At 48.7% G+C, this 66085-nt stretch overlaps 3 protein-coding genes across 4 annotated transcripts; all 3 read left to right on the top strand.

Moving 5' to 3' along the window:
• Nucleotides 1-3094: 3094 nt before the first annotated feature.
• Nucleotides 3095-26567, top strand: LOC115082685 (dehydrogenase/reductase SDR family member 4-like). The gene is given in 10 exon segments (XM_029586878.1): nt 3095-3176; nt 5739-5934; nt 12789-12966; nt 13261-13330; nt 13333-13361; nt 14500-14570; nt 22261-22312; nt 24330-24464; nt 24560-24615; nt 26264-26567. Coding segments are annotated over 9 exon segments (825 nt in total). The 5' UTR covers nt 3095-3176; nt 5739-5815; the 3' UTR covers nt 26379-26567.
• Nucleotides 26568-32363: 5796 nt separating this feature from the next.
• Nucleotides 32364-48480, top strand: LOC115082684 (junctophilin-4-like). The gene is made up of 7 exons (XM_029586877.1): nt 32364-32439; nt 33011-33955; nt 35258-36038; nt 42530-42648; nt 43555-43702; nt 43735-44365; nt 45668-48480. Exons 2-7 carry the CDS (start codon nt 33577-33579, stop codon nt 45746-45748), a joined length of 2139 nt encoding a protein of 712 aa, XP_029442737.1. The 5' UTR covers nt 32364-32439; nt 33011-33576; the 3' UTR covers nt 45749-48480.
• Nucleotides 48481-53240: 4760 nt separating this feature from the next.
• LOC115082686 (AP-1 complex subunit gamma-1-like) lies at nt 53241-64008 on the top strand (the record flags this gene model as incomplete). 2 transcript variants are annotated; one of them, XM_029586880.1, is given in 13 exon segments in its annotated part: nt 53241-53474; nt 54078-54282; nt 55570-55694; nt 57254-57395; nt 57783-57879; nt 58781-58857; nt 59425-59520; nt 59715-59795; nt 59940-60038; nt 61048-61103; nt 61211-61324; nt 61457-61597; nt 63954-64008. In XM_029586880.1, coding segments are annotated over 12 exon segments (1284 nt in total), but the record flags the coding sequence as incomplete, so codon positions are not given.
• Nucleotides 64009-66085: the final 2077 nt, after the last annotated feature.

Genomic DNA, 66085 nt, shown 5'->3' with positions numbered 1-66085 from the left:
CATCTAGTATCAACCCGAGAGAGAGCTATATCCCATCGCCAGCCCATCTCTATGGAACACTTTACCCCACAATCTAAGAACTCAATTTGACACCAAAACATTCAAAAAAGACTTAAAAACCTGGCTTTTTACCAGAGCCTTCTCAGATGAACTTAACCACCAACACCAACAGACTCCCAACCAGACAACGCCAAGAAAACAGAGACACCACCCTATCAACCCATGAAAGATCAACACAACCACGAAATCTACATAGTAATCTAAGAACTTTTTTCCTATATAAAACTAACCCCACTATTACCTCCCCCAATGTTACCCAACTTTATCAATGAAATTCTTTGTAAAATTCTGTTACTCTCCTAATATTTCTTGTCCTGTAAACCGTTATGATGGCAAAACCGAATATATGGTATACAAAACATGTTAAATAAATAAATACCCAGGCAAGAGTTCCATGTTGTTTCACTGATTGGCAATGATGAAAGCTCAGACAATGAAGAGATCAAGGACCACCGAGAGCTCATCCTCCCCAAATTCAAAGAACTAGTCTCCACGGGCAGGAGCCCTGGATGACTTAGCTCACTAAGAACATAAGAAATTGCCGTACTGGGTCAGACCAAGGGTCCATCAAGCCCCGCATCCTTTTTCTAACAGTGGCCAAACCAGGCTACAAGTACCTGGCAAGTGCTCAGACTCTAAGTAGATCCCATGCTACTGATGCCAATAATAGCAGTGGCTATTCCCTAAGTCATCTTGATTAATAGCAGTTAATGGACTTCTCCTCCAAGAACTTATACAAACCTTTTTTAAACCCAACTGCACTAACCATATCCCCTGGCAACAAATTCCAGAGTTTAATTGTGCGTTGAGTGAAAAAGAATTTCTCTGATTAGTTTTAAATGTACTACTTGCTAACTTCATGGAGTGCCCCCTGTCCTTCTATTATATGAAAGAGTAAATAACCGATTCACATCTATCCGTCTAGGCCTCTCAAGATTTTAAAGACCTGTATTATATCCCCCCTCAGCCGTCCAGGTCCCACCCTAAATAGGGGACTTTGGTACATCCCAGGAGTCTGGCTGATCCGGGTACGTACAGGGAAAAGAAAATTGGCTCTCACATGCTAATTTTCGTTCCTATAGTACCATGGATCAGTCCAGAACCTGTGGAGAGTCACCCACTCAGCTCTAATGTTGTCTTAAGAATACAGATTTGTTTGAAGTGATTTTCAAAATTTTTCATAGTTTTTCTATAGTTTTTGCTTCGTTGTTTGGGGCATTGGATTTTCTGCTTTATGTTTGGGTACAGAGCTATACTGAGGAGCTGCAGGTGGCACTGGGGTAATGAGGCAGTGTCAGTAAAACTTTCTCTGTCTCCATCTGCTGGCAGGGATGAATAACCCAGGAGTCTGGACTGATTCATGGTACCACAGAAACGAAAATTAGCAGCTAAGAACCGATTTTCTTATCCTCAAAAAGGTGTACAGTGCTCCACTGTAAAAAAAAAAAACAACTTTATATACAACTTTGTTAATCCTTTGGGTACATACATGTTGATGTATCCACTATCTGATGGGAGTTGACCTTAGCTAAGCTGTGAGCTATTATGCTTTTGTCTCTTGCAGACTGACCAGAGACCAACCTGTACCCTGTTCCTGGTCTAGAGGAGTGGGGGGAGTTTGTTGACTCCAGAATGCCCCAGTTCTTGAGGAGGGCAATGCCTATTTGCCAGATTCAGTATGCATTATTATTATTTTTGATTTATATTCTTCTTTTCAGGCACTTAAAAGCAGATTACATTCAGGTGCTGTCCCTGGAAAGCTCCTAATAGAGGATGACGTAACAAGGCGTGGCAGCAGGATTTGAACCCTGGCTTCCCTGATTTGCAGCCCACTGCTCTAATCACCAGGCTACTCCTCTCCATGCATGTATGTCTGGTTGTGGAAGGAGCCGTGAGCTGTGGCTCCTGGCCAAGGACTGTTGCTACAATATCTGGACTAGATGTGAAATGAGAGATTATTTAAAAAAGTGCTTTTTTAATAAAAATGATAGAAAATATGTTGAGGGTACGCAATGTGGTCTGTCTTATTATGATCTTACAGGCCAGGCAATGCATTGTGGTATTTGTAGGTCCTGCTTTCAGTGGAAATGAGAGCTAAAGGAACCAGAATGCATCATGAGCGAATGTGTCCAGGAACCAGGTGACTTGGCAGCTCTGCTGCAGCCTAAACCTGATTCCCACGTCCCAATACTATCCTTGGAATAAAAAAACATCTTTTTGGTGAGAGTATTGTGCCACTAGAGGGTGCCCAACAGTTCAGAAACCAAATTTGTAGCAGAGGCGGACTGTCTTTAAGTCTCACTTGCTCTGTATGCGGAAGTGTGAGGAAAACTTAGAGTAGCAGAGGAAAGTACCTACAAGTAGCTGCCACAGCTCAGAGAGGTGAAATAAAAATCAGATTTTATTTTTTTGTCTTTGCGATACTTGTTTGGTGATTTTACACTATGCCTATGGAGTTTATATGATTTTTTTGTTTTGCTTTTGGTCTGTGCATGTTTTTTCCCTTGTCTTTGTAGTTTGGTGATGTGTTCTGCAAGTCGTACCTTCCTAAGAACATTGAGAGGATGGAGGGCTGCTGAAGGGTTACAGGGCTTGCAGCACAAACTCTGCACAGACAGGCTTAAAAATCCTCCAGATGTATTTGCTGGAGGAAAGAAGAGAAAGGGGGAATATGATAGAAATGTTCAAATGCTTAGTGAGTTTCACTGGCGAACAGGAAGAAAATAGAAATTCAAGGACAAGGGCTCATGATGTGAAGCTGGAAGGGGGCTCCGAGGAAGTGCGAGGCTGGCCAGAGGAAATAATATACCAGTGGAGCTGGTGAAGGCGAATACTGTGAAAATGGAGAGGGCAGGGCACTGGTGAAAAGACAACTAAATAGGCTTGGGTAAGGAGTGGTATCTTGCGGGAGGTCAAGCTTATACAACTGATAGCTAGGGTGTATTGTACTATTAATTTGTTTAGCCACGGAGACTGGGTAAGTCCATTGAGTCTTACCTGCTGACATCTAATATGTTACTACTTTACACTTAAGGTTACCAGATATTTGGTGGGCAAATGTGGGACGCTTCATTCCATGACGTCAGTAGCAAAAGTGCAGCTTTTAGAGGGTTCAGGTGAGTCTTCCCAGGAAATTTTTAGTAGTCTCAGAATCTGCAGTTTCCAAATAGTTAAGAACATGTGCTTTAAATTCTGTTACCACAAAATATTAAGGAGCCAATACATAGAGCTGGCAAAAGTCTTAGAATGAATTAAGCACCAGGAAAAAAAATAAAATAAAAAAGGCAAATCAAATTCTTGTAGGAGCTATTCAAAACTATTCCCACTCTGCACGCTCTCTGCCCTTGCTCCTGCGTGTGCTCCTCCATCCCTCTTCCACTGAATATAACTCTTGGAGGGGAAAGAGGCAGGAGCCAAACTGCAGAGAAGGATCCCACTGTACCACCCAGCTGCAGCAAGCTTCATTCCCAGGGGAAATGGAAGATGATTCCCTGTGTCCTCACCTCCTGCAGCAACAAGGAGCCTTTCTTTAAGGAGAGAAGGGAAGGAATCCACAGTATCACAGGAAGGGGGGTGACATTCCTGATCCTCTCCTCTTCCCATTTGGGGGTGTGTGTAAGTCAAGGATCCCGCTGCTCTGTACCACTGATTGGCTGATTCTGTCTAGGAGTGGGGAAGAGGATGATCCCCCACCCTTCTCAGTACTGACTGGTTGACGCTTTCTAGAATAGGGAAGGATCACAAGGTGGAAAGACGGAGGAACGCTGACCTCAAATCCAGAAGGTACCTTAGGTTTAGGCTGGTGATGTTTTACAGTTACCTGTGCAGTGTGATGATATGTTACTCCCCTTGCCTGTGTGGTTTGCAAACATTTTTGGAGTAAATTTTCAAAAGCTTAGTTGGGATCTACGTGCTTACCGTGTTTCCCCGAAAATAAGACAGTGTCTTATATTAATTTTTGCTACCAAAGATGCACGAGGCCTTATTTTCAGGGATGTCTTATTTTTCCATGAAGAAGATTCACATATATTGTTGAACAAAAAATGAACATTTATCATATTCTGAATAGTTGTCTGGTTATGCTGGTTTGTGATGACAACTAACTGTGAATCCTGCAGGGTAAAAAAGTCACAGCTGCATGCTCTGGTGTTCTGTGCGACGGGCATGCTCCCAAATAAAAACTTTGCTAGGTCTTACTTTCGGGGGAGGTCTTTATTTAGCAATTCAGCAAAACCTCTACTAGGTCTTATTTTCGGGGGATGTCTTATTTTCGGGGAAACAGGGTAGATAAGGAGTTACATGTATAGACTGGCTGAATGCACCTACGAAAATGTCACATTAAAGCCATTTTGGGACCATTTTATGAATTTAATCATGTACATGTAATTAAAAAAAACCACGTGCAATTGTATAAATTAAGTGGCAGGCCGTTAGTGCGCTTAACATGCTGTTGTGAAACAGTTAAAGTATGTGTGCACATTCAGCCATATAACTGGTTCTTCGGACACCATTTATGCCGGTACCTGGAATTTGAACCTGTGGTTATTTTGTGCAGGCTTCAGAGTGAACACGTCACTTTGCAGTTGGTGCACCAGTGAGAATTTATTCATTCACCCCTTATCTGTGTGATCTAGTGATGTCTAATGCCTTGTTTATGCAAACAATGGTGGCTGGCCAGATATTAAAAGGTGGATAAAAACTATAGGGAGTCACCCTATTTGCTCATCCCTTGGCCATTTATTTTTTTTACCATATGCTTCTTTCTCTTATGTTCTTGCCATTTTTTCTCTTCTTCCCATGTTTTTCATCCTTCCTACCTATCTCTCTGGTTCCCTTTGCTCATTTTTTGTCTGTCTCTATCCCCTTACCAAGCTCTTTATCTTACCAATCTTCCCTAACTCATCTTTTACTTTACTTGTTACCCATCTTCTCTGTCTCTCTCCTTACTCATCTTTTTCTCCTGTATTAATATTTCTTTACCTCTCTGTCCCTTACCCATCACATTCTCTGTTGCCCCTCCCTCTTACCCATCCTGTTCAGGTGGGAAATGAGGGGATGGGGAACCCCAATCCTGCTCCCTCTTCAGCCGAGGGCTGAGAGGATTCCACCAGCTCTGCAGCTCCTCCATCTCTTTGGTTGGTGAGCCCCTACCAGTTCTGATCCTCCTGTTTTTCAGCTGGCGCACTTCCTTCTTAAGCAGACAGAACAGCTGTTTGCCCTCTGGTTGGGCGGGCTGTCCAAAGCTGGAGTCTTGGCAGCAGCCCCTGACAGTGCTTGCATTATAGTAGGGCAGGCTTGCCTACCCTGGCCATTTTAATAGTTGGCATACTGCTATATGGCATTGTGAAATTAGATGCACTGTCAGGTAAACAATTAAAAGTGCTTACTCCACTAAACTGAGCAGTTAGTAAACTTTTTTAGTATTATGTGAGGCTTTTAGAGATGAAAGCAGCAGTTTCTCCTTGGCTGCAGCAGTGAAGATTAAATCTGGGAATGGTTTTTCCTAATCTATCCAGCCACCACTCTGCATTGTACTTTGCCTGTGTAGCTTAGCTTGGTTGTTGGGTTAAACTTTGTTTAAGTTGGTAATGATTTACAGCTTACCTATGTGCTTTGTTGACACCTCAGAGCCTGTAAAACATTGCCATCTCTTGTAACTAATCTGTGGTTGGTTTCAGGAAGGTGAGGGACAGGAGGGCAGAGTCCGCATCAGCAGGAAGAGGTGGAGGAAGAGAAGAAACGGAGCAGGAGGAGAATGCTACACTCTCTCTGTGTTCTCAGACGTTTATCGTGGTCTTGGCCCAGAATGCAGAGCACCACTGCCAGCGGAGTCCTGGCAGATAAAGTGGCCCTGGTCACTGCCTCCACAGATGGGTAATCACAGTACCTTCCTCGGGGCAGGGATAGATTGTGCAGCAATCCATTGGCATGAGGAAATTTGTTTTTTTACAGGACCATGGTGGGGGGAGAAAATGCTTGTTTTCAGCTTATGACCTCAATTTTGGCTAATGTAAGAGAGAAATTCAACTGTCCCCCTCAGTCTGCTCTGAAAGAAAAGGAAAATATCTTTAGGTATACTGGTGAATGCTGAATTTCATGCCTGGAAGCACCAGGAATATCTGTGCCTTGACTTCAACTGGCTTGGAGCTTATCACGTGAGGGTGAGTGAGGCACAAAGTTCAAATTATATCATTTATTTATTTATTTCGGATTTTTATATACCGACATTCTCAATACAAGTATCGAATCAGGTCGGTTTACAAAGAACAAAACTGTCGCAATAAAGGCGTTACATTAAACAGCGTTTCTTAACATATGAGTAACATATAACATATCATATAAAAAAATAAATAATACAAATTAAATATTACATAGACTATAATAATAATAATAATAACTTCATTTACAGGCAAAAAAAAGGGAGAAATGGAGAGAAGTTGATACCAGCTATGCTGCTTAGAACCTGGCTAGTTTAAGTAGGCATTCCTCAGCACAAAGCACTACAAGGCACTTCAGTCCTACCCAGCAGCACCCTTTGCTATTTTCCTGCAGATAAGCAGGCTGAATTAGCCATGCTGTGTGGGAGTGCCCCCTGGTGGCCCGGAGCGGGAACTTCTCATAAAATTGCAGAGCTTTGTTCCTGCACGCCTGTGCTGTGCCTTCCCGTGCACCTTCCTGCATCGCCTCAGTTTCTTTCCTGTGCAGCTACGGTCACGGGTTCTTCTCACTCTTGCTTCTTCACTTCTAATTTTTTTCTCTAATCTTCCCTTAGGTGAATCTCAGATGGCACTTTTCAGTGCCATGATGGCCCTGAAGACACTGGGATTTAAATTTTGCCAATGTGGCAAAATAATATCCATAACTGATGGACATAATTATTGTTATATATGTCTTGGCCCAGAACATGATCAGACATCCTGCCGGGATTGTGGCAGGATGTTGCCGCAGGCTCAACGACAAAGGGCCATGAAGATAGAGCGGCTGCATGTGGAGGAAGGTCCTTTGGGAACGTATGCCCCCAGCCAGCGTTCCACACAATCTTCACCGGGCCAGCAGCCTGATAAATCAGAAAAACAGAAGCGGGCATCTTCTTTGGAGCCAGCCTCCAGTAAGTCGGCTAAAGGTAAAACAGGGTATAAAATATCACTACAGCCTGCTGAAGGCTCTGACATTGCACACCATGCTCATCCGACCGCTCTGTGTCAGCACAAACGCTGACAACAGTCTGGCGTCGGAATGAGGATTTGAGATCGACGCACGATTATTACTGATGCAGACTAGTTGTTGAGCTGCGTTGACTGACGCATTTGAAAAAGCTAGTGCGATGCATCTTATGTCTGCGCATGCCATGTGTCGACTGATGCAACTGCATCCAACGCACTTATTGAAACCTATAAAACCTAATGGAGCATCAACGCACCCAACGTACAAACATCATACATCGGAGGGTACCAACAGGGAGCTGCCTATTGTCTATTTCCGACATAGAAGGTTCTGGTACCTCTGAGGAAGATACCCCACGGATTTCGAGACACTCTTCTTCCTCAACTTTGGAAAACCGTTCTACCGGTAGAAGACCACGGGCCAGAGAGCAATCAAAAACACCCGAACGAGACTGGGAATGCTTTGTAGAATGGGTTGGGAAATCAACTCCCCTCTTTAAAAAGTCATGAAGCTTCTCCACTAACCAAAAAGAGGAATATATCTACTGCGCAAGGTTTACAGACTGCGGCCTCTCAATCCTTGTCACAAATTACAAGCATCCTCCAAACCTTTTTTGACACATTGATCTCCACCCAAGTGGCACAAGCCCCCTGTAGCCCATCAGCTGGAGAGTCTGAGTATTCAGTCGCCTCTTTCCCCCCCCCCCCCCCACAGTTGCTGTCGGGGTGAAGAGCCATTCCTAGAAGAAATTCAACCAGATCCTGACCGTGATAAAGAACTAGTATATTCTTCTCCAACATCTCCTGGTTCTTCAACAGGTAAGCCATTGGATCCTCCGGAGGAACCACCAGAACCATCATCATCTCCAGAGGATCTTACATACTCAAAATTTATAGAGAAACTGGGCACAGTCCTGAACCTGGAGACTAAAAAATTCCCAGATCTTAGAGCAGAAAAGCATGGGCTACTTAAAATATTTGATGTCCCTGCGGAGCCAGCTGCTTTACCTTTGCACGCTGTTTTAGATAATGTGATGGATAGGGCTTGGGAGACACCATTTACAGTCACCCCAATTTCTAGACAGACAGACACCTGAAATTCAGGATGCAAAAATCAAAATACTACGGTCCAGTACAACTTCCGCATGCATCTATTGTCATGGAATCTGCGATGAAGAAAGCCATAAAGACCAGGCTCTATTCAAACACTCCTCTAGGAAAGGATAGTCGATATTTGGATAATTTTGCAAAGAAGGTATTCCAAGGTGCAATGCTTAACACTAAATTTCCAATAGCACCAATTCTATATAACACAATATTTATACAAATGCCTTCAGAACCTAAGGAGCAATGGAGAACAAGTTGCCGGTGAAACGACCGACATGGAAGAGAGATTGCGACACCTACTGCACACAATTTACGAAGCGTTTGACAGTCAGCAGCAGCTATAGTGGCTAAACGGATCGTCTGGCTCCAAACTAGCGCAATTCACGTGGACATATATGACAAATTGGCAGACCTGCCATGTAAAGGGGATAGCCTTATTGGTGAAAAGCTTTGGGAGACAGTGTCTCAGCTCAGTGAACAAAGTGTGACAGATCATCCCTCACAACACGTACTGACCAGGCTGTGACATTATTATCCAACCTATTGGAAGCCTTTTTACCCCCAGGTGTAACTACAGTCCCTTTTGTTCATACAGATCTATGCCATATCAGCAGAGATCACAACAGCAGCAAAGCCAGTCCTGAGAGCAAGGCCGCTCCCAGCGAATGCCCAAGCCTCAGCAGACGACTTTTCAAAAACCACAGCAGTCTTTTTGAATCTGAGCAAGCCACAGCTACAAATGCCTGTGGGTGAATGTTTTATTTCCTTTATTCATCAAAGGGAGAGGGTTACATCGGATTAGGTCCTCAACATCTCAAAAATGGTTACTGTCTCAATTTTCGTTCTGCCCCTGCTTTACCGCATCTTGCTCCAGTTTCGCAGAGAACGGCAGGTATTCCTCTACTCTTACAGGAAGTTCAAACACTACTACATCAGTGGTCGATTCAAGCGCTGCCACGCCGTCTGCAGTGCCAGGGATTTTATTCCCAATACTTCCTCATTCCCAAGAAAAGTGGGGGTCTGCATCCAATTTTGGACCTCTGAGCCCTGAACTGATTCATTCATCGGGAAAAGTTCAAGATGACTTCCCTGAAAACCATTTTACCTTTGCTACAACCCAAAGACTGGATGTGCTGTTTAGATCTGAAGGATGCCTACATCATATACCGATGCACCCCTCTTCCTGGCGCTAGCTTTGTTTTCAAGTCAGCACCCATCGCTACCAATACAAGGTCCTGCCATTTGGCCTATCTTCGGCACCAAGGATATTCACAAAATGTCTGGCAGTAGCTGTGGCCCACCTTCGCAAAGAAGGGATAAATCTTTTTCCTTACCTAGACGATTGGCTACTTGTTGCTTCAAATATGCAACAAATCTATGTCCACCAAATTTGAATAATAACTTGTCTGGAAAACTTGGGCTTCATCATAAATTACGAAAAATTGCATCTCGAACCCTCTCAGACTCTGCAGTTTATATGTGCAATAATAAACATGCTTCTGCAAGGCTTTCTTTCCAGAGGACAGGATTCAAACCTTTCGGAATTTAGCTTCAACTTTAAAGCACCTTCTACATCCCACGGCTCGTCAAGTTTGCACCATCTTGGGTCATATGACAGCGGCAATGTACGTGATCCCTCACACACACTTTCATATGCGCTGCTTACAGTGGGGCCTCAAATCCCAGTGGTCTCAACACGCTCAGCCCATGTCGACACCACTAACATTAACTCAACTTATGTTACGGGAGAAAGATTGGTGGCTGACTTCAGAAGTCCTCCAGTCGGGAGCACCCTTCCGGCTCCCCACACATCAGCTAGTTCTAACAATGCTTCCACAAAGGGGTGGAGAGCACATGACTTATATTTCAAAAGCAAGGACTTTGGTCACCTGCCAAAAGACAGTTCCAGATCAACCTACTAGAGCTACAAGCCATACATTATGCCAGCTACACCTTCTCAGCCCTTCTTCAGCACAAGTCAGTCATGGTATACACAGACAATCAAGTGGCTATGTTCTACATAAACACGGAAGGTGGATCAGGTTCCAAGATACTATGCAGGGAGTTGGTACTGATGTTAGAATGGGCACTATCCCATTCAATACAGCTCCAAGTGAACACAGACGCCGACGGACTCAGAGGATCTTTCACCCCCACAAGTGGGAACTGAACCAGGATGTGGCGTCTTCCATATTCCAAAGTTGGGGAACACCCACCACAGACCTCTTCGCCACAGAGTATAACACAAAGCTACCGGAGTTCTACTCTCTGTATCCAAACAATCGAAGACTGGCTCAGGATACTTTTCTACTCAAGTGGACAGGGAAACTTCTATACGCGTTCCCTTCAGTCCCTCTCAATTCTCGGGTGTTCCAGAAATCTCATCCTCATAGCACCAGCGTGGCCCAGACAGCCCTGGTTCGCCTACCTTCTCCATCTTTCCATACAATGGCTGATCCTTCTTACAAATGGACCAGATCTCCTAACGCAGGAGGAGACACTCATGCATCCCATGCAAAACTCCCTACTTTTGATGGCATGGAGATTGAAAGGGAAGTACTGAGCTATCTTCCCATCTCAGTGGAAATTCAGGACATTCTTATCTCCTCAAGAAGGCCATTTATGTGGAAAAATTATGCAGCCAAATGGCATAGATACCGCTGTTGAGGTATGTCTGTGGAAATCAACCCTTTCCATTCTTCACCAGTGCAATTATTAAAATATCTACATTCTTATACATATCTGAGTTAGCGATATCTTCAATCAGAGTACTTCTCAGTGCTATAGCGGCATATCAGCCTTCTGTTCAAGGGGCTTCCATATCCATGCATCCCCTAGTCTCTTGTTTCATGAGGGGTACTTTACGGCTTTAGCCAACAATCTCACAGCCTGCAATACCTTGGGACTTAAACATTGTTTGGGAAGCGCTAATGCTCTCCATTTGAGCCAATGCAGTCATCTTCTTTAAAGTTTCTTATGTGGAAAGTTTTGTTTATAGTAGCTATAACCTTGGCAAGGTGGGTGAGCGAGTTGCAAGCATTGGTTCACTATTCTCCGTACCTCCAGTTCTTCCATGCAAAGTCACCCATCCTGCCTTCTTATCAAAGGTAGTTTCGGTTTTTCATTTGAATCAAACTATAACGTTTCCAATTTTCTTCCTTAAACCACATTCATCTAGATGAGAAGCTTTATTGCACACTTTAGATTGTAAAAAAGCGTTAGCCTACTACAAGAAAAGAACTAGCACATCAAAAAGATACTCCTAGCTCTTTCTTTTCTTCAGCCCAAATGTTCCTGGATTATCAATAACTAAACGGATGCTAGCAAACTAGCTGACTCAATGCATCTACTTCAGCAATTCTACAAGACCCAAACGTTTAACATGGGGTCAAGGCACATTAATTGAGGGCTATGTCTGCTTCAGTCTCCCATCTTCAACAAGTGCCTATTCAGAACTCGCAAAGTGGCAGCGTGGTCTTCGCTGCATACCTTAACCTCTCATTACTGCCTCCAACACCTTGCTGAATCTGATGCGGCCATGGGGCAGGAGATATTGCATCATGCCACTAATTCTTAAGACTGTCCACCCTTTTACAGGGATACGCTGCACAGATGTTCTTTCACATTCTAGATACTAAAAGCATTACAGGCTACAAATCCTGTGCTTAATCTCCCTAGCTAAGGCCTCCCAGATAGCATGGCTAATTCAGCCTGCTTGTCTGCAGGGGGGGGGAGGGGCAAGTTTGTTTTGACTCTGGAACGGGGCCGGGCGCTCGCCCCCTGCTGTGCTTAAATGACCACTCAAAACGTATCTTGGGTAAAACTGGCTGCAGCTTTTATTTAACCATATATATATATATATAACAGCACACAATATGTCATAACAACCACCACCCCGGGCCAATACATCGGTATATATATATCTATCGCCATGAATTAGCCATGTGTCCCCACCCTCCTCCCTGGACAGTCTAAACCTTTCTGCCTGCCGCCTTCTTCTTGCTCTTGCTGCTTATATGCTTTCTAACAAACTGAGGAGATGCAGGCAGGCATGCGGGGAAGGCACCGTGCAGGAACAAAGCTCTGCACGTTCTATGAGAAATTCCTGCTCTGGGCCGCCAGGGGTCGCTTCCAAACAGCACGGCTAATTCATTCTGCTAGCTACGGAAAACACCGTTTACAGTAAGAAAACGTGCTTTTCTGTAACTGAGATCCCCCATCAACACACCTCAGTTTTGTCCTGCAGCGTCACCTGCTACTTCCATTACTGAGGCCCAGGCACACACAGCTCTCTGCCTGTGCACCTCAGTCCTGACCTGCAGCACCCCATTCTGTGTCAGTATTAAGAGTTCCTGGTACAGGGTCTGCCAATGCAACTCAAAGCTGCTCTGCAGCATTCCACATCATTCCAGTACTGAGAACATGCTGGCCGTGGTTCCTTTATGTCTAATTCTGCAGGATTGGGTTTGCCATTGCACGTCGACTGGCCCAGGATGGGGCCAAAGTAGTGCTGAGCAGCCGAAAGCAGGAGAATGTGGACAAGGCCCTGGCGCAGCTTAGAGAAGAGAATCTTATGGTCTCAGGCACCATCTGTCATGTGGGCAAGGAACAAGACCGAGAGAGACTGATATTAAAGGTGAGAGTCTTAACAGCGGCCTTGGAGAAACCATCACCTATCAAACCCATACCCACTCCTTCATCATTCGAACCCTGCCCTGTCTTAGAGGCCCCCTTCTCTGTACACATACAATCAGCACATGCAATAGGCCCTAAATGTACTCTGACACTTTCCCTCCTGTCGCCCACACATACGCACGTACTTTCATGACTGGAGGGCAATTCAGTTTCGTTGTTTTCAATATTAGTTTTCTCCATCTTCCCTCTCTCATGTAATGGCTTTCCTGACTGGCTACTGCATTTGTGTTTTTAGGCAGTAGAGCAGTATGGTGGAATTGATATTCTAGTCTCCAATGCTGCAGTCAATCCCTTTTTTGGAAACATTCAGATTCAACGGAAGAGGTCTGGGACAAGGTAATAATTTCTCCCCTAACTAACTTATTTATTTTATTTAGCAAATCTTATATCCTGTAATTCTACTCAAATACATTGTGCTTACAATAATACAAAGTACAATATAAAACTAAAGTATATATAAAATACTTAGATAAAATAAAATCAGAACTCATGTAGTAAAAGCTTGGTAAAATTAAAAAAAAAAAAGCCTTCAGCATCTTTCTAAATTTTAAATAATCTGACAAACTGCAAATCTCCAATGGGCTAGAATTCCATAATTCCAGGCCAATTACAGATAGAGCCTTAACTTCCACCTGACCACAGATACAGATGGAACAATAAAAAAACATTGTGAAGCAAAATGTAAAGGTCAAGCAGGCAGGTAACAAGTTAATTTGTCCCGCAAACAGAATCTAAAGGTAATGATTTATGAATCAATGTTAACAACTGAAATCGAATCTTCTGTGCAACTGGTAGCCAATGTAGCTCTTTTAAATGAGGGGTAATACTATGTACTGCAAGCCAAACACCATTCAAACTGCAGCATTTTGATCCAGCAGCAAGACATGCAAGAAGTATTTTGGCAAACGCATATATAGAGAGTTGCACTACTCTCTGTTAGTTAAAACCATAGCTTGAACCACTAAACAAATCAAAAGGAGAGAGATTTATCAGTGGCCCAAGTAAACATAATTTAAAAAATGCAGACCTGGCTACCGTTTTTTACTTGAGCAGTTAATTTATAATCCAATAGCAACCTTGAGTTCTGTGCCTCGGTACCAAATTGTAAAGGAGAATCACCTAGCAACTGTGGTGCCGAAGCCAGAGGCAAAGATCCTAACCATAACATGGATAGTGCTCACTCGTCCCTTTTCCAGCTTCCCTTAAATCACAGCAGCTTTCTTTCACGATCAGAGTATTAGTCTCAACCACTACGGGCCATATTTATACAAAAGACTTTTTCTGTTTACTGAGTTTGAGGGTTGTGGGAAGTGGGAGGTTGAGTTGCTGGTCTGAGGGGTTGTGGGAGGGCAAGGATGAGTTGCTGGATTTGTGGTGATGTGGGAGATAAGATGTTGAGGTGCTACAGGAGAGGGAGGGGAGGGCAGCAGGTTTGTTCTGTTTTAGAGTTGCTTCTTCTGACCTGTACTTTCAGATACTCGATGTGAATGTGAAGGCCACTTTCTTGCTGGTGAAGAAGGTGGTGCCGCACATGGAGAAACGAGGGTAAGGGGGAGATTGCAGCAAATGCAGAGGCAAAGGGGTGTGTGGAGTTGTCACTTGGTAGAGGGCAGGGCACCCTGGAATCTCATTGCCTAAGGTAACTATCTTATGTCAGTACAACTGCAGAGTTGTGGGATGGTGGTGGTAACATATCTGATAGAGTAACATGATCGTGGAAGGGAAAGGAGGAGTACTGGGAAGGACAGACAGGGCAGGAAGAGAGAACGGGTGTGGAGTGAGTATAAAATATAGGAAATACATGAAAAGAAATTAAATGGTGAATAGAGAGAAAGAGAGATCATAGTTTTCTGGAGAGGAGCTCCATGCCCTTGCCCACTTGGACTTTTTGAGATGTTCCACCCCTTCTAAGGTGGGTGGTAGATGTCTTCTCTGTGTCCCCAGCAAACTCCTAATAGTGTCTGCACACTCTTTGGGGCCTATGCAATAACATTCACGCTAATAAAGTTTTACCATGCAACTCGGTAACATTTTTACATAAATGTTAAAAAGGCCCTTAATTACACTGTGCAACAATACTTCACCACGAGCATGGTAAAACTTGTCCATGGCCTCAGGACTAATGCTGCTGATAGCACAAAATTCAGTGGCCACTTTAGCGGAGGCTCGAAATCCCCTCTCCCTCCCCCCCCCCTTTCAATTTGGCCTGGTTAGCTTGGGAATTCCCTGTCTGCCTCCATCCCCACTAATCTAGCAAACAAACTGGTGCCCCCTTCCTCCAACTGCTCCCAATACTATCCCCCATCAGTGCATATCAGAAAACACCCTAGAAGCCCCCTCTGGAATCAGTCTGGAGGGGGCGTCTAGGGTGAGTTCTTCTGTCCACACTGTAGTTTCTGGCGCGTGACAATGGTGAAGCCCCACAGTGGCATTTTCCGGCGGCTGCAGTGTGGACAGAAGGGCTCTGATGTCCCTTCTGCTTCTGAAGATCCTGCCCCTGTTTCCAGAGTGGGTCAGAGGTTTCGGAGGGTGGTTTGGGAAAGCAGGGGAGTTCATGTATGTGCTGAGGGGTGGGGGAGTTTCTTGATATGCACCAGAGAGTTGCCTGGAGGGCGAGATGCTTCTGATAACATTGGGGAAGGAGGGATGCCTCTTGGCAACAGGGGAAGGGGGTTAGTGGGGGAAAATGTGTCTCAGGCATGGGGTTTCATTCTGTGCTGGGGAAGGGAACTATTATTTTGTGCACCTGGTTTGGTGGGAGAGAGAATTCCCCAAACTAACTGGCCCAGTGAAAATGTTGAAGCAGCCATTAAATTATTGTGGGAAATAGTGGGAGAGAGACTGCATAGTGCATACCACACTCTTTCCCATGGGCTTGTCAAAGTTTTATTTGATTTTGAAGCTCCCTCATTAACATGCAGGTAATTGTTAGCGCTTACATGTTAAAGTGATGGGGGACCATCTAAACATGCACAAGAAAGGAGCAATAATTAAACTGATCACATTAGTGCAAACTCTGCCCACAAGGTTTGCCCTAATAAAGCAAAAAAAAAACCCCCAAAAACATGCAGAGTGTTCTGTTTTGATTACTGACCCTGGAAAAAGTACTCCCAGAAAGCTGTGCCCATTTTTTTTTCTGCTGGCACATGTTTACGGCCAGAACAAGGTGCGTAGTTTAAAAAATTCCAAAGCTACGCATGCTTCCTCACCCCCGGGAATACCTCTGCTATTTGTTGATATGGGTACGCTTGTTGCGAAACACGTGCAAAAAGGCCTTAAGGGCACATTTTTAAAGCATCGCGTGTGCAAAAATGATCATATACACATGTAAGGAGCTGCTGCGCATGTATTCCGTATTTTATAAAAGCTGCAAGTAGGGCGAGTATATGCACATTCATTAAAAAAAAAAAAAAGGAGCAGTCTAGGAGCATTCTTGGGCAGGGCCAACGTGCGCACGTAATTTGCTATTTTAAAAGCACATACCTTTTCCAGCTTATGTATTTGTAACAACTGCTAATTATCTGGTGTTATAATAAAAGTGTTTATTGTGTAGATCTGACTAGGGGGCAGGTCTGGTTAAACTGGACGGAGTTTAGGCTGAAGAACCAGGAGGGTTTCAATGGCCTGGAGAAGGACTGGGCAAGTTAATTCTGTTATAAAATTGGCCAAGTTACACATGCAAATCATGACTTGCGCGAGTAGGTTCTTGTTTACTTTCACAAGCAAATTATATGAGCGTATATGTTTAAAAATAGGTGATTAAAGTACATGCATTGAAAGCATTGACATACGTGGTTTCAATGCATTGTGTATTTGCACACAGGCCTACATACATGTACATGTTATGTAACAAACATACACATATTTTATATTCCATCTCATCCTGCTACACCAGTCCAGCCCTGACAAGTGGTTTATTTCCCCCTGGCAGCAGAAGGAGGCAAACCCTGTTTTCCTCTGTGATATCACAGCCACTACTTAGGAGGTGCTGCTAGTAGCAGGAATCCAGTATTTTCTGCTCCAGCAGATGGTAGGCCTGGGATGGTGCAGCAAGTCGATGATGGATCTATGATCAGACCTCAGGGCCAGGCCACTGGTTTTCCATTAGCAATGCAAGCCCATTGACCAGCTCCCAGCCCCTCTGGGAGTGTTGGGATGAGCTTGATCTGGGAGCAGAGGAAAAAAACTGAAAGCAAGAAAAAGCCAAGGTCTCCGCAACCCAACTTGGATAAGTTACTTTTCCCTCTCTGCTGCTGAGAGGAATTTTGCCTGCTCCCGAGCCCTTCTTTCTATCTCTCTTTGTCTCTTAGTCGGGCCATGCCAACACCCTCTCCTCTTTCTTGTGGGCTACTGTTTAAATAAAAAAAAAGTAACAAATGAGGAGAAACTCTGCAGGCTGCTAGAGTAGCAGTTTGTCAGTGCAAGGAGGCTGTTGGCAGTAATGGCCCAAGGGGGATTTTTTCCATTTCCTCCATCAGGCCTGTGCTTCTCCAGGTCGAGGGTAGAGCCTTGTGGGGTTCTCGTTAAGTTGGAAGTCTTCGCCAGCTCTCTCTCTTTCAGTTCCAGCCAAGGTGTGGCCTGCTATTGAGGCTCTGGGGCCCCTCGTGGGAGCACCCCTGGAATGTTAAGGAGAACGACGATGCAGATAGTTCCGCATTTGTGGAGGAGGTGCTTCCTGTTCCTGAGGAAATTCATTCATCTTTTTCACCTGGGCAAGATGGGCTATCTAATTGATCAGGTGGTTCCTTGGCTCTGCCTGGAGGAATCCAAGCCTCAGGATGCTCTGGTGTGGATTCAGTTAAAGGAAGCAGAAGACAACTGTTGCTTTCCTGCTACACCCGGAGGTCAAGGAGATGTTGTTGGCTGAATATGAATCCCTAGAGTCTCTCTGCGGGGGATTAATCTCCTGCAATCTGCTCCCACTGGCTTCGATGTAGAAGTTTTTCTAGGTGCTGATCATGGCTGTGACCAGGCATACCACTATTTTTGTGGAGGGAAATGTGTCTTCAAGGATCCACAGGATAGGAAGATGGAGCTGCCTCTGTTTATCTTGTCTGTTACAGCAGTTCAGATATCAGTCTGTTCAACCCTGGTGGTCTGGGCCCTCCTGAGATGGATTCAACAGCTTCCAGAGAGTGAAGAGGTGGCCAGGATAGAATCCACAGCAGCCTTTCTGGCATTCATGCTGAATGATTTGTGGCGTTCCTCTCAGTCAGTGGTGCGCCAATTCGTGGCTGCATAATTGGGCTGCTGGTTCTTGGTCCAAGATGCATCTGGGGACGTTACCCTTTAAGGGCAGGCCGCTGTTTGGGGAGGATCTGGACCAACTGGTGAAAAATCAAGGAGATAAGTCCCAGCACTTCCTGGAGGACAAGGGCTCATTTTATAGGGCAAAAGTCAGAGGCAATTTTGTGCCCCCAGGCAATACCAGCTGGGTAGGCAGTTTTTTATGCCTCTTCCACTACTTTCTCCAGTTTAAGAGGTCGGGATCAGTCATTTCATGGAGTCAGAAGGCAGAGGGCTGATTCCAGTTCAGCGGGGGCTGGTAGGTGGTCCTCCTGAGGTCCCATGGGTTTACTCTCTCCTGACTCGCGTAGGGGGTCGTCTGCAGAAGTTCTTCAGGGAGTGGACCCACATAACGTCTAACCAGTTGGTGTTGGAGATGGTTTGATCAGCTTACGCTCTTGACCTGTATTGCCCCATATAAGATGTCTTTATGGTTTCTACCTGTTCCACTCTGGCCAAGCAACAGGCTGTTTGCGAAACTTTGCTGAAACTGCAGCTCTTGCGGGTAGTGGTGTCTGTGCCTGCATTGGAGCAGAGATGCAGTGTTATTCCATTTGTTTCATAGTACCTAAGAAAGGCAGTTCATTCATCCCATCCTGGATCTCAAAAGTGTGAACCGCAACCTGCGGGTACCACGTTTCATATGGAGACACTACTGTCTGTGGTTGCCGCAGTTCACCAAGGGGAGTAATTGTGTTTGTTGGACCTGACATAAGCTTACCTCCCTATTCTCATTTGGGACAGGGATCAAAAGTAGCTACGGTTTTTATGTGCTACATGAGCACTTCCAGTTCTAAGCATTATTGTTCGGTCTGGTGACCGCACCACACATGTTTACCAAGGTGATGGTCATCGTGACAGTGGCCCTCCAGCAGGAGGGAATTACGGTTCACCCAAATATCAACGATTGGTTAATTCGGGTGCCGTATCACAAGGAGATGGAGCGTGCGACTGGTTAAGTGGTTAGGCTTGGGCTAGGTAATCAATTTTGCCAAAAGTACCCTACAGCCCACGCAATCCTTGGAGTATCTGACGATGAGGTTCAACACATGGGTGGGACAAGTGTTTCTCAGTTAGGTCCAAGTTTTTTTGGACTTTCTGGTCCCATCTGCATGGGATTAGCTGTAGGTGTTCAGTCTTATAGCCGCAACCTTGGATTTGGTGCCATGGGCCAAAGCTCACATGCGTTCCCTCCAGGCATCACTCCCAGTACCAGAATTATGGGGGTTCAACAGTTTCTGAGTCCGTTGGCGTGCCAGCCACTTTGCTAGTGGATCGTCCCCTCAAACTTGTTGAGGGGCATCAGCCTAGTCAATCCATCCTGGGTTTTGGTCACGACAGATATGAGCCTCTCAGCTTGGGGGGCTCATTGTCAGAATCAAGTGGCCCAGGGGAATTGGTCTCTGTATGGGGCCTCGTGGTCCATAAACTGGCTGGAAACTAGGGCTATTTGCCTGGCGCTTCTCTAGTTCCTCCCACTGATTCAGGGAAGGGCCCGTTGGGTTTTCTCAGACAACGCCACAGTGATGGCATATGTGAATCAACAGGGAGGAATCAGGACTTGTGGGGTTTCAGCAGAGACGTTGTTCCTGTTCCAAGGGCAGAAAAGAATCTCCGGCTACTTTCAACAGCGCTCATCACTGGCCAGGACAATGTGCAGACAGACTTCCTCAGTCAAAATCTGCCAGAACCCAGAGAATATGATAAGGGGAATGGAACAGCTCCCCTATGAGGACTAAAGAGGTTAGGACTTTTCAGCTTGGAGAAGAGATGGCTGAGGGGGGGATATGATAGAGATGTTTAAAATCATGAGAGGTCTAGAACGGGTAGATGTGAATCTGTTATTTACTCTTTCGGATAGTAGAAAGACTAGGGGCACTCCATGAAGTTAGCATGGGGCACATTTAAAACTAATCGGAGACATTTTTTTTTACTCAACGCACAATTAAACTTTGGAATTTGTTGCCAGAGGATGTGGTTAGTGCAGTTAGTAGCCTTGTTTAAAAAAGGATTGGATAAGTTCTTGGAGGAGAAGTCCATTACTTGCTATTAAGTTCACTTAGAGAATAGCCACTGCCATTAGCAATGGTAACATGGAATAGACTTAGTTTTTGGGTACTTGCCAGGTTCTTATGGCCTGGATTGGCCACTGTTGGAAACAGGATGCTGGGCTTGATGGACCCTTGGTCTGACCCAGTATGGCATGTTCTTATGTTCTTATGTTCTTAATAGGAGCTAAGCTCCGAAACCTTTCGCAGGATTTGTTGCAAGTAGGGTTGTCCCCAGATGGATTTGATGATGACCCAGTGGAATGCGGACCATTTCTTCAGCCTCCGAAGAGAGCAGGGGTTGCTAGGGATTGACACCCTAGTGCATCCCTGGTTGGAGGGGGAGCTCCTGTACGTCTTTCCTCTGGGGGCACTCATAGGCAGACTGATAATAATACATAGAGCTGGAGAGCAGTTGAATCATTTTGGTGGCGCCAGACTGGCCACACAGACCTTGGTATGCCGATCTTCTCTGGCTCCAGGTGAACCGGCCTTTATGCCTCCCAAAGGCATGTGGGGGCTCAGGGGGCCCATGGTCATGTAGGATCCGGCTCCATTCTGTCTCACGGCATGGCTCTTGAGCGGAGACAGCTCCGTAAGAAAAGATATTCTTTAACGGTAATTGCTACGCTGTTGAAATCTTGGAAATGGTCCACTTTCTTGGTTTATATTTGAGTTTGATGTCTATTTGAACAGTTCTACAAGTTCAGGTTGGTATTTTCCTGGTGGACTGATATTCCCTATATTTTGGCCTTTCTTCAGGGCGATCTGGATGAAGGGCTGGCCCTGAATTCCTTAAAGGTGCATTTGGCAACTTTTCTTGCTACCAGAGGCCCATAGCAGGTGTCTCTATGATGACTCACCCTGATGTGTCCCGGTTCTTGAGGGTTGTGAAAAGGTTGTGGCCACCCTTCCCGCCCATTGTTCCCTCATGGGACCTCAGTCTGGTGCTAAGAGCTCTTATGGGGACCCCTTTTGATCCCTTAAAACAGAGTTCTTTGAAGATTGTCACTGAAGACAGTCTTTCTGGTGTGGCAGGTCTTGGAGCTTCAAGCCTTATTTTGCCGGGATCCCTTTCTAGTGATTTCAGTGGAGGTGGAGGTCTTTTGACCTGTGCCATCCTTTCTTCCAAAGGTGAATTCTGCCTTTTATATCAACCAGCTGATTTCCCTTCTCTCGGGAAGATTGTGGATCCAATTATCAATCCTTCAGATGTTTGGATGTGTGGGAGATTATTTTACGGTACTTGGAAATCCCTAATGAGTTCCGCAAGTCGAATTGATTATTTGTCCTTTTTGGGGGTCTGCAGAAAGGAGATGCAGACTCACTATTGTGGCTTGCTGAATAAAACAGATGATTGAATTGGCTTATTTTCTCAAGGACAAAAGCCTCCGCAGTTGGTGCATGCCCACTTCACCAGGGCACAATCAACATCTTGGGTGAAGATGCATGCATTTGCACTGGCCGGTATTCCCTGAATACTTTTGTGAAGCATGATGTATTGGATGTGATAGCGCTGGAGGAAACAGCTTACGATGTGGGGGTTCTTCATGCAGCCCTTGCTTCTTCCTGCCTGGGTAGATGAAGCTTGAGGAAAACGGTGTTCTCTGCCTCCTTCTGCCTCCTTCTGCTGGTAGGGGGAAATAATCCACTTATCAGGGCTGGGCCCGGCGTAACAGGACTGATGGAAAGGAAATTAACAGGTAAGAAAATGTCTCCATATGCATGTACATGAAATGCGCATGTTATAAAATGCTATAGTAAAATTGTGCGTGCCCATATATATGTGTATATGTGTGTATGCATATGCACATGATTCAAAATTATCCTCTCAAGGTGCAACTCTGAACTTTATTGCACAGACCCCTTTGTGTTTTCCTCATGCTTCTCGTTGATTGCAGGGGTGGATCAATTGTCATTGTGTCATCATTAGCTGCGTACACCCCTTTCCCGGTAAGTCCAGTTTATTTATCCTTTATCTATTACCCTTCCAACAGGCTGTACTGTATAGGGGTGCAGGCTGGTTGGGGGGGGGGGGGGATAATAGGCCAGCGGATCCACTTGTGGCTGTAGAACACCCTCCGCACGGGCTCCTTCTCAGCCTGCATGAGGTTCTTCTAACCAATGGAAGGGAGTGAACTTTTAGAAACTCTGATTTTCAAAGTAATTTACATGTGTTTATGGTTGTGGCACTGACAGCCGTGGCGGTCCCTCCACAGCAGCTAGAATAGATGTGAATCACCTTTTAGAGTGTAGGTGTTGCATTCCTTTACAGAATTTTTTCCACCATTCCTTTTTTGTTCTTTTATACATATAAATTGAGGCTGTAAGAGCCCTCCTGGGTGGAACTGGCTCTATCTGTATCCCTATGAATGTCAGGTCCTGGGATCTGAAAACAGACCAAAGGAAGTGCTGTTGGAGGGGTAGAAGCTGCATGGACTGCAGAGCTAAGCTAAAGGCTTCTGAAACTGTCTCCTCCTGCCTCATCTGAAAAGAGGAAGCACCAACACTTTATTTTATTTATTTATTTATCGAGTTTTATATACCGTCATTCGGTTTTACTATCATAACTGTTTACAAGTTTCGATCGGGGGGAGATAATTAAATGGGAAGTACAAGGGTCGTAGTCATGGACAGGTGCAGAGTGAGGTAACATGGGTAGCAGTGGTTTGCGGTTGGTAGTATTAAGTGTTCGGGTAGTTGTGTTGTCTGGTTGATATAGATGTGTTTGTGCCTGTTTAGGAGATCTGTTGTGAGGGGTCGTTGGGTTGATCATGGGTGTCATATGCTTTGATGAACAGCCAGGTTTTTAGATCTTTCTTGAATGATTTTAAGTTGGATTGCATCCTTAGTTCCATTGGAAATGTGTTCCATATTTTGGGGGCTGGCGATGGAGAAAGCTCTTTCTCGGGTTGTTGTGAGTTGTGCTGTACAGACAGAGGGAGTTTCAGGAGTCCTTTGTTGTTTGATCGTAGGTTTTGTTGAGGATTTTGTGGGCTAATGTTTAAGGCTGACCAGTTTGATTGCTCTTTATGTAATAGTTTGTAGGTGAGGATCAGTGTCTTGTATTCAATTCGTAATTTTATTGGCAGCCAGTATAGGGATATGAGGATAGGTGTTATATGTTCTTGTTTTTTTGCGGCTGTATTTTGTAGGATTTGGAGTGGTCTGATATTGGAGAATGGTAGTCCAAGGAGTAGGGAGTTACAGTAGTCGATGTTGGAAAAGATGAGTAGTTGAAGTACGGTTCTTGACAGCAGGAGGGGAGATGTATTTATTTATTTAAATGCATTTTGACTAGAGGCAGCAGAGAGAATAGAATAATAGCATAGCGTTTAGAGAAGCAGGCTGAGAATTTGGGAAATCGGGATTCAAATCCTGCTTTTCTCACTGACGCTCCTTATGACCTTGGGCAAGTCACTCCATTCTACTTTGCTTCAGATACCAACTTAAGTTGTGAGTTCTGTGGCAGGGACTTGCCTAATGTACCTAACTAAATCCAAATTTTGGGGTGGGAGTGATAAACAGATCAAGCCAACAATAACATTTTAAATCATCCGGACTTGGGGGGGCAGTGAGAGCTATATTGGGCCAGCGAAACACCAGGAGGAGTGGCCTGGTAGTTAGAGCAGCAGACTGAGAGCCAGGGTTCACATCTGCATCTCCCACTGATGCTTCTTGGGGCAATGGAGGGGAAGTCACGTTGCCTTCCATTGCCCCAGGTACCAACTTAAACTGTAAGCCTTCTCTGAGGCACAGACCTGCCTTCTGTACCTGTTGCTGAGTTGTAATGTGCCTTGAGCACAGGTTTGGAAATGTGATCTTAATGTTTTGTTTCTGTCTGTCATCTCTTCTCTCTTTTTGCTTCTTTTCCCTTCTTTTTGCTTTGTTTTTGTCCCTCCCATCTCCTCTGTTCCTTCTGTTCTCTATCATCCCCACCTCACTGTCTCCCTTCCTTTGAATTTTCCAGTCTCTCGGACCCTATAGTGTGAGTAAGACAGCCCTTCTTGGCCTGACCAAAGTTTTGGCTCCCGAGCTGGCTTCCAAGAATATCCGGTTAAACTGCCTGGCACCTGGTCTCATCAAGACCAAATTCAGCTCTGCCGTGAGTACTATTGTAATGACTTTTTCTCAGCTTTGGAGGGAAGTGGGTGTATGGGGGTGTCTCCCTCTAAACACAGATGTCTTTCTGTCTTCCAGCTATGGCAGAACCAAAGCATGGCGAAGCAGTTTTTGTCAGTCCTAGGTGCACATAGGTATGCATCTGCAACGTGACTTACTGTATGTTCTTGTAGAGCATGTCCATCATGTTTCAGTATTATGAGAGCAGAAGGGGATGTTACCATAACTTTCATTTGACTAGGGGGGCTGATAATCAAGTCAGCCTCACGGCTGCAGCCACTCCTGGAACAAAATGAGATGTGCCCTTTCCCAGAAGTACTAACATCTATACATTCAGAGTTGGTTAAGTGGAAGGAATTCCAGAGTTCATCAATTCCAACCATCTTCTAGTTACCTAAGAACTCTTTCTTTAAGTGGCGTTCTATTGGAAGGTGAAAGGAGTTTTCCTTCCCATCTGAAAATATGGGAGGAGTAGTCTAGTGCTTAGAGCAGCAGGCTGTGAACCAGGCAAGTCAGGGTAAAAATCCCACTACTGTCCTTTGTGACCTTACCCTTCATTATCTGAGGTATAATTAGATTGCAAGCCCTCTGGGGTCAGGGAAATACCTACAGTACCTGAATGTAATCTACTTTGAAGTGGCTGAAAGGTGGAGTTTAAATTAAATAAATAAAAAAAATTCCCTGTACGTACCCATATCAGGATGGATGGCCACCATCAGGACCTGCCAACCTCCTGGGAGGAAATCTCCAAGAAAATTAGCTATTCCTTTTTTTTTTTTTTTTTTTAATCCTAGTTTCCAGACTCCTGGGTTTTGCCTCCCTTCCAGCAGATGGAGACAGAGAAAGTTTTGCTGACTGTGCCACCTGCAGTCCCTCTGTATTTCTCTGTCTCTGGAACCAGTCCTTTCGAGGTCGAAAGCTGAACAGAGATGGCTCTGGCCAGGGTGGTGGTGGAGCCAAGTCCGCCCACTGAAGCGAGGCCGGTCCACTCCTCAGTTCTGGTCATAGGGGGTTGTTTGACTCTCTTATTTTATTTTATTTTTTTTTTTACGAGGAATGGGCCAAGATCACTTCGGACCAGTGGGTCTTAAGCGTGATAAGGCAAGGTTGAGACCTGTGAGGGAGCATGCCTGGCAGGCTCTTTTGCTCTGCTTTCCAAACCATTGCACACATTGTTACCGGACAAGTTGCCCACCAGGCAAACTGTCATTACACGACTTGACGCAGAATCCTTGGAACAGGTCAGCTTTTGAAGAGACCTTCACTCGTCACAACCCTAATTAAAAGTGTCTCTAACCATACTATGCCTCCAACGGTCATCATCATTTTCTGCATACTCCCAGCTCTGGAATGTTCTTCCTCATGATATCCAAAGTGTAGCATGCTCTGAAGGCATGAGAAGGTTATGTGCCCAGACTACCCCACAATGCACCACACAGTTGCCTAATTCCAAAACCAGCTTGCCTGTGGTTTCCTTCCATTCTTCACCTTGTTTTGGATGGTTGGTTTTAATTGGTCATTTGTTCTAAAGCATCCCAGACCAGAATGCCTTATAAGTACAGAACTGTTGCAGAAGGGAGATTTTGTTAAATGTATAGTCCGTAAATCAATCAGAATTTGCTAACATTTTTACAACAGCTTGACGTAGGTAGCTAAAAGAAACTTTTTTTTTGTGCTTTTGCCTGAATTTTGGCAATAGTAAGAGCCAACAGTCTGACAGTGTAAGCGCAGGTAGCAGGACTGCAGCAGTGATCACCCCTGTATTGTCATTATTTTACTCAGAATTGGAGAAGCAGAGGACTGTGCCGGAGTCGTCTCTTTCCTCTGTTCACCAGATGCTGCGTACATCAGTGGAGAGACGGTGGTGGTTGCAGGAGGGTCCCAGTCCCGTCTCTGAAGAAGGTCATAAACTTGAAAAGGAGAGAGAGAGAGGTTTTCTTTTAAAACCTCTGAGTGAAAATGTTACCATGTGTGGAAACCATTCTGTGGTCACCAGATTGTATCTGTGTCCCTGCTGTGACCTGCCTGGCTCCTTCACGATTGAGAAGGGTCAGCTTAGTGAATAAAGGATAGTATGATTGCCAGATTCTGCTTTGCACTGGGATAGTTTCTTTCCTCTGGTTGCCAGACTTTTCATGCATCAATGGACAGACACTGCTCCTTGCAAGAGGGCTAAGTATCATTTTTGAAGAAGGTAAAAAATAATTGGAAGTAAAAAAGGATATCCTTAAGTCTGATAGTGAAAATCCCATTTGGGAAAATAAGCAATTCCCTGAAACTATGGCTGTGTTATCGAAAGGAGGAACAGGGAGTCCATAGCTCCGGACATTCACATCCCTGCCTATCATGCACTCCCCGCAGTGTACAAAATGATATCATAATACCCGCCCCTGGCCACCACCACTGCCAGCAGCCAAGTCCAAAGGATGTTGCAGAAGTGAATGATGCATTAATTCTCTCTCCTAAATGGGGACTGAACGTCAGAAATATATTTCAGAGTCAACACATGGATCCAGAACCTTCAGACTGAAAACCAGCTGTCTCTGAGAAGTGTGCTCCCTCCCCGCATGCAGAAGGCTATAACTCTGGACTCTGTCTTCTGTATAGAAGAATAGTAAAGGGATAGGTGAGAGGTCTCCTAGGGGTGCCCCAGAGGATAGACTGCAAGCCCTGCCCCCCTGTATATAAAGGTGGTGCAGTAACTGTGGATGGGTCTTCCCTCTGCAGACCCTAGGAGGTAGAGCCCAGACCCTGTCTTCTGTTTCTAAAGCTGGTACAGTGACTAGGGAACGGTCCCCAGGGGTTTATACACTATGCAGACCCCAGGTCTTGGTTCTTGAATATAAAAGTGATGTAATAACTGGGGAGGGGTTTCCAGGAGTGTAGACCCTCGGACCCTTCTCCTGTATATAAAGGTGGTACAGTGACTGGGTTGGGGTCTCCAAGGCTGTATTCCCTATGCAGTCCCCGGGCTCTGTTTCCTTTATATAAAGCTGGTACAGTGATCTCAGGAATGGCGCCCTGTATTTATTCTGAAGGTAAGCATAAATTCATGCTGCTTTCCATGCAGCTTTCTGCTGATCTGCAACATACCGAGGCATAAAAAGTAATCCAATCTATGTTCAGGGTATGGGGTGTGACATCAGCAGAACTGGAGGGCTGGGAAAGAGGAGAGCTGCGATGGATTGGAAAAGTACTCCGTCCGTCTCTAGGATGGAAGACCTAGAATGAATTCTGAGTAAGGAAAGCACAAAAGCGTCCGCAGTACACTGCAAAGCTAAATAAATGATCTTTGCCATTTCTGTTCCATGTGGTCACAGCGATGTAGTTTTTTCCCCTGGACTTTTAGGATTAATGGTTTTGGGGGATTTCTGTAAAGACATTCCTATCTGGGCCCGAGACCCCACATTGTGACATGGAGGATGTGCCTTCCCTGCTGCAGGACCTGCTCAATTTCCCAAGGCCCCCACCCCAACTGAAACGAATGTGCGTGCGAGGTGTGGAGCATGGTGTTTCTAAATAAACCCCAGTCATAGTGCTGGGGGGGGGGGGGGCGAACTTCCAACCCACTGCTCGGAAGGGTAAGGCAGGAGGCGAGAGAGGAGCACTCCCCGCCGATCGCCATAGGAACAGTATCCAAGCCCTTCCCATCTCCTCGTCTCGCTGTCATGGCAACAGAGCCCAGCTGCAGCAGATGCTGGCGAGTGCAGAAGCTGGCTTTTATAGTGAGTGGAGGGAAGGATACGTCTGTAACTAGGACGGGTATTTGTGAGGGATGGATTTCTCTGTGGAAGTTTGTATAAGGAAATGAGTATGTATGTGTATATGGCAGGAACTGTTTGGAATAAAGAGCTATCTCTGCATATGCCTGTGAAACGGAGTATGAATTAAGGATCAGTGTGCATAATCAGCTGATCCATTAATTACTTCAGCCATGAACTCCTAAAAAGATTTGGGAAAGAGCAGACCTCCATTCAGAGCACAAACTAGGCTTCCCTTTTTTTCTGTCCCCCCTTGTTCCTGGTTGGCAGCTTCCTGTTTTCCCACACTGCCCTCCCTAGTGTGCCACTCCCTGGGGGACCCAGCCAGGCTGCTACCACCACCTAAGTCCCCAAATCTCTCCAGAAAGCCCTGTGTGTCCCTGCTGGCCCAGGGCCATCCATTCGGCCACAGAGCCCAAGGACAAGTTGAGCTCCACCGGGTGCTACAGAGCTGCCACCCAGGAATGTTTCACCGTGGCAGGGCAGGATTGACACTAGTGTAAGCAGGACCCCCTTGGTGGATAGCTGCCCTGCTCCTGACCCGGCCTACAGTGGCCATTCAGACCGCCTCCCTGCCCTGAATTTGATGTGTCAGTCTGTCTAGCCATCTATATGCATGCATGCCTGATACATGCATACGGACAGATGGGGCAAAGACCATAGGCATGTTTTCTTAGTTCTGAAACATGCCTAAGACAGGTATGTGAACCCTGCATACATGATATCAGATTTTGGAAGCACAAAGGAGAAATGAATCCAGCTGAAATCCCCAGTGAAGTGGGTGCCATGAATTCTTTGGGGGGGGGGGGTCTCAGTGAGCTACTTCTCTGCTGTTAGTGCTTTCTCCCAGCACCTTTCCTCTCTCACTATTCCTTAGGGCCTTCATTTTCAGGTTTCATTTTATTTTGCCTGGGAATTTTCAAAAAGAAATTAATGGAAAATTTACTTTTCCACTGTGGCATATCAAAGTCATTTTTCCACTGACATTTTTTGTTATAACACTGAAATTCCCAAGCAAATTAAAAACTGCAAATGAAGGTCCCTATGCATCCTTTACATGCAGAGACATGAGAATGCATGCAATAGACTCCTATCCTAGACACATAACGTGGGAAGATACAGGGCATGCACACACCTTCATTTGTATTTATGAGGGCATTGGTTTGATTCCCTGCTTTCTCTCTCCTCTGTCACTGATTCAGATTCAAGAAACTTTCTTGGCCTGACAGTTTGTATGTGTGTTGTGAAAATTGTACACAAAGGGCTGGAGTCACTTAAAGGTGAGATTTTCAAAACCTTGCGTGTGTAAAAATTAGCCTATATATGTGGAAATTGCATGTACTTGTATATATGCTATTTTATAAAGCTCAAATAGACAAGTGTAAATAGATTTCACGAGTAAATTTACAGGCATTCCGTGGCAGGGCCAACATTTACCCATGCAAGGTGCTATTTTATAAGAGATTTAAGCTTGTAGATTTGGCAGCTTACTTGCTTATATTTACATCTGATCTTTATCTGGCATAAGCGATAGTAAATATCTTTAATGTGAAATACTGACAGGGTGGGCGAGTCTGGGTGAACTGGGAGGAGCTCAGGCTGAAGAACCAGGAGGGTCTGAATGACCTTTAGAAGGACTGGGCAAACTGATGGACTAATTGGGAAAACTGGTAAGTTTCATTGATGCGCGCACGTTGGAAAATCTTCCGATTTACACTTGCAAAAGATGACTTACAGGGGGTAAATGCATGTAAATTACGTGGGTAAAATCTCTATGCATATATTTTTAAATTAAGAAATAAAAATGCATATGTACAGGAGCTGCTCACCACTTAACGGATAAATTCTGACTTATCCGGCTAAGTAGCGGCTACTTAAAAGTGCTGCTTATCCAGCTAAGTCAGATAGCCAGATAAGTTTCTAATAGTGCTACTTAGCTGGATAAGTAGTGCTTTTAAGACTTATCCGGCTATTTGACTTAGCCAGATAAGTAACAGCAAAACCACTGCTTAGCTGGATAAATCGTAACTTATCTAGCCAACTCAATATCTATCCATGCACGATTTTTATTTACAAATGTTTCAGAGTACATTTGCAAGTATTTATAACCTGCAATTAACATATACCGCAGGTGCTGGTCCGGATTGTCTCTGCTCAGGTTCCGTTTCTGGCCTGATGGGAGTGTGTCCCCACAGACTTTGCTGCTCTCGCTGCTGTTTCTCCTCTTCCCCCAGGATTAGACACAGTTTTTCCTGCTCCTTCTTTGTGGGGAAGTCTGTGATTTTCTCTCTTCAGCTCTGGGGAACGTTACTCTGCTTCTCTTTTTGAATTTGCACATTACAGGAGGAAATGTATTTCTCTTTGTGGGAAGTCTGTGATTTTTCTCTCTCAGCTCTGGGGAACGTTCATCTCTTCTCTTTTTTGAATTTTGCACAGTACAGGAGGAAATGTATTTCTCTTTGTGGGAAGTCTGTGATTTTCTCTCTCGGCTTCTGGTAATGTGCATCTCTCTCTCTCTGAGGTTGCACTGCATGCAGTCTCTGGCTTCTTGGGGTTTCCAGTTCAGTTTTTGTCTGCGCGTTCCTATTTCTAATTTGTGGTCCCTTTTCTGTATTTGGTGAGAGTCTGTCCATGTGTCCGAGGTGAGGGATTCTGCTAGCGTGTGTCTTCTGTGTAGGGATCTGTCGCAATCTGGCTTGTTCTCCTTTCCCAGTAGGAGGTGTGCTGGGGTTCTGGGGCCCAGTGTAATATTTGCAGTGTTGCCTTTTCCTAGGTGGAGTTGTTGCTGAGTCCTGGCAGTTAGTGCTGTTTGGGCACTGTAGGTTTGCTCCATGGGTGCCGAGTTTGGGGTTTTTTTTGCAGGGTTTTGTGTTGGGTCACAGAGTTAGCTGATAGTGGATGGAGTTAGTTTGTGTTGCTGTTACTGGGGTGACCCCAGTATGTGAATATTCATTTTTGTATGGGGAGTATTCGGGGGAGACGTCCTAGTTCAGTTCTGCACCTGTTGTTGAGGGAGTTTTTCTTACAGCCCTGGGGGTGACAAGTTTCTGTTGGGGTTCTCTCCCTTTCTCTACAGGCTTGACTCCCCTAGAGGAGGTTTAGTTGAATGATGATAACAAATAATTTTGTTAGTTTTACAGGGTGTGTTGCCACAGCCCTTCAAGTTTTTTTCCTTTAATGTCCGTGTAGCCAAAACAGAGCTCCCAGGAGCACTTAGGGGTCAGATTGTATCTACTAAATTAATGCCTTTCAACACTGATTAGGGTCCAGCACCTAAATTTAGGCTCCTAAAAAGTGAGTGGGTACAGGGGCAGAGTTAGGGCGGGGAAAAAGTTAGGCCCCTTAGCACCGACTTTCATCACCAGGCGTCTAATTTAGGAGCCTGAATCTAGGAAAAGAAATCGCAGGATTAAATGAAGGGAATTTGCAGCTGAAAACGCAGGACCCTGGATTTGGCCAAAGTGTACATAGTCTAGGTGGTGATTTACTTCTTGGTTATTAATGTAAAATGTGAATATGTTGGAGCGGTTTTGTTTTTTTTTTTTTGTTTTTTTCTGCAAAATTGTAACTTTATCTTTTCCAGATGCAGCCTCCCTGCCCTTAACTGGACTGGCCACTCTCTTTCTCTGGCATCTTTTTCCTCCTCATCCTGTGTTCCCTTCCTCACTCCTGCCCTCTTTCTGTCCCTCCCCTTTGCTTTCTCTGTATCCCTCTCCCTCCCTCTCCCTAGCCCTTTAACTGCACAGATCCCTCCCCGTGACGTTTCTCCTTATAGCAAACATTGATTTGTGCGGAGATAAAACCCTAATCAGTAAAAAAAAAAAAAAAAAAGGAAAAAGAGGGAAGACGTTCTAGCTACGCTGCACAGCGCCTCTTCGCTTTTCTCTTTAAATCTCTTTTATTTGTGTATATTGGTCTGTTCCCTTGTCCTTCTGCAGCAGCTGTGGATAAATCCGGCCATCTCTTACTGGATACTGAAGGTGTCACTTCATTCCTTTATTTATTTTTTTTAATTTCTCTCCGTTCTCTCTGTCCCTGGCATTGGATGCATGTCTCTCTCCCTCTGCCTCCCAGGAATTCACATCCAGGCGGCTGCCTTTGATGGGTCCATGAGCAGGTCTGGCTGGGACGCTGCTGAGCCCCTGCACGCCTCCTCCCTGGTCTCTCTCGGCGCACTGCTCTGCCCAGGACCACAGGGTGTGTATTGGTTAATGAGTTACACCAGACCTCTGCTGCATCTGGCCTGTGTGATATGTGTGTGTGGTGTGTGGTGTGTTTGGAAGAGATGAAAGAAGCAGGAAATATGAGGTAAGGCTGGAAAACATTTTAAAAACACGTTTTTGTTTGTGCTAAGAAATTCTGACACGTTCATCTTGCGGAGTCTGAGGTGTGGGATTGTGTATATACTTTGGGGTGGGGGATTGAAGAGGTGTGTCTACATGTTCTGCTCTTCATGTGAAATTCTAGATAAGCGAGTAGTGTCATTTTTTTGTCTGCTTTACTTGGAAATGTAATTCTAGACCGTCTCCCCCCTCCTTCTTACCCCTCTCTATCACTCTCCATCACTCGTGTGTGTGTGTGTGTGTGTGTGTATCTGTGCAAACCAGGGCACCTCTGCAGGGAGCTTTCAATCGGTTTTGCACGTGAGTTTGGCCTGTGTGTGTGTGTGTGTGTGTGTGTGTGTGCATCACGTATATCGTGTCAATGAATGTTACAACGTGTTCTGTATATACAAAATACACAAACGTTGCTCTCTTTCTGTTTCCAGGCTCCTGCGAGAGTTAGCGATGTCCCTTCTGCACAGGATTACCTGCCACCACCTTGCCTCTCCCTCAGCAGCCGTGGCCAGATCCAGCCCTCAAACGAGCCTGGCGCGCTGTTAACACACGCCCACTTGCCCACAAGTGCCCCCACAGTGCGGAGGCAGCTTCGCAAGACGAAGGCGAGTTTTATAAAAAGCCTCAGAGGTCGGGGGAGCACCGCCACCTTCCCTAGCTTCAGCCGTGGGTGGCATCGAGCAGGGATGCTATCTGAAATAAGGGCTGAACGTTTTACCAAGTGCAGCCGTGGCTGAGGCAAGGAAGGGCCTTGAACGATCCATGTGAGGACTCCAGGAGAAGAAGGCGGGAAGCGTGGCCCAAAGGGGGGGCATGTGTGGGCTGTGATTCCTGCCGCCTCTCCTCCCAGCTTCCCAAAAGGAAGGGAGATGAGCTTGGGAAGTTCAGAAACCTGGAATAGCTAAGAAGGGGGGCGCCCCCCCCGAAAACAGGGGAGAGGGGGAGGCCAAGGACACTGGGACAAGAGAGAAGACGGCGAAGCAAGACCGGCCCATGCATGTCCAACGGGGGCAGGTTTGAATTTGATGATGGTGGTTGTTACATTGGCGACTGGGACAGTGGCAGAGCTCATGGCTACGGGATTTGCACAGGGCCCGGGAGCCAGGGCGAGTACTGCGGACTCTGGTGCCACGGGTTCGAGTCACTGGGCGTCTACACCTGGCCGAGCGGCAACACCTACCAGGGCTACTGGGCCCAGGGGAAGCGCCATGGACTGGGAGTGGAGAGGAAAGGCAAGTGGACCTACCGCGGGGAATGGAGCCATGGACTGAAGGGGCGTTACGGCATGCGGGAAAGCGTCTCGGGGGCAAAATATGAGGGGATATGGACTGATGGGCTGCAAGATGGATATGGGACAGAAACGTACTCCGATGGAGGTAAAGTTTCCCATCTAGCTTTCCTGTGTTCCTAAGTCAACAGTATGTGCTCATGTTATGTTTTTATCTAAGGCTTTCTTATTGGTGCTGTTATTAATTGCTTATAGGGGTCTATTTACTAAGGCTTTTTTCCCATTCTGGGCCTATTGGAAAAGAGCTTAGTAAATCGGATCCATAGTTCATATCCATGTAGCAAGAAATCTAACACAAGACACACAGGTGTGGTAGTTACAGGATCTTCCTCCTGATCACTCGGAAACCCCTGCTGGGGCTACAGCGTTATGAGCTGTCGTTCGCATCCACCATCGTTTGTAACCACGTCTTGTCCATTTTTTTAAAATCCTTTTCCCCCCCCACGGACCAGGAAGGGAGGTGGCTCTCTCCAGAGCACCATGCGTTATGCAAGCTTGAGTCTGGTCACTAGGAGTCGCCGTTGTGTGATGGCTGAGACCTCCTTCCATCCAAGGGGCTGTGAAAACGGCCTCTGCAGTAAGCCCCAGCCCCAGCCGGCCCAGGAAGCAGAAGCTGGGAGCGGGATGTCCTGCCCCTGAGCCAGCCTTTACCTAAATACTCTCCGTTTACTTTGTCTGTGCATCCATCTCATCCATTAATTCATTGGTATCCATGTATTTGTCTATCTGCTTTTGGTCCATTTATCTCTCCATCCATGCATCTACCATCTGTCCAAGTATAGGATCCATTCCTGAATCCCTAAATGTATCCTTCTAGCCTATATGTTCAGTGATAGCAATCTGTCTATCCTGCTATCCATGTATTCATCCATCTGTTTTCTTTGTTCATCTGTAAACGCCATCTATCAATCCCTTTATCCAAGTATCCAACCATCTGCCTTCTATTTATCCATAAGTAGAGATCATCCCATCATCAGCACAATCTCTTTCAAAGCATAAGCCTTATCCATTGCCATACCTGCGCATCCCTCTCCATCTCTCCATGCTGTCCATGTATCTCATCCATCTCTGCATCCCATTCCATCCCTCTGCACTATCTCCCTCCATCCGTCTACACTGTCCATCCATCCCCAGCCCTCCATGGAAGGCAAGTGAGGGATTCCAACCCGAGTCTCCTGCTTCCGAACTCGTTATTGTAACTACTGGCGCACTCTGTCTCTTAATTGTAATAGTTTTCATTTTACTTTGGCTGAGAGCGGATCACAACACTACTGCCTTGCCCCACTGGTTCCTCAGTGAGTCGACTCCTCCTTTATAGGTTTTAACATGAAACCAAATGATATTGCTTGATGGCATCACAGCACTAAGACTATTGTCGTTTGTCTTTTAGGCACATTCCAAGGCCAGTGGCAGGCCGGGAAGCGTCATGGCTATGGCGTGCGTCAGAGTGTCCCCTATAAGCAAGCGGCCCTAATTCGCTCACCACGGCGGGCCTCCCTGAGCTCCCAGCGCAGCGACCTAGCTAACGAGACGGCAGATCCAGAGCCGCTGTCGGGGAGCCCTGCCTCCGGCTCTCGGGGCGGCTTTGTCCTGAAAGTACAGACCGGCTCGGAGGGCACCGGGGCGAAGAGGAAGAAGAAGGGGTTCTTCCGCCGCTCCCTGGTGCTGAGCGGTCTGAGGCTGCGGCGGGCGGAGTCCAAGGCCTCGCTGGCGAGCCACCACAGTAAGCGCAGCTCGCTGAAGAGCGAGGCCGGCGTCAGCTCCCTGGGCTCCTCTGCTGCGGCCAGCGAGGCCAGTTTCGCCGAGACGGAGAGCGACCTGCCCTGCGGTGGAGGCCGGGAGGCCCCCATCGAGGACTCGGCCACCGAGGTCTACGCCGGGGAGTGGAAGAATGACCGTCGCAGCGGCTACGGGGTGAGCCGGCGCTCCAACGGGCTGCGCTACGAGGGAGAGTGGCTGAGCAACAAGAGGCACGGCTACGGGCGCACCACGTTCCCCGACGGCACCAAGGAGGAAGGGAAGTACAAGCTGAATTCGCTGGTGAGCGGCAAGGTGAAGAACCTCATCCCGCTGCGGAGAAGCAAGATCAAAGAGAAGGTGGACCGAGCGGTGGAGGCCGCCCAAAGGGCAGAAGGCACAGCCAGGCAGAAACAGGAAATGGCAGCCTCTAGGTAAGGAGGGAGATGGGGGTGGGGGCTGATGGGGCACTAGACGCAGGGGGCTCTGGCAGCCTGTGTGTGTGATAACAGTGCAGCTCATGTAGTATCTTTGTGGCATGTGTAATACTCTGCACAGTCTGTGCAGTATCCTCGCACAAGTTTCAAAGCAATTCACACAGGTAAAAAAGCGTTTCATCCTCGTTAATCAACTGGCCAAACACTACTACCCGCTGTGCGATTAAGTGAGCCCCTTGTTCTGCGCGTGAAGCTTCCCGGGGCGCGTGTTATGTCTGAGGAGGTGAAGCAACGCACAAAGACCATCTTTTCAAGTCTTCACCCTTACTCCCATAAAACAGGTGCCAAGGGTCACATGGACTTTACAGCGGAGATGAGATTCACTGTCCAGCTCTCGCCATACTTCTACTGTCTGTTCATCTCCATCGTTCTACATGTTCTCTCTCTCCATTCCTCCACACTCTCCACCCCTCCGCACTCTCTCTTCAGCCTTCTGTTCATCCCTCTCTGTCTCTCTCCACTGTCCAGCTTTCTTCATCCTTCTGGCCATCTCTCTCCACCCTCCGCACTGTTAAGCTGTCTCCATCTCTCTCCATTGTTCATCTCTTCATACTTCCATCCTTCTCGCTCCATCCCTCTGCACTCTCTCTTCAGCCTTCTGCCCATCCTTTTCCATCTCTTTCCACCTTCCAGCTCTCCTCATTCTTCTGTCCATCCCTCCATCCATCCAGCTCTATCCCTCTGCACTGTCCAGCTCTCTCCATCTCTCCATTGTCAATCTCTCTTCATCCATCTCTCCAGACTGTTCATCCAACTCCATCCCTCTGCATTCTTTTCATTCATTCATCCATCCATCCTTTTCCATCCCTCCTCACTGTTCATTCATTTCCATCCCTCCTCACTGCATCTCTTCATCCTTCTGTCCATCCCTCAGCACTATCTCTTTTCATGCTTCATCCATCCCTTTCCATCCCTCCACACTGTCCATCCCTCTCATAAGAACATAACATAAGACTCGCCATACTGGCTCAGACCAAGGGTCCATCAAGCCCGGTCTCCTGTTTCCAACAGTGGCCAATCCAAGTCACAAGTACCTGGCAGGATCCCAAGGGGTTGAGAGATTCCAAGCTGCTTATCCCAAGAATAAGCAGTGGATTTCTGCAACTCCACTTTAATAATGGTTAATGGCCTTTTCCTCCAGGAGCTTTCCCAAACCGTTCTTAAATGCAGCTACACTAACAGCTTTCACCACATCCTCTGGCAATGAATTCCAGAGCTTACTTATGCATTGAGTAACAAAATATCTTCTCTCTTCATCCTTCCGTCCATCCCATTCCATTTCTCCACACTGACCCTTTCCCTCCATCCTTCTGGAGGACTGGTGCAAAAGCCCTTGGGGTAAAAAAGTATGAGTGGTCTTTGTCCCAGTGCAGACAGTTTGAGAACCTCACCCAGTATCTGAAAACCATGTATAATATTCTTATTCTTTGTATAATAATATCTGCTAACCGTGCGCGATATCCTTGTGGTGTGTGTGATATCTGCACAATCTTATGATATCCTCAGCATGTAAAATATCTATGCAGTCTCTGTGATATTCATGTGCTGTATATTATATCTGGGTAGTATCCTCGTGTTGTGTGTGTAATATCTAAAGCTTGTGTGATATTCTCACTCTCCGAATAATATCCGTGCAGGCCGCCCAATATCCTAGTGTTGTTTGTAATATCTGCACAGTGTGGGTGATATCCTGACACTGTTTGTAATACCCTGTGAAGTTTCTTGTGTGTTTTTGACCCCCGCCAGGCACTGGCTGTGCTCATCGATTAACGTCTTGCTAGGAATATGACAACATTATCAGACAGCTGACATTTCTGTGCAATGCTTGTGATGGCTACTGGAAGAGCATAGCTGCTCTTGGTGTTCTCTCTGTGCAGTTTACATGTGTATAAAACAAAATATTAAAAAAACAAAAAGCAAAAGAAGAGAAAATGTGATATATATATATAAACAGGTATTGAGCAGGGATCACTTCTCCGCCAGGAGTTTTATCAGAAGGATCAGCTAAAGGAGGTGTGGCATGTCCCTCGTCAATGCTGTTCCCCATTTCCTGATGTTACAGCCCGCTGTCCGGCGCTGAGGCATGCGCTGCACCCCCAAGCAGAGAGCGTGACTCACCCGCTGGCACAGCACACTCCTGGCAGGGGCACTGGTGTGAGCTCAGTGTCTCGGGGTGGGGGGGGGGGGTGGACGGTGCCAGCAGTGTGATGTCATCACAGGAAGGGCTGCCAGCAGCAGGGAAAATGGGATGGATTGAGCTGGAAAGGAAGGGAGGCTGCTTCTGCCATGGTTAGCCTCCAACCCTATGTCAGTGGTGTCACCCATCCCCAAATTCTGCCAAACACAGATCATGGTATATTTATACTCTCTGGTGCCTGGACAGATTCCATTACCTTTCCATATCCTTCTCTCTTACTTCCTGTATCTCTCTCCCCCTGTATCTCTCATATTCCCTGTATTTCTCTCTCTTATTCCCTATATTTCTTGCCACCTGTATCTCTCTCTTACCCCCTGTATCTCTCTCTTACCCCCTGTATCTCTCTCCCCGTATCTCTCTCTTACTCCCTGTAGCTTTCTCCCCTGTATCTCTCATATTCCCTGTACTTCTCTCTCTTATTCACTATATTTCTTACCCCCTGTATCTCTCTCCCCATATCTCTCTCTTACTCCCTGTATCTCACTTCCTGTATCTCTCCCCCCGTATCTTTCTTAATCCCTCTCTCTCTCTTACCCCCTCTATTTCTCTCTTACCCCCTGTATCTCTCTCCCCGTATCGCTCTCTTACTCCCCGTATCTCTCTTACTTCCTGTATCTCTCCCCCCGTATCTTTCTTAATCCCTAACTCTCTTACCCCCTGTATCTCTCTCCCTGTATCTCTCTCTTAGCCCCTGTAGCTTTCTCCCCTGTATCTCTCATATTCCCTGTATTTCTTTCTCTTGTTCCCTATATCTCTTGCCGCCTGTATCTCTTATTCCCTGTATCTCTAACTCCCTGTAGCTTTCTCCCCCGTATCTCTTAGTCCCCATATCTCTCTTGCTTCTTGTATATCCCTTACTTCCTGTATCTCTCCCCCCTGTATCTTTCTTAATCCCTCTCTCTTACACCCTCTATCTTTCTTTCTTACTCCCCATATCTCTCTCTCACTGTATCTCTCTCCCCCTGTATCTCTTACTCCCTGTATCTTTCTTAATTACTCCCCCTATATCTTCCTCTCTCACGCCCTGTATCTCTCTCCCCTGTATCTTTCTCCCCTGTATCTCTCATATTCCCTGTATTTCTCTCTCTTATTCCCTATATTTCTTGCCGCCTGTATCTCTCTCTTACCCCCTGTATCTCTCTTACTCACTGTATCTCTCTCCCCCTGTATCTCTCTCCCCCTGTATCTCTTACTCCCTGTATCTTTCTTAATTACTCCCCCTGTATCTCCCTCTCTCACGCCCTGTATCTCTCTCACGCCCTGTATCTTTCTTAATTACTCCCCCTGTATCTTCCTCTCTCACGCCCTGTGTCTCTCTCACGCCCTGTATCTTTCTCCCCTGTATCTCTCTCTTATTCCCTATATATCTTTCCCCCTGTATCTCTCTCACTCCCTGTATCTCTCTCCCCCTCTCCCTCTGTCTCTTTCTTTCTTCTATTCCTTATATCCCTGTCCCCCTCTACCTCTCTGCCTCTCCTTTTCACTCTTCTGCTCTCTGTATATTCTAATACAGATTAGGATAAGTTTTCAGTAAGGTACCTAACAGCAAACATGGCTGCCTTCTTTCTGTTCCTCAGAAACCCAGACTTTTCTCAAACACAAAGGTGCCCGCATGCGTTCTCTTTGAATATCGGGGGCATGCGTGCGCCCTCCTGTCCTTTTTTTTTTTTTTTTTTAAATGAGGGCGCATATTGAGCGAGTCAGCAGCATCCCTGCAACATGCAAACTTTTTTGTGAAAACTTAAGAGTGCGCTCATAGTTTCCGACCCCACCCCCAAAAGCCCACGTCCCTCCTCCCTCCCCCTCTGGAAACGCAGCCGAACTTGAGGTGCCTAAATGTCCCCTTACCTGGATATGACTCGGGGGGAGGGGGGAGAAGAGGGCAATGCAGCCTGTTAAGTTATTAAGTGCAGGTATGGGGTGAGAGAGAGTGACTGCTGGCTCCCGCTCTCTTTATGTTTTCTCACGTGTCAAACGTCTCCTTCTCTGTCTTTTTATTTTTTTTTTAGATTTTTGCTCTCTATCTTCATCGTGCCCCCACCCCCTGTACACACCCGTCTGAGGAGTCGTGAGAGAGGGGGGATCGTGTGGGTAGTAGTGGTGGTGGTGATGGGTGGGGGGGGGGGAGTGGAAGGTACCACCTGGCAGGAGGGAAAGGCTGGCAGAGGATGGCTGATCTCCTAGGCAACCGGCCCCAGGGATATGATTGGCTATTGGCTGCCATGGAAACAGGTCTCTGCTCCCGCGCCTCGGGGCTACAGCTACAGATGGGCAAGGGGGGGAATGTTCATGCAAAGCACATACGTGTGTGTGTGTGTGTACGTCTTTATGTACATACAGGTATACACATACGTATGTGTGCATGCTACGTTCTCACTTTATTTACATTTCTGTATAGGAGGAATGTTTCGGTGGTGCATATATATATATCTATATATAATATATCTATATATACATGTTTGTGTGTCTTTTTATGCACATTCAAGCACGTTTTTGTATGTGGCTGCCACTTTCTACCTTTATATAGAGAGAGGAGAAAGGTTTCTTCTCAAGGCCCAGGAGCAAAGGCAAGTAGGTTTTCTCCTCGTAGCCTGAGTGGAGGAAGAAAACCTTCCTACTCACTCATGGGCCATAAGGAGTAAGCTTGCTCCTGTCTATCATGGGGCACGAGGAGAAAGTCCTTCTCTTGTCTCTCACAGGCCACAAGAAAGAACCTTCCTCCATTCTTTCACAGACCACGAGGAGACAACCTTCCTCTCCTCACTCATGAGCCATTAAGAGAAAATCTCCTTCACATCACGGACCACGAGGAGTAAACTTCTTCCTGTCTCTCATGGGCCACGAGGAGAAAGCCTGTCTCTTGTCACAGGCCACAAGAAGTAACTTTCCTCCCCTCTTTCATGGATCATGAGGTGTAACCTTCCTCCTCTCTCTCACGGGCCACGAGGTGTAACCTTCCTCCTCTCTCTCACGGCCACAAGGTGTAACCTTCCTCCTCTCTCTCTCAGGCCATGAAGTGTAACCTTCCTCCTCTCTCTCACGGGCCATGAGGTGTAACCTTCCTCCTCCCTCTCACGGGCCATGAGGTGTTACCTTCCTCCTCTCTTTTATGGGCCATGAGGTGTAACCTCTCTCTCAGGGGCCATGAAGTGAAACATTCCTTCTCTCTCTCTCATGGGCCATGAGGTGAAACCTTCCTTCTCTCTCTCTCATGGGCCATGAGGTGAAACCTTCCTTCTCTCTCTCTCATGGGCCATGAGGTGAAACCTTCCTTCTCTCTCTCTCATGGGCCATGAGGTGAAACCTTCCTTCTCTCTCTCTCATGGGCCATGAGGTGAAACCTTCCTTCTCTCTCTCTCATGGGCCATGAGGTGAAACCTTCCTTCTCTCTCTCTCATGGGCCATGAGGTGAAACCTTCCTTCTCTCTCTCATGGGCCATGAGGTGAAACCTTCCTTCTCTCTCTCTCATGGGCCATGAGGTGAAACCTTCCTTCTCTCTCTCTCATGGGCCATGAGGTGAAACCTTCCTTCTCTCTCTCTCATGGGCCATGAGGTGTAACCTTCCTCCCCTCTCTCACGGGCCATAAGGTGTAACCTTCGAGGTGTAACCTTCCTCCTCTCTCTCATGGGCCATGAGGTGTAACCTTCCTCCGCTCTCTCCCAGGCCACGAGGTGTCACCTTCCTCCCCTCTTTCACGGGCCTCGAGGTTTAACCTTCCTCCTCTCTCTCATGGGCCATGAGGTGTAACCTTCCTCCTCTCTCTCACGGGCCATGAGGTGTAACCTTCCTCCTCTCTCTAAAGGGCCATGAGGTGTAACCTTCCTCCTCTCTCTAACGGGCCATGAGGTGTAACCTTCCTCCGCTCTCTCCCAGGCCACGAGGTGTCACCTTCCTCCCCTCTTTCACGGGCCTCGAGGTTTAACCTTCCTCCTCTCTCTCACGGGTCACGTGGTGTAACCTTCCTCCTCTCTCTCCCGGGTCACGTGGTGTAACCTTCCTCCTCTCTCTCCCAGGCCACGAGGTGTCACCTTCCTCCTCTCTCTCACGGGTCACGTGGTGTCATCTTCCTCCTCTCTCTCCCAGGCCATGAGGTGTAACCTTCCTCCTCTCCTCTTTCATGGATCATTAGGTGTAACCTTCCTCCCCTCTCTCACAGGCCACGAGGAGAGACCTTTCTCCCTCAGTCTTGAGTAGTAAGAAGAATGATTGGTGTTTATCCTGCATTGTAGGACCGCTGATGCTCGGTTGAAGACAGAGGCGGCGTTGCTGGCCGCAGAAAAAGCTACAGAGGCCTTTCGCATGGCAAAGATCATAGCCCAGGACCTGGAACCAATCATGGATGAACCAGGTGAGAGATAGTGACTGCTGAACTGGGTATGAGAGCCAGGCCAGAGACCTCCAGTGAGAGAGAGACCCTCCCGTACCCTCATTCCCTCGCCACGAAGAGAATGTGGGGGTCAAAAGAGAACTGTGACAATACCAAAGCTGCTGAATGTGCCCCAGATGTGTCAAGGTGGCAACAGCTGCAGAGATGGGAGATACAGGAGCAGCTGTAGGAGGAGAGTAGGGGTAGGGAGGGGAAGAGCAGGGAGGAATAACCAGAGATACAGGGATTACTGAGGAGAGAGAGGAGTAAGGAGAGAAAACAGGGGCCATAACCAGAGATACAGGAACGGTGAGGGGGAAAGCCGGGGGCAGGAAGGGAAGAGCCAGGGAATAATCAGATGTACAGGAACTGCTGAGGAGCGAGAGATGACCAGGAGGGGCAAACAAACAGATAATGGGAGGTAAAGACAGAGCTTGCTTTTTCCAGACACCTTTGGAAAGTGTTGATCTCGTCCCCACTTTCCGCTTTCTTGTCATCTCGTTCGCGTGTTTCTTTCCGGCGCCTGCAGGCTGCTGGCGGGTAATCTCCAAAACCTTTTCCCCCTCCCGGATCCCTTCTCCCGAGTGGCTGGAATCCTCCCCTCCCCCCCCCCCCCCCCCCCCCCACGTCCGTTGCTCGGCCCCTTTTTCCAGGGATAGGGGGGGGACGGGGGACACACAGGGGTGGCAGAGGTTCGGTGTTTGCAACTTCCCTTATTGAAATGACTTCCCAGCTTCGGAGAAGAACGAAGCGGAAGCACTGGGGGGGGGGGGGTCCATTATGACACCGCGTGCGGGCCGCTCGCATCCTTCCACCTCGCCGAGCGGCTCCCTTAACCCTTAATGATAATAATAATTCCTCCTTCCCCCACCCTCCCGTCTCTTTCAGGCCTCCTCCCCCTGCAGGACTGTGAGGACACTGACCCCGAGGCCCTGGAAGCGGCCTCCTCGGCGGGCTGCGACAGCCCCGGCGTCTACGAGAATGGCGTCACCCCCTCGGACGTCACGCCGGACCCCAGCTTCCCCGGCACCCCGCTGCCGCAGCGGGGGGCCACCCCGGGGCCCGCAGCTGCTGGGGCCCCGCGGAGAACGGCGGCTGCGGGGGCCTGGCCGAGGATCAGACGGCTTGCCCGGACTTCTCCGACCCGGAGGAGTGGCTCCCGCCAAAGGAGCGGGGCGGCCCCTTCCCGTCCACGGTTAGGCACCTGAACGGACTGGTGTACGGCTGCTGCCCAGGCCCCCGGGCCGTGGCCCCCAGGCCGGGCCAGGCCTGTTACCAGCACTTTGAGGAAGGACTGTGGGAACAGGACGAGGAGAGCCTCAACTACGAGCTGGAGGTGCGCCCAGCCGGCCTGGGGGGCAAAAGAGCAATGCCAGCGGAAGGGGAGCCCCCGCTGCCGTGCCAGGACAGCGTCAGGAGCGCCTGGGGCCCACAGGAGGAGGAGGAGGAGGAAGGTGGGCACGTAACCTTCTTCAGCTGCCAGAAGGATGGACAGTGGGCACCCAGCGGCATCACAGGACAGCAGCCAGCGCCACCGGCCACTCCAGCACGCCTGGAGGTCACAGGCTTGCAGCCAGAGTCGCTGGAGCTCTGGACTGATGAGCAAGTCCGACTCCCACTGGGCGTCTGCCAAGGAGCACCGGGAATACAGGGCTGGGGGGCTGCTGAGGCAGCCCCCCCCAAATCCAGTATGCAATGGGTAAGATAAATGATGCTGACAGCACCGAGGGGGGAGTCAGTTAGGAAGGCCCCCGCACTGTCTGTATCGCTGCTTCACTCCCTCTCTCTCTCTCTCATGCTTTCCCTTGTCTCCGTACGTCCGTGGCATCGGTGCCTCTCGCTTGCTCTCTCTTGCCTGCTCTGCCTCTCCTTGCCGCCCTGTCGTACCCGCCCGTACGGCTTTAGCTGCATCCACGAAAAGGAGTCGTGGAGGTGAGAACCAGGTCACCAAAATATCATCAGGACAGGAGAAAGGAGACGGAGACGGAGGGGGAATGGATGCGCACATGGAGACGCGGGGAGAAACGGGCATGGAGAGGCGAAGAGAGACAGGGAGGGTAGAGCTTGGGAAGCGAGCAATGGGATTGGTTGAGTCTGTTCTGGCCTCCTAGCAACAGCATCCTCTTGGGGTCCGTCCCCCTCCCCCTTCCCTCCCTGCAGCATCACTGCAGCAGACCCATGGTCTCGTGTCTGTCTGCGGCAGAGGATGCTGGGAAACAGCAGAGCCAATCCCACACTGGGACCGTAGCAGGAGTAGACAGCCGGCCATAAATAAACCAGAGAAGCCTATAAATTAATAACGAGACCGGAAGAGAGAGCGTGAGGGGCAGGGAGGGAGAAAGAGAGAGGGGGCAGGGAGAGGCAAACAGAGACAGTGAAAAGCAGGGAGAAAACGTGAGGGAGAAAGAGAGCGTGAGAGGTAAGCGGAGAAAATGGGGTGGGAGAGACTGTGAGAGGTGGAGAAAACTTACCACGGAGCAGAGAGAGCAGGCACAGAGCAGAGAGGTGAAAAGAAAAAGACAATGTGAGAGACATATGACGAGAAAAGCAAGAGCAGCAGTAGGAGTAAACTCTTGCCATGGCTGCCAGAAGCCCAGGAGAGAGTCTCAGGGACCAGTTATGTTCTGCAGTGTCTCGCTGCCTTTCTTGTGTGTGATGGAAGAGCTTCAGCAGCTTCTGAGAAAGGGGTGACCGTGAGGCCCATCCCTTCAGAACATCTGTCCCCATATCCACCACCTCAAGTCTCACAGAGAATTAGTGGCAGCGGTGGGATTGGAAGCTGACTCGGCAGCTGCCACAGTGAGCTGGTGGTAGCGATGGGATCAGAAGCTGTGTCTGCAGGTGTCACAGTGAGCTGGTGACAGGAGTGGGATTGGAACCTGGGTCTGCAGTATTTGCATGGAGTTGGTTGGTAGTAGAGTTGGGACTGGAAGGAGTGACAGGAAACACTTATAATGTCTGCTAACTCTAGTGTTTCGGTGTTTTTTTCTTTCTCCCGCAGGAGGCCAGTCCGCTGGTGGTGGCTCTGGTGTTTCTTATTGATATTTCCCTGGCATACCTGTTCTCCCACTTTCTGACTTAACGTGAGGAAGACCTGCCCCTCCTATGTATCCAGTTTCTAATTATTCTCTTCTGTCTCTCTCCCCCTCTCTCTGTTTCTTACTCTTTTTCTTTCTGTATTCCCCTCTGTCTCTATTTCTCCAGATCGTTTACATGAGAAGGGCTCTTTTAACAGGAGATTGAATCTCCAGAATGTGAAATAAATAAAACAGAAAAATATTCTCCCCACTTTGTCACACTTTTCCCATGAGATTTTGTGTTAGGTGACTAGGCGCAGTGTGGAGAATAGCACTGCCTCCCAGGTACCAGCAGGCGGTATCTCGCCAATCCATGCATGATTATGGGTTGCAGGAGATGTTAAATGACTTCTGTAGAAGTTTAAACTTAGCCTTGGCATGTGGTAAGCAGTCTGTAGGTGAGGACTGGGTCTGAGCATGACATAAACAGTCTGTAGAGGAGGGCAGGATCTGAACATATGGTAAGCAGTCTGTAGGAGAGAGCACGGCATGAGCGTGCGGTAAGCAGTCTGATGGAGAGAGCCGGGACTGAGCGTGCGGTAAGCAGTCTGTAGGTGAGAGCAAGGCATGAGCATGCGGTAAGCAGTCTATAGGTGAGAGCCGGGCATGACTGTGCGGTAAGCAGTCTGTAGGAGAGAGCACGGCATGAGCGTGCGGTAAGCAGTCTGCTGGAGGGTATGAGCATGTGGTAAGCAGTCTGTAAGGGAGAGCAGGGCATGAGCGTGCAGTAAGTCTACAGGAGAGAGCAGGGCATGAGCGTGCGGTAAGCAGTAAGTAGGGGAGAGCAGGGCATGAGCTTATGGTAAGCAGTCTGTAGGAGAGAGCAGGGCATGTGTGTGCAGTAAGCAGTCTGTAGGAGAGAGCAGGGCATGTGTGTGTGGTAAGCAGTCTGTAGGTGAGAGCCGGGTCTGAGCGTGCGGTAAGCAGTCTGTAGGAGAGAGCAGGGCATGAGCTTACGGTAAGCAGTCTGCAGGAGAGAGCAGGGCATGAGTGTGCGGTAAGCAGTCTGCAGGAGAGATCAGGTCATGAGCATGCGGTAAGCAGTCTGCAGGAGAGAGCAGGGCTTGAGCTTATAGTAAGCAGTCTGTAGGAGAGAGCTGGGTCTGAGCGTGCGGTAAGCAGTCTGTAGGAGAGAGCAGGGCATTAGTGTGCGGTAAGCAGTCTGTAGGAGAGAGCAGGGCATTAGTGTGCGGTAAGCAGTCTGTAGGAGAGAGCAGGGCATGAGCTTATGGTAAGCAGTCTGTAGGAGAGAGCAGGGCATGAGCATGTGGTAAGCAGTCTGCAGGAGAGAGCAGGGCATGAGCTTATGGTAAGCAGTCTGTAGGAGAGAGCCAAGTCTGAGCGTGCGGTAAGCAGTCTGTAGGAGAGAGCAGGGCATGAGCGTGCGGTAAGCAGTCTGCAGGAGAGAGCAGGGCATGAGTGTGCGGTAAGCAGTCTGCAGGAGAGATCAGGGCATGAGCGTGCGGTAAGCAGTCTGTAGGAGAGATCAGGGCATAAACTTATGGTAAGCAGTCTGTAGGAGAGATCAGGGCACGAGCGTGCGGTAAGCAGTCTGTAGGAGAGAACAGGGCATAAGCTTATGGTAAGCAGTCTGCAGGAGAGATCAGGGCACGAGCGTGCGGTAAGCAGTCTGCAGGAGAGAGCAGGGCATGAGTGTGCGGTAAGCAGTCTGTAGGAGAGAACAGGGCATAAGCTTATGGTAAGCAGTCTGCAGGAGAGATCAGGGCACGAGCGTGCGGTAAGCAGTCTGCAGGAGAGAGCAGGGCATGAGTGTGTGGTAAGCAGTCTGTAGGAGAGAACAGGGCATAAGCTTATGGTAAGCAGTCTGCAGGAGAGATCAGGGCACGAGCGTGCGGTAAGCAGTCTGCAGGAGGGCATGAGCGTGCGGTAAGCAGTCTGCAGGAGAGAGAGCAGGGCATGAGCGTGCGGTAAGCAGTCTGCAGGAGGGCATGAGCATGTGGTAAGCAGTCTGCAGGAGAGATCAGGGCATGAGCGTGTGGTAAGCAGTCTGCAGGAGAGATCAGGGCATGAGCTTATGGTAAGCAGTCTGCAGGAGAGATCAGGGCATGAGCATGTGGTAAGCAGTCTGCAGGAGAGTGCAGGGCATGAGCGTGCGGTAAGCAGTCTGTAGGAGAAATCAGGGCATGAGCTTATGGTAAGCAGTCTGCAGGAGAGATCAGGGCACGAGCGTGCGGTAAGCAGTCTGCAGGAGAGATCAGGGCACGAGCGTGCGGTAAGCAGTCTGCAGGAGAGAGCAGGGCACGAGCGTGCGGTAAGCAGTCTGCAGGAGAGATCAGGGCACGAGCGTGCGGTAAGCAGTCTGCAGGAGAGATCAGGGCACGAGCGTGCGGTAAGCAGTCTGCAGGAGAGATCAGGGCACGAGCGTGCGGTAAGCAGTCTGTAGGAGAGATCAGGGCATGAGCGTGCGGTAAGCAGTCTGCAGGAGAGATCAGGGCATGAGCGTGCGGTGAGCAGTCTGCAGGAGAGATCAGGGCATGAGCGTGCGGTAAGCAGTCTGCAGGAGAGATCAGGGCACGAGCGTGCGGTGAGCAGTCTGCAGGAGAGATCAGGGCATGAGCGTGCGGTAAGCAGTCTGCAGGAGAGATCAGGGCATGAGCGTGCGGTAAGCAGTCTGCAGGAGGGTGTGGTGTTTCAGCATGTGGATTGTGGTTTGCATTTGTATGTGTAGGTAGTCATTTCCTTCCCCTCCCCCCCCCCCCCCCCCCCCCAGTCTTTGCTTTTTGCATTCCTTAGCATGCATTTGACCTCCCTCCCTGTGGGGTGACAGCAGTCGATCTTTGCCACCTGCTTGTACCTGCAGCATAGTGGAGGCAGTTTCAGGGGCCTGTGAGGAAAGCCCCAGCTAGAAATCACTCTGCTCTCCTCTTTCCCCACCCCACCTTTTCCTGAATAACCGAGAGGCTGAGGTCCTCTCCCTCCTCTCCCTCTGCTGTGTGACAGCCCCAGACTTCAGGAGCCTGAAAAACCTCCTGGGCCTCCACACGCGCAGGCTCTTCCCAGTCAGTGACCCGAAGAGCAAAATCCAAGAATCCAAACTCCTGCTCCCGTCTCTTCCACACTTTCGCCGTCCTGCACTTCCTCCTCTCTCTCTCTCTCTCTCTCTCTCTCTTCACTTCTTTCCCTTTCCAGTTTTATTTAATAGAAATTTTTTTTTTTTTTTTATGGCTAAAGGGAGCCATGTCAGACCGAAAGGAGGGAGAAAAGCAGGACGGAGATGTAAAACTTTCCTCACGCTCACCCTCTCCCGCCCGAGGAAGCCGCGAAGGAAAGCGGGGACGAAGCGCATGAGCGGAGGGACCCGACGGTCACGTCCTTCCTTCCCCTGCTCCTCCTCCTCCTGAACCAAACCCAGCTGCCTTCGAAAAAAAAAAAAAAAAGAATAAGCATAAAAGAACCTGCAAAAAAAAAGAAAACACAGATTTAAAGAAAAAAAAACAACAGCCAAAGGAAAAGGGAAAAAAAAGAACCGAATAGCCCCTCCACTCCCCCACACCCCCTCCACTCCCCCTCTGCCTTGCTTTCTCCTTCCCAGGACGCTGGGATGGACTGCAGCGCGCGGGTGGCAGCGGCCGCACCGGAAAACCATGAGTTGGGGGGACGGGGGGGACGGGACACATGGACGCTGCATGACTTTAACTGCTCCCCCCCCCCCCTCACCCTCCACAGCCCCCCATCTGCTGCAGGGAAGCCAAGGGACGGGGGCGTGAAGGCCTCGTCGTGTCATTTAGATTCCACAGCTGCATGGACATATCCCTGTTTCTCAGCCCGGGCCTGCAGCCGCGCCTGACCCCACCAGTTGGTTTCTCAGGATCTGCACCATGATCGTGCACGGGACAGATCTGCGTGCGCCTGGAGAGTATGGAAATCTATTTCGTGCGTATTCAGCGTGGCAATCCTGAAAACCCGGCTGGGCAGGTGTGGCTGCGGGAGAGGGCTGGGAACACTGGAGTGCGAGCGTGTGTTTGTGGATATAGATATATGTAGGGCCGGCGGAAGCACTAGGCCTGGGCACGACCGGGCGGGGACGGGCACAAGGCAGAAGGGTGCCCCTTGCACCGGCCCTGCATATATAAACACGTACATGCTCAGGCAGGCTTGCTCCTGACGAGCTAATTAACGTGCGATTATGGAAGCACGAGTCCCCTTCGCCAGAGGGGGTGGTAAGTTCGCTGATAGGGTGGCCAGGTAGATCCAGGCCAGGCCAGTCCCGGTTTATTCGCCCTTTGCGTGCAAGGCTTCCCAGGTCTGTCCTGGGACTTTTCAGGAGAGAAGTTGTTTCCATAGGCCCCGCGTTGCTCAGGAAGTGCACATTGCTCTCCTGCATCTTCCTTGTGGATATCCTGCTGACTGGCTCCCAGGTGCTCAGGGGGACAGGTCTGGGCAGTCCCTGTAGTGGGGGAAGGGGGGAGGCAGAAGCTGGGCCTGGCTCAGCCTGTTCCTGACGGGGGAGGGGGGAAATTGGATTTATTAAGGGTAAGATCTGCAGAGGTGCGCAGCTGTGGACACGGAAGAGGAGGCCGGATTCTGGGCTGATGTGGAGAAGTGTACAGAGCTGCTGCTGCCGGGCTACAAACCAAAAGGAACAGCCTGAGCCTTTTTTTTGTTTTTTTGTTTTACCCTATTGCATGCTGGGACTTGTAGGCCTCCATAAGTTAAGGCAGTGAGTCAGGCTTTGGGATAGTGTCAGGCACCTGGGATTCAGATGCCTCACTGCCGGGCTGCACCCAACCTTCTTCGACGGAAAATAATCTCCCAGTAAAACCTAATACTGGCGCTGGTGGAGCTGCGGTGCATCCTGCTGGCTGCCTCGTGCCTTGCAGCTCCAAACCTATATCCCCCCCCCCCACCCCCCTCACTTTCTTTTCCCAAATATCCGAATACCCTGTCCCCCAGCCTCCACTGAGCAAGGATAACTGTCAGATTTGAAACGAAATAAATACAAATAAAATATTCTTGCTGAACGGGCTTTAATCAGCAGCTTTCAGACTGTCGTGTCCTAACGTGTGCCCATCGCTGCGGAGCATAAAAAGGTGCTGGGAGAGAGAGAAATGGAAGCAAAGAGGGAGAAAAAAAAAAAAAAAAGCAGAGGCTGGGAAGCGAAGCAGAGGCAGGGATGGGAAGGGAGGGAGGCTGGTGGGATGCGCGAGTTCTGAGTCTCTTCCCCCCCCCCCCGCCTGCTGAGGTGGTCTCTGGTGCTGTAGCTGCCAAACCTGTGGCCCCATCCCACTCCTTCCCCCTGCATCGTGTGCATGACCTGGAGCCCCCTCTTAGCTGTAACAGAAGGGGGGGTTCACTTTATACTCACGTCCATTTCTGGAATGTCTCCGTGTAACGTTTTGCAAATCTTTCTAATCCGTATAAAAGTTCTTTTTCTATTTCCGATTCTCCTTCTCCTTATATTTTTTATTAAGTATTGTTTCGTTTTGGGAGGATCTGACTCTGTGACTTGTAAAAAATAAAAAAAAAAATTATATATATATATAAATGTTCATCTTTTTTTTTTTTTTTTTGGCTGGTGAAGGTTGGACTTTGTTGTGATGTGCAGGTTGAGAGCATCTCTGTCAGACAAAACTCATAAAATAAGTATAGGAAACATAACGGGAGATGTGAAGGCACGAGAAAGCTGAGAGTGTTACTTGGAAGAGATAGGCATGATAATCCCCGGCTCTGTCACTGACTCTCTGTGTGTGACCTCAGGAGAGTCACTTTATCTCCCTGTGCCTCAGCTCTAATCCCCGACTCTGTCACTGACTCTCTGTGTGACCCTGGGGGAGTCACTTTATCTCCCTGTGCCTCAGCTCTAATCCCCGACTCTGTCACTGACTCTCTGTGTGTGACCTCAGGGGAGTCACTTTATCTCCCTGTGCCTCAGCTCGAATCCCCGGCTCTGTCACTGACTCTCTGTGTGTGACCCCGGGGGAGTCCCTTTATCTCTCTGTGCCTCAGCTCTAATCCCCGGCTCTGTCACTGACTCTCTGTGTGTGACCTCAGTGGAGTCACTTTATCTCCCTTTGCCTCAGCTCTAATCCCCAGCTCTATCACTAACTTTCTGTGTGTGACCTCAGGGGAGTCACTTTATCTCCCTGTGCCTCAGCTCTAATCCTGGCTCTGTCACTGACTCTCTGTGTGTGACCCTGGGGAGTCACTTTATCTCCCTGTGCCTCAGCTCGAATCCCCGGCTCTGTCACTGACTCTCTGTGTGTGACCCCGGGGGAGTCCCTTTATCTCTCTGTGCCTCAGCTCTAATCCCCGGCTCTGTCACTGACTCTCTGTGTGTGACCTCAGTGGAGTCACTTTATCTCCCTTTGCCTCAGCTCTAATCCCCAGCTCTATCACTGACTCTCTGTGTGTGACCTCAGGGGAGTCACTTTATCTCCCTGTGCCTCAGCTCTAATCCTGGCTCTGTCACTGACTCTCTGTGTGTGACCCCGGGGGAGTCCCTTTATCTCTCTGTGCCTCAGCTCTAATCCCCGGCTCTGTCACTGACTCTCTGTGTGTGACCTCAGGGGAGTCACTTTATCTCCCTGTGCCTCAGCTCTAATCCTGGCTCTGTCACTGACTCTCATGTGTGACCCTGGGGGAGTTGCTTTATATTTCTGCGCCTCTGTGATTACTGATATCCAGACTTCCTGCTCCATGAAAGCTCAGAGCAGGAGTACTAGTCCCGAAGTGTAGTGTCTGAAACCCCAGAATTGCTATACTGGGTCAGATCGAGTGTTCATCAAGCCCAGTATCTCATTTCCACAGTGGCAAGTCCAAGTCACAAGTACCTGGCAGGATTCCAAACAGTAAATACATCCCATGCTGCTATCCCGCAGTCATAAGTAGTGGCTGTTCTCTTGGTTAATAACAGTTTATAGACTTCTCCTCTAGGAACTAGTCCAAACCTTTTTTTTTTAAACCCAGCTATGCTAACTGCCTTAAACACATTCTCCTGCAATGAACTCCAGAGCTTAATGGTGCACAAAGTGAAAAATATTTTTCTCCAGTTTGTTTTAAATGTGCTACTTATTAACTTCATTGAGTTCCCACTAGTCCTTGCATAATCTGAAAGAGTAAATAACTGATTCAGGTTTTTCTCCAAGCTGAACAGCTCTAACCTCTTTAGCCTTTCCTCATAGGGGAGCCGTTCCATCCCGTTGATCATTTTGCTCGCCCTTCTCTGGACCTTTTCCAGTGCAGCTATATGTTTTTTGAGATACAGAGGCATTATGGCATCCTCTATTTTAATTTCCATTCCTTTCCTAATAATTCCTAACATTCTGCAGCATTAGAGCAAGTCTTGTTTCTGCTTACCTGGATTCAGGAAACTTTCTTGGCCTGACACTTCGTACATGTATTGCCAAAGTGTTGCATAAAATAGTTAAAAGGAAGCCCATAGTGCTCTCACTTGCCGTCCCTGGTGGGTGCAGTTCCCAATTTCTACCAGTGGAGGGGAGTGTGGTGCAGGAAGCTGCAGTCTCAGCTTGGGCAACCTGAGCCAGGTGAGCTGGGCAGGGCTGAGCTTCCTCAGCTCCAGGAAGTGCTAAGAGCCAGGCCGCAGCCGGCCCTGCCAGAAAGAGTGTCTCTGGAAGCCCTCCCCTAGGAAAGAGGGGAGATCCCGGGCTGGTGACGGGAGAGCACCCGGGGAATCGACTCTGCTTCGTTGCTGGCAGCTGTTACAATCAACCCTGCCACTCACGAACTGCGGGCTGCAAAATCTACACACAGGTGAGCTTTGATCTGTCCCTTTCTTGAGTCCGGAATATATGTAGATGTAGGTAAGCTGTTACCTGCCCTGTCCCCAGCTCTGGACTATATATATTTATACACACAAGTGAGCTGTGAATTGTCTCCTCCCCAGCTTCAGGACCTTTATGCAGGTGAGCTGTTTGAAGAATAAACACAGGGGAACTTATCTGACCTCAGCGCCTGGCCCTGCTTCCCCCCAAGAGCTGCAGAGAGAGAGGTGTGTGTGTGTGTGTGTGTGTGTGTGTTGCACTTAGTCCTGAAAGTCACCAACCCCAGGGAGTGTTAATGTGTCAAATTTCTGGATCCCATGTTCCATCTCTGCTGCCCAAGGCCGGTGCTTCCATTAGGCAAAGTAGGAGGTTGCCTACAGCGCCAAACTCGCCAGTGTGAGCCCTGGCCTCTGGTGGCAGCTGAAGAGCACAGGGAAAAGGCCTGGCAGGACTGCTGGTGGCTGAAGACAGGGAAGGTGATCTGGAAGGGGGCATGCAAGGCTGTAAGATTTGCCTCATACCCTTGCACCAGCCCTGCTATCGCCTGATTCCCATCTCCTTTGCTCCCCCCCCCCCCCTGTCTCCCTTGCAGGACCATGCTCCCCCCATTGAAGGTTCAGGAGCTGATCCGAATGATCCGCACGGCCAAGACGCTGGCGCAGGAGCGGGAGATCATCCAGAAGGAGTGCGCAGACATCCGCTCCTCCTTCCGTGAAGAGGATGGGCTGTACCGTCACCGCAACGTGGCCAAGCTGCTCTACATGCACATGCTAGGCTACCCTGCCCACTTTGGACAGGTAAGCAACCCAGCATGCCCCTCCCTCTCTCCCCAGCATGCCCCTCCCTCTCTCCCCAGCATGCCCCTCCCTCTCCCCCCAGCATGCCCCTCCCTCTCTCCCCAGCATACCCCTCCCTCTCCCCCCAGCATGCCCCTCCCTCTCTCCCCAGCATGCCCCTCCCTCTCTCCCCAGCATGCCCCTCCCTCTCTCCCCAGCATACCCCTCCCTCTCCCCCCAGCATACCCTTCCCTCTCTCCCCAGCATGCCCCTCCCTCTCCCCCATCATGCCCCTCCCTCTCTCCCCAGCCTGCCCCTCCCTCTCTCCCCAGCATGCCCCTCCCTCTCCCCCCAGCATGCCCCTCCCTCTCTCCCCAGCATGCCCCTCCCTCTCCCCCCAGCATGCCCCTCCCTCTCTCCCCAGCATGCCCTCCCTCTCTCCCCAGCATGCCCCTCCCTCTCTCCCCAGTGATGCACCTCTCTTCCTAGCAAAAAAAAGGTTTAAAACTGCCTCTTCTCAAGGCTTCCTTCTAAGAGTAGCTCTGCAAACCAGAGCCAGCCCTGTTCTTGGTTTCACCTATATTTCCAGATCTTGACTATGCTTTAATGCCATTGCTCTTGGCTATTTTCCTTATCTCTTTTGCCTTCTCTAATACCCTCCAGTACTGGATTAGCTCATTTACCACCAGATCCTCTGAATACATGACCAGAAAATCTGTTTCCTTTTCACCAGGTTTTCTGCCAGGATCTTTCCACTTCCTTTCACGTCCTTCCAGCTTCTCTTCTGAATTCTCCCTATCACATTTTAAATATACATATATATTTTCTTTCTAATCCCTTTGCTATGAACCCGTTTCATTTCCATATCCTATTGCTGCCCATGATGAAAATCACATGGGTGTCAAGGCTCTGATGCCATCATCCGCCTCCGAGCTCAGGGAGGCAGAGGGATTTATTGAAATTACATTGCGGTGTGGGATTGGGGGCTAGAGCTCCAGATTTGGCAATGAGTTGGTGGGAGCGGTGGGATTGTAAACTGCATTTCACAGCGAGTTGTGGCAGTGGGTGGGACTGGAAGAAGGGCTCCATATTTCACAGCTTTCATTGATTAGTGTCGGTCAATCAGCCATGTAGCACATCTCTCCTCCCCCTATGCATGTGCCTCTGCTTCATGGCAATCATACTGGGAGGATCCCAATTGGAAATAATTTCACCATCAATTTCTCTGCTGTCTAATGAATTCTGATAGAGCTGATTTTTCCTACCGATTGGTTCTTTCCCCTGTTCCCTTCCTCCCCTCTCTCCCAGATGGAGTGCCTCAAGTTGATTGCATCTCCAAAATTTACAGACAAACGAATTGGTTATCTTGGAGCTATGTTACTATTGGATGAGAGACAAGATGCCCATCTTCTGATCACCAACAGCATCAAAACGTAAGAAAGATGAAGGCATGGATGGATTGATCAAGGATAGGGATGGATGGCAGAAACATGAATTAATAATAGATTGATAAATGGTCATGATGGCTGGCAAAAACATAAGAAGTTGACATGCTGGGTCAGACGGAGGGTCCATCAAACCCAGCATCCTGTTTCCAACAGTGGCCAATCCAGGCCACAAGAACCTGGCAAGTACCCAAACACTAAGAAGATCCCATGCTACTGATGCAATTAATAGCAGTGGCTATTCCCTAAGTAAACTTGATTAATAGCAGGTAATGGACTTCTCCTCCAAGAACTTATCCAAACCTTTTTTGAACCCAGCTACACTAACTGCACTAACCACATCCTCTGGCAACAGATTCCAGAGCTTAATTGTGCGTTGAGTGAAAAAGAACTTTCTCCCATTAGTTTTAAATGTGCCACATGCTAACTTCATGGAATACCCCCTAGTCCTCCTATATTATCCAAAAGAGTAAATAACCGATTCACATTTACTCGTTCTAGACCTCTCATGATTTTATAGACCTCTGTCATATCCCCCTCAGCCATCTCTTCTCCAAGCTGAAAGGTCCTAACCTCTTTAGTCTTTCCATCCCCTTTATCATTTTGGTCGCCCTTCTCTGTACCTTCTCCAGTGCAACTGTATCTGTGGATGAGTGATAGAGAATGAGGGCATTGCAGAGATGGAGAAATCTGATGAGGTGTTTTTGGGAGAGAGGGCCAGATGTCCGTGCAGTAGATATGGGATGGGTCTTTACTGTTTAGGTGCGTTGATGAAGGAGCTGATGGGCTGGCAGAGACAGAAGAGTGCATACCAGGATGGAGAAATGCTGGATGACAAACAGATGCAAACAGAAGGACGGTGGAAGAATGTAAGGTTTTGTAATGCTTTACTTTGTATGTTGATTGTAATCCACTGCGATTGGTGGATCAGCAGAATAGAAATAAATAAATAAATGTGATGGATGAGGGGAGGGATGTATAGGATGGAGAGGTGATAGAAGGATGACGAAGAGATGGCTGATGAAGTGGCAGAAGATAAAATAGTGATCTGGATTGGCCACCGTCGAGGCGCAGGATGCTGGGCTCGGCGGACCCCTGGTCTGACCCAGCATGGCATGTCTTTTGTTCTTAACAGTTGAGTGATAGAGATGTGTGAGAGATGGATGCAGAACGGCATGGAGAGACGAGGGATGAAGAAATGGGTACAGGAAGGCGAAAAGACGATGGATAGAGGAATGGTAGATGAATGACAGAGTGAAGGAGGATAAAATGCATGAATGATGGGGATGGATTGATGCCAAATGTAATGCGGGGCAGTTAATGAAGAGATGGGTGATGGAGCAGTGGGTGAAGGGGGCTGATCGTTGATGGATACTGAAGCAATGACTGGTTGATAGGCAATGAGTTAGATGAACCGGGTATGAGTGGACATAAGAGAGATATACACAGAGCAATGGCCTTCCTCTGCCCACCCCCCACCCCCTCTCCCATTCTCCTCCCTTACTATAAGGTTTGGCTTTTTATTGTCCCTCACACTTTCTGCACAGGGACCTGAACAACAGCGTCCAGCAAATCCAGGGCCTGGCTCTCTGTTCCTTGGCATGCATGGGATCTTCGGAGATGTGCCGTGACCTGGCCAGCGAAGTGGAGCGCCTCCTGCAGACTTCAAACTCCTACGTCAAGAAGAAGGTCCTGCTGCTCTGGCAACTTCTACCCAGAGAGTTTTGTCTGATTTCCTTCAACCCTGGAAGGATGTGGGGGGAGCACAGGCAGGAGGAATAAGAGGACGCTGGCGCTCAGAGCCCCTGGGCATGTTTACCCATAGCCGGGATGGGGGCCGGGCAACTTCTGAGGTGGAGAGGAGAGCAGGAATAATGTAACACTCACCCCCCCCCCCCCCAAGAGACCAGGACAGAGCCCTGGATTAGAACTCGGGCGCAGGGAGAGAGTGAAACGCAGGGTGGGGCACGGGGCGAGCGCTAAAATCCGAGTTTGCAGTTCGACCTCTTCTGTCTGTGTTTTTAGCTATGAAATAATTCTCACCACCACCCCCATCCCTTTTCCTCGTGATCTCAGGCCGTGCTCTGCGCTGTTCACATCATCCGGAAGGTTCCAGATCTGACCGAGATGTTCCTACCAGTCTGCAAACAGCTGCTAACCGAGAGGAACCATGGTACGTAAAGCACCCCCCCCCGGGCATTATAGTGACGTAAAGCCCCCCCGGGCATTATAGTGATGTAAAGCCCCCCCCCCCGGGCATTATAGTGATGTAAAGCACCCCCCCCGAGCATTATAGTGACGTAAAGCCCCCCTCCCGGGCATTACAGTGACGTAAAGCACCCCCCCCCGGGCATTATAATGACGTAAAGCCCCCCTCCCGGGCATTACAGTGACGTAAAGCACCCCCCCCCAGGCATTATAGTGACGTAAAGCACCCCCCCCCGGGCATTATAGTGACGTAAAGCCCCCCCCCGGGCATTATAGTGATGTAAAGCATACCCCCCCGGGCATTATAGTGACGTAAAGCCCCCCCCCCTGGGCATTATAGTGACATAAAGCACCCCCCCCCGGGCATTATAGTGACGTAAAGCCCCCTCCCGGCATTACAGTGACGTAAAGCACCCCCCCGGGCATTATAATGACGTAAAGCCCCCCTCCCGGGCATTACAGTGACGTAAAGCCCCCCCCCCCGGGCATTATAGTGACATAAAGCCCCCCCCCGGGCATTATAGTGACGTAAAGCCCCCCCCCCCGGGCATTATAGTGACATAAAGCCCCCCCCCGGGCATTATAGTGACGTAAAGCACACACCCCCCCCCCGGGCATTATAGTGACATAAAGCCCCCCCTCCCGGGCATTATAGTGACGGGCATGGGGGGGTCTTTCGGGGATGAATTCTCTGAGGTGACTGGAGCGGGGTCTCCAGGGCTGCATTCCCTATGAGATACACCCCCCCCCCCCAGACAGTGCAGTGAGTGGGGAGGGCTCTGATCCCTGGGGTGGGGGGGCTGGTATGAGACTGGAGGTCAGGAGCCGGGGGATTGTCCTGATTGCTCTCTCGGGTTATTCCCCAGGTGTGCTGCATGGGGCAGTCTTGTTGATTATGGAGATTTGTCTCTGCAGTCCCGGTGTCCTGCAGCAATTACGGAAGGTGAGAGACCCCTTCCTCCCTCTCCCCAAGGATCCGGGGGTGACCACACCATTGTGTCTGCCCTGGCAAGTCCTACGGCCGCTGGCTGGGGCTAAGGGTGGGGATTAAGGTCAGGGGGTCCCACCAGTGAGTTGAGGGTCAGAGAGAGTTACATTGACTGTCAGAGGTGGGTCAGATGGAGTTAGTATGGCTGGGTGGGAGGAGGAGCTGGAGGTTAGGGTCAGCAGGTTACAGTGGTTGGTCGGCTGGAGATGGGAAGGCTATGGCTGGATGAGAGGTCAGAATCAGAGGTCAGAGATGATTTGGTGTCATGAGCCTGTAATAATTAAACGAGGATAGAGCAATGGGCCGAGAGCCAGGACAGCCAGGATTCAATTCCCGCATTCCTTGTGACCTTTGTCATTTTATCTACCATTGCCTCTCCCAGTATTCACTTAGACTGTAAGCTCTTTGGGGAAGGCACTCGTCTCTGAATTGCTGATAATGCTTGAGCTAAAAATCCAGAGGTTATTATCATTAATAATCTTCCCCTCTCCCCTGCCTCCTTGCCCTGGTGCTGCTCTGCAGCTGGTGCCACAGCTCGTACAAAAGCTGAAGAACATTGTGATGTCGGGGTATTCTCCAGAGCACAGCGTGTCAGGGGTCAGTGACCCCTTCTTACAGGTCAGTCTCCCGGGGCCGACGTTATTTCTCTCCCCCCCTCTCGTTCTGCATGCGTGTGTTCTGCCTGGGCGTGGATGGCAGTTGGCTTACAAGCATGCTTTTTGCGTGCGCCGTGTCGTCGTGTGTCACCTTGCGCGCGCCCTTGTGTGCACCCGTGCCTGAGGCGTGATGGGGGATCCTCCTCTCCCTCCCAGGTTCAGATCCTGCGCCTGCTGAGGATTCTGGGACAGAACGACGAGGCAAGCAGTGATGTTATGAATGACACCTTAGCACAGGTAACCGAGGGGGGGGGGGGAAGGGAGGGGAGGAAGAGTGATAAAGGAGGGGGAGGGAGAAAGCAGGACAGACGGGGGGGGGGGGGAGGAGAGAATTACCCCGCTCTTTGTCTCTCAGGCTGGCTCAACGTTGTTCCCCCGCAGGTGGCCACAAACACAGACACGAATCGAAACGCCGGGAACGCGATACTCTACGAGACCGTCCTCACCATCATGGACATCAGATCCGCCAGTGGTCTCCGGGTGAGAGCAGGGCCAGTGCTTCCGTTACGGCCAACCAGGGTAGTCGCCTAGAGAGGCAAAATTTTTGAGGGAGGCAACATCCCGCCAGCATGAGGCCCAGAGAGTGCTGTGCCAGAGCCAATAGCACAGAAGAAAAGGGCGCTGTGCTGGAGCCACTGGTAGGAGGGAGTGCTGTCCTGGAGCCACTGCCACTGGTAGGAGGGGAGCGCTGTGCTGGAGCCACTGCCACTAGTAGGAGGGAGCGCTGTCCTGGAGCCACTGCCACTGGTAGGAGGGGAGTGCTGTCCTGGAGCCACTGCCACTGGTAGGAGGGGAGCGCTGTGCTGGAGCCACTGCCACTAGTAGGAGGGAGTGCTGTCCTGGAGCCACTGCCACTGGTAGGAGGGGAGCGCTGTCCTGGAGCCACTGCCACTGGTAGGAGGGGAGCGCTGTCCTGGAGCCACTGCCACTGGTAGGAGGGAGCGCTGTCCTGGAGCCACTGCCACTGGTAGGACGGGAGCGCTGTGCTGGAGCCACTGCCACTAGTAGGAGGGAGCGCTGTCCTGGAGCCACTGCCACTGGTAGGAGGGGAGCGCTGTCCTGGAGCCACTGCCACTGGTAGGAGGGGAGCGCTGTGCTGGAGCCACTGCCACTGGTAGGAGGGAGTGCTGTCCTGGAGCCACTGCCACTGGTAGGAGGGGAGCGCTGTCCTGGAGCCACTGCCACTGGTAGGAGGGGAGCGCTGTCCTGGAGCCACTGCCACTGGTAGGAGGGGAGCGCTGTGCTGGAGCCACTGCCACTGATAGGAGGGGAGCACTGTGCTGGAGTCAATGCCACTGGTAGAAGGGGAGCGCTGTCCTGGAGGTAATTTGTGTGTGCGGGGGGGGGGGGGGGGCGCGAATGACTGAGATTCACCTAGGACGCCTAATAGTCTTCTATCGGCCCTGGGTGATGGGGACTAAGGAGAGGCCACATGTCAGTTGGATTCTGTCTAGCGGTCTCACGCTGCACTCTCTCTCTTTCCCTGCAGGTTCTGGCCGTGAATATTTTGGGCCGCTTCCTTCTGAACAATGATAAGAATATCAGGTTGGGATTCCTTTAGGCGGGGAGGAAGGATCGGGGTGGAGGGGTGTGCTCCGTCTCACGGAGGGGGGCAGGTTTGTGCTCTTTCACCCTCTCCCTTCCTCCCTCAGGTACGTGGCTCTCACCTCCCTGCTGAAGCTGGTGCAGACGGATCACACGGCAGTGCAGAGGCACCGCAGCACCATTGTGGACTGTCTGAAGGATCCCGACGCCTCGGTCAACAGGTGAGGCAGTCGCAAAGTGTCCCTGCCAGAGAGGAAGAAAGGGGAAGATGCAGGGGGGGAGGGAGATGGAGGAGGGGAGAGGAGAGTGTCTCTCTCTGCTGCCTGTCACACCAGGACTCTGGTGTCTTACAGGAGGGCCCTGGAGCTCAGCTTTGCACTAGTGAACGCCTCCAACGTGCGAGGAATGATGAAGGAGCTGCAGCGATTCCTGGAAATCTGTGTGGTGGAGCTCAAGGCCGACTGTGCTTCCGGAATCTTCCTGGCTGCGGAAAAGTAAACCGATTTACACCCCCCCCCCCGCAAACCATATCTCATGTCCCTGCATTTTCCAGCAAGAGATGTTGGGTGGAGGGTGGAAAGCTCTAGGGAGTGGTGGAAGAGCATGAGTCGTGGGTGGGGGAGTGGGGAGCTGTAAGGAATGGGGGGCGTGAGGGGCTGAGGTGATGGTGGAGAAACAGAAGACAGTGGAGGAACGCTGGCTGGGGGGGGTGGAGGGGCTTTGGCTGGGAGGGTTTGGTGGAGGATTGCTGTTCATAGATTGAGGAGGGGATGGTAGAGAGGTGTTGGTTGGGGCAGGGTGGAGGGGTTCTCACTGTGAGGGGGAGGAAGGGTTGGTGGAGGATCTCTGTCTATAAAACGAGAAGTTTGGGAGTGAGCACCAAGGTGGTGGCGTGGATTACAAACAGGTTGACCGACAGGAGACAACGTGTGAGGGTATATGAAACCTGCTCTGAAGAGAGAACCATGTTAAGTGGAGTGACACAGCAATCAATGTTGGATACGGTTCTGTTCAATATCTTTGTGAGTGACTTTGCAGAAGGGACAGAAGGTAAACTTTGCCTATTTGCGGATGATACTAAGACCTGCAATAGAGCGGACATGCCTGAGGAGAGAATGAAAAGTGATTTAAGAAAGCTGGAAGAGTGGTTGAAGATTTGGCAGCTGGGATTCAATGGCAATCCAAAAGAGCTGTGTGTGATGGGGGATATAAGACTGATGTGCAGGGACCAGGAGAGAGACCTTGGGGTGATGGTGTCCAACGACCTGAAGTTGGTGAAGCAGTGTGAGAAGGCGATAGCTAGAGCCAGAAGAAGGCTGGGCTGCATAGAGAGAGAGGAATACCCAGTAAGAAAAAGGAGCTGGTGAGGCCCTTGTACAGGTCTTTGGTGAGGTCTCATTTGGAGTACGTTGTTCAGTTCTGGAGGGGGATAAAGACAGGATGGAGGTGGCCCAGAGAAGAGCGACCAGAATGATGTGGGGTCTGCATGAGAAGATCTATGAGGTGAGGCTGAAGGATCTGAATATGCACACCCTGGAAGAGAGAGGTGCAGGGGAGATAGGATCCTGACCTTCAGATATCTGAAAGGTTTTCATGATGTACAAACTTCAAACCTTTTCCGCTGGGAAGGAAACTGTAGAACTAGGGGTCACGAAATGAAACTTCTGGAAGGACAACTCAGAACCAAGGTCAGGAAATTTTCTCCACAGAGAGGGTGGAGGCCTGGAATGCCCTTCCGGAGGAGGTGGTTAAGATGAAAACAGTGAAAGAATTTAAAGGGGCATGGGATAAACACTGTGGATCCCTAAAGACGAGAGGATGGAAAAGAAGAAAAGAGCGCATGAGGTAACTTGCTGTTGTGGTAGTTACTACCCTTAACCAATAAGCCTACATGCTCTTGATGCAACTCCATCATTGCTCTCTGCTTCAGTGGCAAGTGGAAAAGAGGAGTTGTATTAAGACAGCAACCAAGACTTTTACGGTCTGGGGAAACAAATAAGCATGGGGGTAACTTGCTGCTGGGGTGGTTAATACCTTTAACTACTAAACCTATATACTGTTAACACAACTCCATCATTGCTCTCTGCTTCAGTGGCAAGTGGAAAAGAGGAGTTGTATTAAGACAGCAACCAAAGAGTGTCCCTTCTTTTACTGTCTGGGGAACTGATAAGCATGGGGGTAACCTACACAGAGCAGCAGTTACTACCCCTAACAGAAGGCCAGGGATTACTACCCTTAACCAATAAGCCTTGATGCTTTGAACCAATTAAAACATCGCACTCCACTTTGACATTGATGGGGTGGAAGAGGAACTGGATTCAGACAACCAACACAGGCCCTGACTTTTATAGTCTGGGGTACTGATACGCAGACGTAAGGGACTGCTTCTAAGGCCAAGTACATGAGCAAAAATCATCAGCACTGTCTGAATTTTCAAGAAAGCTCACCAAATAACTGCACAGAGCTACAGTTGCCACCCTTAAGAGAAGCATGGGGTAACTTGCAGGGAGTGGCAGATACTATTACCATAAGAAACTTGCAGGGCAGACTGGATGGGCCAGCTGGTCATTTTCTGCCATCACTACTTTCGTACTATGTTAAAAGGAGAAGAGGATGACAGAGGGGTACTAGCTGGGGCAGGGTGGAGAGGCCCTGGCTGTGAGCAGTGGAAGGGTTGCTGGAGGATCGCTGCCTATAAAGGGAGGAGGGGATGGTAGAGAGGTGCTGGTTGGGACAGGGTGGAGGGGGCTCTAGCTGTGATGGGGTGGAGGAGCCCTGCAACCAGTGGACATGGGGGTCATGCACATTCTTTCAGTGACTCCCCCCTTCTCCTTCTCTCCCCCCTCTCAGATACTCTCCATCCAAGCGTTGGCACATCGACACCATAATGGAGGTTCTGACGAAGGTGCGTTTCCATCCCGGCCTGGGCCAGGCTGCTCGTTCGCCTTTGCTTCACGTAGGCTTGAATGAATGTTGCCTGGATTTGATGGGCCCAGGTCTGTGAAGTTCCATCTCACCTGGCAATTCATGGCTCTCTCTGCTATCTCCCTGCTCCTGCTGCCTCCGCTCATCCCTTGTGCTGAGCATAGTGATAGGAGTATACTACCGTCCACCTGGACAAAATGGTGGGGGTGTGGCACTTTATGTCCGGGAGGGTATAGAGTCCAATAGGATAAAGATCATACAAGAGACTAAATGCTCAGTAGAATCTATATGTGTGTTGGGTAAGAGTATAGTGATAGGAGTATACTACCATCCACCTGGACAAAATGGTCAGACAGATGATGAAATGCTAAGAGAAATCAGGGAAGCTAACCAATTTGGCAGTGCAAAAATAATGGGAGATTTCAATTACCCCAATATTTATTTATTTATTTATTTATTTAATTTATTTATTTAATTTATTTGTGGTTTTTTATATACCGGACTTCTAGGGTAACATCAGTTCGGTTTACATAATAACTTCAAAATCAGCAAAACAGAGGCTTTACATAGAACTTATAGGAAAACAGTGAATAAAATAAAATTAAATAAACTATACAATGAACGAGGCTTAAATAGAGAGACTTAAATGGAGGTTGTTGGATAACTGAGATGGTATTGAGAGAGATGATTGGGGGAAGAAGATGGACGGAATGTATAGAAGGGATAGGGGTTGTATATTGCATATAGAGATGGGGAATGAAGAGTTGAAAAGATTGCAAGGACCTATTTACAATAGATGCATTGGGGAGGAAATAGCATATATGATTATAAAACTATATACAAAGTGTACATTACTGAAGATATGTAAGTCAAGGCATGAAGTCGAAAATAGAGGATGGTAGCAACTAAGAGAGGGAGTTATCTTATGAGGGATCGTAAAGTTAGAACTGAGGGATCTGTTAGGGGCAGGGACGCGGGAGAGGAGGGGTGGTGAGGGTAGAGGCAGTGTGTGGCAGGGAGAGTGTTTTGTTGGCAAAGAAGATTGAAGGGTGAGCAAAATGAGTGACTTTTGGTGATAAGTACTATTTGAATGCCTTCGTGAAAAGCCATGTTTTGAGTTTTTGTTTAAATGTTTTATGGCAAGCCTCTTGGCGTAGATCTACTGGCATAATATTCCAAAGGGTTGGTCCTGACACAGAGAGTAGACGAGCTCTAGTTGCGGCCAGTTTGGTGGTTTTGTGAGAGAGGGTTAGCATGGTTGCATGATATTGGTGTCTTGCGGGTCTCTTGGCTTGGTGGAATTTAAGGGAACCGTTAAGCCAGTACATTTCTGGGTTGTAAAGGGCTTTGTGAATATGAGAGAGGGATTTGTACTGAATACGAGAAGTAACAGGGAGTCAGTGAAGGTTCATGAGTATGGGGGTTATATGCTCATTTCTGCGTGTGTTGGTTATGATTCGAGCAGTGGTGTTTTGTAGAATTTGTAAGGATTATGTGACATTCTTAGGTAATCCCAAGAGGAGGGAGTTACAGTAGTCAAGTTTGGATAGAATTGTTGCTTGAAGTACAGTGCAGAAGTCAGTGGGGTGTAGAAGAGGTTTCAGTTTTTTGAGGGTTTGGAGTTTGAAGAAGCCATCCTTTAGGGTATTGCTGATGAACTTCTTTAGATTAAAGCTATTGTCAATGATGACCCCTAGGTCTCTGGCATGTTGGGAAAGCTGAAAGGAGGGTGGTGGGAGAGATGATAGGGGGGGGCGTGATGTGGTGGCTTGGTGACATTGACAGGGTAAATGTAACATCAGGACTTGCTAGAGACATAAAGTTCCTGGATGTAATAAATGTTTGCTTCATGGAGCAATTGGTTCAGGAACCAACAAGAGATTTAATTCTTAGTGGAATGCAGGATTTGGTGAGAGAGGTAACGTGGTGGGGCCACTTGGCAACAGTGATCATAACATGATCAAATTTAAACTAATAACTGGAAGGGGACAATAAGTAAATCTGCAGCTCTAACACTAAATTTTAAAAAGGGAAACTTTGATAAAATGAGGAAAATA

This window comes from Rhinatrema bivittatum, unplaced genomic scaffold (assembly GCF_901001135.1).
Source record: "Rhinatrema bivittatum unplaced genomic scaffold, aRhiBiv1.1, whole genome shotgun sequence".
Taxonomy (NCBI): Eukaryota; Metazoa; Chordata; class Amphibia; order Gymnophiona; family Rhinatrematidae; genus Rhinatrema; species Rhinatrema bivittatum.
Note: the sequence above shows the minus strand (reverse complement) of the source record. Positions and strands in the feature narration are given on the sequence as shown.

Excerpts from the sequence above, each read along its gene's own strand:
- LOC115082684 (XM_029586877.1), top strand. The coding sequence starts at position 33,577 with ATGTCCAACGGGGGCAGGTTTGAATTTGATGATGGTGGTTGTTACATT. Across the intron at positions 43,703-43,734 it reads AGCTTCCCCGGCACCCCGCT|CTGCTGGGGCCCCGCGGAGA; the intron begins GCCGCAGCGGGG and ends CGGGGCCCGCAG. Across the intron at positions 44,366-45,667 it reads CCAAATCCAGTATGCAATGG|GAGGCCAGTCCGCTGGTGGT; the intron begins GTAAGATAAATG and ends TTTCTCCCGCAG.